Below are 72,089 nucleotides of genomic sequence, written 5' to 3' on the forward strand. Positions count from 1 at the left end.
ACATTGTCAGAGCTATATCCTTTCTCACTATTGTGTTAATTTCCTCTTTATCCAGCAGTGCCACTCCAACACCTTTCCTTTTATGTCTGTTCTTCCTAAATTCTGAGAACTCTGCGACATTCAGTTCCCATCCTTGCCACCCTGCAGTCAAGTCTCCGTAATCCAAATTATATCATGCGCATTTATATCGATCTGCACGATTAGTTCATCCTCTTTATTGCAAATGTTCCATGCATGAAGTCTCAGAGCCTTTAAGTTTGTTATTTTCACAATGTTTTTCTTGTCCCAATATTTTCTCTACTGCCCTCTTTGAATTTTGCCCTTGGTTTCTCCACCTATCACTTTACTGATTCATTTTTCTACCTTTTGCTTTTGTCCTTGCTCCCTCGTTCTCTGTCTCCTTGCATAGGTCCCCCCGACACCATCGCTTCAGCCACGTATTCATCCTATGTATCCATTCATTTCTATTCTGACTAGCACGTGGCACCTGTAGTAATCCTGAGAACACCACCTTTGTGGTCCAATCTATTTGTGAAATAATCCAGGACAATAGGGAGAGACTGGGACGGTGGGATCTGTTAGTGGAATGATCCAGGGCAATAGGGAGAGACTGGGACAGTGGGATCTGTTTGTGGAACGATCTGGAGCAATGGGGTAATGCTGGGACAGTGGGGTTAGTTTGTGCATTGACACAGGGCTATGGGGAGAGAGTGGGCAGTGTAATTAGTTTGGAGATTGATACAGGGCTTTGGGGGAGAGCGGGGCAGTGGACTTAGTTTGGGGATTGACACAAGGCTATGGTGGGCCAGTGAGATTAGTTTGAGGATTTTTACAAGTTTATGGGGAGAGAGCGGGGCAGTGGAATTAGTTTGGAGAGTGACACAGGGCTATTAGGAGATAGCGGGGCAGTGAGATTAGTTTGTGGATTGGTACACGGCTATGGGGGTAGAGAGTGGGGCAGTGTCATAGTCATAGAAAATACAGCACAGAACAGGCCCTTCGGCCCACGATGTTGTGCCGAACTTTTGTTTGGATTGAGAAAAAGCTTTTGGAAGAAAGCGGTTCCCCCTATGCATTGTGGCACACGCATGCGTTACCTGGATACCCAGGAACCGAAACTCAATGCTCCACCCAACGAATGCAAGGATGTCCGAGGTATTCTTTTTTTAAATTCCTAAACTTAGAGTACACAATTCATTTTTCCCAAAGTAGGGGCAATGTAGCTTGACCAATCCACATACCCTGCACATCTTTTGTGTTGTGGCGTCAGACACACGGAGAATGTGCAAACTCCACACGGACAGTGACCCAGTGCCCGGACCGAACCTGGGACCTCGGCGCCGTGGGGCAGCAGTGCTAACCCACTGCGCCACCGTGGTGATAGATGCCGGAGGTCTTCCTGACAACCTTATCCACCTCGTTGCCGCGTCCAGTGAGGTGTTGATGTGTACGCCCAGTTCGCTCTGCCTGCCAATACGCCGAAAGTTTCTGTCATTTACTGTGATAATCCCGTGCTGTGTCTGTCAATGGAGTGTTTGATGGGGACACTCTGGAGGAATATTGATTCTGTATTTCACCCCGTGTTGTACCTATCCTGCGAGTGTTTGATGGTGACAGTGTAGAGGGAGCTTTACTCTGTATCTACCCTCGTGCTGTACATGTCCTGGGAGTGTTTGATGGGGACAGTGTAGAGGGAGCTTTACTCTGTATCTACCCTCGTGCTGTACCTGTCCTGGGAGTGTTTGATGGGGACAGTGTAGAGGGAGCATAACTCTGTATCTACCCACATGCTGTACCTGTCCTGGGAGTGTTTGATGGGGACACTCCAGAGGAATATTGATTCAGTATTTCAACCCGTGTTGCACCTACCTGCGAGAGTTTGATCGTGACAGTCTAGAGGGAGCTTTACTCTGTATCTAACCCCGTTCTGTACCTATCCTGGGAGTGTTTGATGGGGACAGTGTAGAGGGAGCTTTACTCTGTATCTAACCCCGTGCTGTACCTGTCCTGGGTGTGTCTGATGGGGATAGTGTAGAGGGACCTTCACTCTGTATCTACCCTCGTGCTGTACCTATCCTGGGAGTGTTTGATGGGGACAGTGTAGAGGGACCTTTACTCTGTATCTACCCTCGTGCTGTACCTATCCTGGGATTGTTTGATAGGGACCGTGTAGAGGGAGCATAACTCTGTATCTACCCACATGCTGTACCTGTCCTGGGAGTGTTTGATGGGGACATTGTGGAGGGAGCTTTTCTCTGTATCTAACACTGTGCTGTAACTCTACTGGGAGACTCTCTCGATGTGTGTCTCTATTTGTTAGGAGGAACAGTTGTGAAGAATATCTCTGAAATGCTTAGAAAGTGGTGGCAGCACCGTGGCGCAATGGCTAACGATGTTGATTCTCGGGTCTGAGAACCCGCGGTCGTTCCCGGCCCCGGGTCATTGCCAGTGTGGTGTTTGCACATTCTCCTGTATCTACCTGGCTCTTATTCCTACAATCCAAAAATGTGTAGGGTAATTGCAGATATACAAAGGCACTTGAAGCCCTGGGGTCCTTGTCCATAATGCGGATGCAGCAATATATTCAAAAGCATAAAATATATTGACCCTGAATCACAAGGATGATTTGAGTGCAGGAGTTGTGGGATCCTGCCTCAATTGTACAGGAACCTCTCATACCGCACCTTAGACCGACGTTGGGTCACTGTCTGTGTGGAGGTAGAACCTTATCCCTGTGTCTGCGTGGGATTCTTCCGGGTGCTCCGGTTTCTTCCCACAGTCGAACGATGTGCAGGTTAGGTGGATTGTCGCTGCGAAAAAAATGTCCCTTAGTGTTACATATATGTGCAGATTAAGGGTTTCTGGGGATAGGCGGGTGAGTGGGCCTCGGTAGTTTTCTCCTTCCGGGGTCAGTGCAGACTCAATGGGCAAAATAGCCTCATTCTGTAATGTAGATATCATTTGATTCTACCACCTTTTGGGAACAGTGCACATGGACAGTTCAGAGCGTGCTGCAATGCATATGCAGCAATATATTAAGAAGACTAATAGTATGTTGACCTTGATCGCAATACGTTTTAAGTTCAGGAGGTGTAAGATCCTGCTTCAATTGTATTTGAGCTTGGTGAGGCCACTCCTGGAGCACTGTGAGCAGTTTTGGTCCATTTTCCTTCGGATGGAAATTATTGCTCCAGAGGAAGCGGCACAAAGGTTCACCAGACTTATTCGGGGGCTGGCGGGACTGTCCTATGGAGAGAGATTGGGATACCTGGGCCTGTATTCTCCACAGTTTCATAGAATTAGGGGTGATCTCATTGAAACCTACAACATACTCAGTGGTACAGACAAGGTACGTGCGGGTTAGATGTTTCCCCTCGTTGCGAAGTCCAGAACCAGGAGAAACAATTGCAAGATATGGGAGAAACCAATTAGGACGGAGATGAGGAGAAATGTGTCTGCTCAGAGGGTTGTGAATATTTGGTATTCTGCGGTCTAGAGAGCTATTGAAGCGCAGCAACTGAGTATTTTAAAAGCGGGAATTGCCAACTTTCAGAATCCAAAAGACATAAAGGGCTATGAGGATAGTGGGGCGATAACTGCATCGAAGTAATTGTTCAGCCATGACCGTATTGTATGGCAGCGCAGCGTCGATGGGCTGAATAGCCTCTTCCTCGTCCAATGTAACTGCCCACGGAACGTTTTAGGGAAGACTGTAGATGGGGCTTCACTCGTTACCTCACCCCGCACTGTATCTGTCCCGGAAATGTTTGATGGGGACAGTGTAGAGGGAGCTTTACTCTGTATCTAACCCTGCACTGTATCTGTCACTGTTTTATGGGGACAGTGTAGAGGGAGCGTTCCTGTGCTGAGCAGTGTTCAAGGTAAGCCCATTCCATTTAGAATGCAGGGCAAGAACAAACAAAGAACAAAGAAATGTACAGCACAGGAACAGGCCCTTCGGCCCTCCAAGCCCGTGCCGACCATACTGCCTGACTAAACTACAATCTTCTACACTTCCTGGGTCCGTATTCTTCTATTCCCATCCTATTCATATATTTGTCAAGATGCCCCTTAAATGTCCCTATCGTCCCTGCTTCCACTCCCTCCTCCGGTAGTGAGTTCCAGGCACCCACTACCCTCTGCGTAAAAAACTTGCCTCGTACATCTACTCTAAACCTTGCCCCTCTCACCTTAAACCTATGCCCCCTAGTAATTGACCCCTCTACCCTGGGGAAAAGCCTCTGACTATCCACTCTGTCTATGCCCCTCATAATTTTGTATACCTCTATCAGGTCGCCCCTCAACCTCCTTCGTTCCAGTGAGAACAAACCGAGTTTATTCAATCGCTCCTCATAGCTTATGCCCTCCATACCAGGCAACATTCTGGTAAATCTCTTCTGCACCCTCTCTGAAGCCTCCACATCCTTCTGGTAGTGTGGCGACCAGAATTGAACACTATACTCCAAGTGTGGCCTAACTAAGGTTCTATACAGCTGCAACATGACTTGCCAATTCTTATACTCAATGCCCCGGCCAATGAAGGCAAGCATGCCGTATGCCTTCTTGACTACCTTCTCCACCTGTGTTGCCCCTTTCAATGACCTGTGGACCTGTACTCCTAGATCTCTTTGACTTTCAATACTCTTGAGGGTTCTACCATTCACTGTATAATCCCTACCTGCATTAGCCCTTCCAAAATGCATTACCTCACATTTGTCCGGATTAAACTCCATCTGCCATCTCTCCGCCCAAGTCTCCAGACAATCTAAATCCTGCTGTATCCTCAGACAGTCCTCATCGCTATCCGCAATTCCACCAACCTTTGTGTCGTCTGCAAACTTACTAATCAGACCAGTTACATTTTCCTCCAAATCATTTATATATACTACAAACAGCAAAGGTCCCAGCACTGATCCCTGTGGAACACCACTGGTCACAGCCCTCCAATTAGAAAAGCATCCCTCCATTGCTACCCTCTGCCTTCTATGGCCTAGCCAGTTCTGTATCCACCTTGCCAGTTCACCCCTGATCCCGTGTGACTTCACCTTTTGTACTAGTCTACCATGAGGGACCTTGTCAAAGGCCTTACTGAAGTCCATATAGACAACATCTACTGCCCTACCTGCATCAATCATCTTAGTGACCTCCTCGAAAAACTCTATCAAGTTAGTGAGACACGACCTCCCCTTCACAAAACCGTGCTGCCTCTCACTAATACGTCCATTTGCTTCCAAATGGGAGTAGATCCTGTCTCGAAGAATTCTCTCCAGTAATTTCCCTACCACTGAAGTAAGGCTCACCGGCCTGTAGTTCCCGGGATTATCCTTGCTACCCTTCTTAAACAGAGGAACAACATTGGCTATTCTCCAGTCCTCCGGGACATCCCCTGAAGACAGCGAGGATCCAAAGATTTATGTCAAGGCCTCAGCAATTTCCTCTCCAGCCTCCTTCAGTATTCTGGGGTAGATCCCATCAGGCCCTGGGGACTTATCTACCTTAATATTTTTTAAGACACCCAACACCTCGTCTTTTTGGATCACAATGTGACCCAGGCTATCGACACCCCCTTCTCCAGACTCAACATCTACCAATTCCTTCTCTTTGGTGAATACTGATGCAAAGTATTCATTTAGTACCTCGCCCATTTCCTCTGGCTCCACACATAGATTCCCTTGCCTATCCTTCAGTGGGCCAACCCTTTCCCTGGCTACCCTCTTGCTTTTTATGTACGTGCAAGGCTGATCGAGGTTTAGAACCCTGGGTGACTCAGGATATTAGGGCCCTGTTGAAAAGGAAGAAGAATGCACATGACATGCACCGACAGCTGGGATAAAGTGAATCGCATGTGTCATGGAGTGCCCCTTTAAGAAATATTTTTGTCTCATCACATGACTTCCGTGATGTCATTGTGTGGGTGACGCTGGACTGTGGCTGTGGGAGTTGGTTTTACTTTCGCTTTGGTTTCGGGCTTGTTTGTGGCTGTGAGCTTTTGCGTTCGTTTTCACATTTGGGCTGCTTTACTCTGAAAGAGAAGTATCTTGGCCTCTCTCGCTATCTTCATTGTAAAAGCTGCTTCTAGAATGCTTGAAAACTTGAAAATAAATAATTGTTTTTCGGATTAAATGTTTTGGAAATGAATCAAGATAATCCATACCGAGTCTTCAGCTCTGGATTCTGGGCCATACCTTTGAAAAGGGCGTACTGGTTTATGTGATCTTGTTGTTAAATTGGAACAGTTAAAGGGGGGAATTTCTTAGGCGATGTACATAGATTACTGTAGCTGCCTCGGGTTGTTATGTTTGTAGCTGATGAAAATGCTTACTCCGTGTGTTTATAAAAATGTTAACTAAATTTGCACAACAAAGCTTGTTTTGAGTAAAAGTGCTTACGGCCTCTGTTGAATAACACAGGAAAGGCCCTTGTGCACATCGTTACCAAAATTGATAAACAGTTATAGGTCAGGAGAAATCCATGATAAACTTTGGAGATTTTGAAACGTTGGACCATAACACTTGATGAGTATAGATAACCTCGACGAACAGTTTAAAGAGAATCAGGAGGGCAAAAAGTGGACAAAAGATTGTTTTGACAGATAAGACGAATGTGAATCCTAAGAGCGTCTACAAATAATTAAAAGGGCAACAGAGTAACTATGGAGAAAGTAGGGTATCTAAAGAATCCACAAGATCATCTATGTACGAAACTACAAGAGATGGGTGAGATCCTAAATCATAGAATCATAGAAGCATAGATGCACAGTGCAGAAGGAGGTCATTCGGCCCAGCGAGTCTGCACCAGCCCTTGAAAAGGCCACCCACTTAGGCCCATTCCTACACACGATCCATGCAATCCAGTAACCGCGACTAACCTGTTGGACAAGAGGTCAATTTAGCATGGCCAAGCCAGCTAATCTGCACATCATTGGACTTTGGGAGGAAACCGGAGAACCCGGACGAAACGCACGCAGAAAGGGGATAACGTGCAGACTCTGCACAGACAGTGAACCAAGCCATGAATCAAACCTGGGACACTGGAGCTGTGAAGCAACCGTGTTAACCACTGTGCTACCGTACTGCCCTAAATAAATATTCCTCATCGGTATTTAGTGTTGAGAAAGTAACGAATGTTAGGGGACTTGGGGAAATAAATAGTGATGACTTGAGTATTGCACCTCTTACTGCGAAAGAATTGCTGGAAGCCGTAAAGTGCATCAAGGTGGATAAGTCCCTGGGACCTGACGAAAGGTATCCCAGGACATTCTGGGAGGCTAGGGATGAAATTTCTGATTCTCAAGCAGAGATATTTTAAGCGTCAATAGCCACAGGTGAGGTACCTGATATTTGGACATACCACATTGTGTTCCTTTGTTTAAGAAGGGCACAGGGGAAAGCCCAGTGATCCCAACGTCTGTTGCGGACAACTTGTGCGAAGGCATTCTGAGAGGCAGGAACTGCAGGCATTTAGAGTGACACGGACTGATTTGGGACATCCAGCATGGATTTGTGAGTGGAAAAGCATGTCTCATGAATTTGATTGCGTTTTTTGAAGGGTTACCCAAGTAGGTAGATGAGGGCAGTGCAGTCAATGCTGTCTACATGGATATTTACAAGGACTTTGACAAGGAACCGCATGGTAGGTTGTTGCATAAGGGTAAACCTCACGGGATCCAGGGTGAGGTAGCCAATTGGATTTAAAATTAACTGGACAACATAAGTCAAAGGTGATTTGTTACGTTTTAGGTGTATCATAAGCGGCTTCCTTGTGGTGCACTTGACAAAGGAGGGTTCAGACGTGTAGATACCTTCAACACGATTAGTAAACTATTTACACTTCTATTACTCGGGTTCGCAACTACTGCTAATCCTACAATAGCTACCCAGACTGACTAACCAGTTGCTGTGATCCACGTGGTGGGTGTAATATTGAATCAACCCTGTGTCTCTACTCACTGACTGTCTCCACTGGAAAGAGGCAGATCATGTGTGTGGTGTCCTTTAGATATGGGTTGGTGTATTGCCCGCCTGTGGTGGTGTTACCTCTGTGTGTATCGTGAATGTCCAGTGGCCATGTCCTACCTACCTTATTTATTGGTTATGTGTGTGTGTGTGTGATGTCACTGGTGCGCCATATAGTTTTAAGCTAGTCTACATGCATTTACATTGATACACATCGCCACATCCCCCTTTTTTATATGTTACATATTTTCGGTACACTTTGTGAAAATTGAACAAAGAACAGGTAGATAAGGTAAGGTACATACAAGACATGAGAACAGTGATTAAACAATAAATCCAAATCATTCGTTTAAGTTGCAAAAACCATCAAACATCATGGTCAAAAGGTCTCTCTTGGTTATGAACGTCATAAACGTCCCTGTGCCACAGGGACCAAGAAGTGATCAAATCACTTCGCTGTCTGATTTGGAGTCTTTTTCTTTGGCCGATGTTTGTGATGGTGCTGTCGGATGGCATCTTGTAGTTGATAATGTGTTGACGTTGAAGAGGTACCATTAACAGTTTCATTCCAGGTCATGGATGTGCCATATGTTGAAGTTGGCTAAGACTGTACATACTGGTTCTGGCCACATGCTGTGCAGGAAGTGTGATCCTGCTGAGAACCGTTGAAGCTTGTCGAATTGGAAACAGAATTGCTGCTTGCATAAATACCTGGTGATGGTGTAGAACTACAACCTTGCATCTGGTAGGAATTTGCCGTCTGTCCAGGCTGGGGTGCAGCAAATCCTGGGCTGTAACTAAGGCATCCAGTCTGTAGTGCAGATTGCGCTTGCGGTAGACCTCCTTCCGTCTTGATTTCATTAGTGGACAATCCGTAGTGCTGGCCTGTCTGAGGATATGCTGCATAGACTGCTGGCTGCTGCATGCCTGAATACTGGGTTTGTCGAGCATTAGCTGTCTTTGGCTGCACTGCTGGTGTGGAAACAACGTGAGGATATAGCTGTGGTGAATATTGGTGTATTCCTCTTGGACTGTGGACGCTGCTTGTTATTACTGACCTAGTGTAATTGTTATGTGGTCCATATTCTGTCGTTGTGGCATTTGCTGTCACCCTGAGCGTGCCATTACTGAGGTTGCGGCACTCCCTGTCTGGAGTAAAGTCCGGCTTACGTGAATCAGAGTCGGCGTTTGGTTGCTCCCCATCTGGAGTCGAGTCGGTTTTAACTGAGTGAGTGTTGGTTTGTTGATGCTCCCCGTCCGGAGTCTTAGCAGGTTCACTGGAGTCAGCAGAGATTTTTTGAAGCTGCACGTCTGGAGTCGGAACATGCAGCAATGCATTGACTTGTGGAGAGGTTCGAGCGAATGAGCGTAGAAGTATCGTGGTGTCACCGGAGTCACCAGTGGTCACACAGATCGTCGAGTGCCTCTGTACACACTAGCTGAGGTCTGTCACTTTGCACATCTTGCATGGGAAGTGGGATGCTGTCGTCACTCGGCTCACCTACCGTGGGTAGATACTCAGTAGCTGCTTGTTGTTCACTTGGGTTTGGTAAATTGTCAGAGTCTTCATCTGATGGTGAAAACAATGTGGGTGGACTGTCATTGTCTTGCTGTTGTCCTTCATTTGGGCTTGGACAATCATCGTCGCTTTGTTCTTCACTGTAGCATGACAGACCGTCATGGCGGTCCTGCTGTGCATTAGAGCGAGGTAGACTGTCATAATCTCCTTGCTGTTTACTTGGGCATGACAGACTTGCATCGTCTGCTGCTCGTTGGTCAGAGAAGGTTGCTAGACCCTCATGGTCTTGTTTCTGCAAGGACTGCACTCTGGAGCCTTGCGCTTCTTCTATCGTGGAGTCTGTCCACGAGTTCGCTATGGAGGCTTGTGACACTGGAGTCCCTTCTTGTTCATGCAAGGACTGCGGTGTGGAGTCTTGCAGCCTTCTTTTGTAGAGACAGGAACCGTGAGCGGTGCGTAGACCACGCCCTGTGTGGAAGCAGGCCGCTCTCCGTGGGCTTATACCGCTCTCTGTCTCTTGGTTTCAGGCTGCAGCATTATCCTGCACTCACGTATCGGGATTTCGTATATGCTGGGCTGCAGATCCTGAAATAAGAAGAAGGAATCCGCGTCTGCATCCGATTCAGTACGGGAGTCGCCAATGCGCAACACGTCTAGTTGCGGTTCGGATTTGGTACTGGGGTAGCCTCCCAAGGTGAAAGGTTCGTCCAAGTCACAGTCTTCTAGGACCATATCATTACTGTTTGCGTCAAAGCTGGCATTGGGCTTACGAGTTCCAGAGAAACGTAACGGTCGGTTTCGAAGTATTCAAGGTCGGAATCATCGGTTGGGGCGTAGGTAACTGCTTGTTGCCAGTTCCTTCGGAGGTTAATTTCATTTCCTGGTTCAATTTGAGGCATTGTGCTGTCATTCCAGGTGAAGGAAGGTTGTTTTACGGCTTTAAAAAATGTTTTCTTTGAATTGGGACGTTACCCCTGTAAATGGGCGTGGTCCTGGGCCTCTGACGTCATGGCGTATGTGACGCGGAACGTAGGAAGCGATTGCGCATGCGCAGATCGCAGTTACGTTACCATTGACAGCTTACGTGATTGCGCATGCGTGGCGACTCGCAACTGCGCAAGTGCAGTCCCTTTCGAAAGATGGCCGCAGATAAAAACTGCTCTCTGCTCCGGGACCTCGGCCTCGTGGTGAGTACTGGCGCTTCTCTTACCTTTTCTTGCTGGTTGGAGTGTGTTTTCCTCACAGTTTTTTGCCGAATTTGTCCAGGGCTGCCTGGAAGTCGCTGCTATTTTGCCCCTTGGAGAACTTGAATTTTAAAAAGATTTCTTCTGCTCTGGCACCGGCGATGGTGAGGAGAAGCTCTGTCTTTTCAGCATCGGCCAGGTCTTCCAGGTCAGCTGCTACCAGGAAGAATTCAACATTTGCCGGAACACCCGCCAGTTTTCGCGGAGATCGCCCTGGCACTGAAGCTGCTGCGGAACCCGGATCTGGAACATCTTGCCTGGGTATCGTTGCTGGTTGTCACTGTACGCTGAGGTATAGCTATATGGATAGAAACAGTTCAGTCCTGTAACCATGATTCGTTATGTTTTAGGTGTAACATGAGCGGCTTCCTTGTGGTGCACTTGACAAAGGAAGGTTCAGACGTGGAGATAACTTCAACACGTTTATTAAACTATTTACACTTCTATTACTCGGGTTTGACACCACTGCTAATCCTACTAGAGCTACCCAGACTGACTAACCAGTTGCTGCAATCCACGTGGTGAGTGTAATATTGAATCAACCCTGTGTCTCTACTCACTGACTGTCTCCACTGGAAAGAGGCAGATCATGTGTGTGGTGTCCTTTAGATATGGGTTGGTGTAATGCCCTCCTGTGGTGGTGTCACCGCTGTGTTTATTGTGAATGTCCATTGGTCGTGTCCTATCTGCCTGATCTAATGGTTGAGTGTGTGTGTGTGTGATATCACTGGTTCTCCCTCTCGTGTCTAGCTAGCCTACATCCATTTACATTGATGCACATCAACACAAAAGGGGGGTGGTAGAGATGTGTTTTTCAAACTGGAGGACCGTGACCAGCAATGTGCCTCAGGCATCAGTGCTGGGTTCATTGTTATTTGCTACTTATATTAATGATTTAGATGAGAACGTAGGAAGCATGGTTATTAAGTTTTCAGATGCCACGATGATTGATGGCATAGTGAACGGTGAATAGGTTTCTCAAGGCTATCAACGGGTTCTTGATGAATTGGGCCAGTGGGCCGATGAATGGCAGATGCAGCTTAATTTGGATAAATGTGAGGTGATTCATTTTGGTTGATCGAATCGGGGCGCGACCTAATCAGGTAATGGTAAGGGGTTGGGCAGAATTTTAGAACAAAGAGATATAGGAGATAGGTTCATAAACTTTGAATGTGGAGTCACAGGTGGACAGTGTGGTGAAGAAGGCATTTGGCATGCTTGGTTTCATTGGTCAGAAAGTCGAATAGAGGACTTGGGATGTCTTTCTGAAGTTGAACAAGAGATTAGTTAGGCCACACTTGGAATGCTGTGTACTGTTCTGATCACCCTATAACACAAAGGATATCATTAAACTAGATACAGTGCAGAAAACATTGACTCGGATGCTACCGGGGGTTGATGGTTTGAGTTGTAGGGAGAGGCTGGATAGACCGGGACATTTTACCCTGGAGCTTCGGAGGCTTAGGGCAGCACGGTAGCATTGTGGATAGCACAATTGCTTCACAGCTCCAGGGTCCCAGGTTCGATTCCGGCTTGGGTCACTGTCTGTGCGGAGTCTGCACATCCTCCCCGTGTGTGCGTGGATTTCCTCCGGGTGCTCCGGTTTCCTCCCTCAGTCCAAAGATCTGCAGGTTAAGTGGATTGGCCATGATAAATTGCCCTTAGTGTCCTAACTTGCCCTTAGTGTTGGGTGGGGTTACTGGGTTATGGGGATAAGGTGGAGGAGTTGACCTTGGGCAGGGTGCTCTTTCCAAGTGCCGGTAAAGATTCGATGGGCCGAATGGCCTCCTTCTGCACTGTAAATTCTATGGTAATCTATGATAATCATATAAAAGTCAGTACAATAATGAATGACACCGATGAGGTTGATAGTCAAGATATTTTCCTAAAGATAAGGGTGTCGAAAAGTAGAGGCCATAGATATAAGTTGAGAGGAGAGAGATACAAAAGGGTCCAGAGGGGCAATCGTTTCACACAGAGGTTGTGAGAGTCTGTACCGAGCTGCCAGAGGCAGTTGCAGAGGCAGGTACAATTTGTTTGTCTAAAAACATTTAGACAGCTATCTGGGAAAGTTGGGTATAGAGAGTTATTTGCCAAATGCGCGCAATTTGGATTAGTTTAGCGGTAAAAACTGGGCTGCATGGATAAGTTGGGCCGAAGAGGCTGTTTTCATGCTGTAAACCTCGATGACTCTATGCCATTTGTAGAATATGCCTATCTGCATCTTGTAAAGTTAACAATTAGTGGATTACAACTTCCAGCGTCCCCTGGAAGGCAATGTCTTAGAAACGTGCTTGTTTAAAAGATTGGTATTTTCAACGTCTTGGCAATTTCGATTTTGCTCAACGAAACATAAACTGTCTGTTTCTTTCTGCCATCTCTGTGACATGGTCGTGGTAACTCCTTCATTTAATCAACTTGTTCTCTGTAATTCTCAAACACTTACGTAATGCGTTAATGTTATGCTAAAACTGTTTTTCCTTTCAGTCTTTGAAGAACCTTTGCCACCTTTTGATTTGTGTGTTCTCCCTGAACGTGTCCAGCATTCGCCTTGAAAAACTGTCGCAATTCTTGGTAAAAATAGATTGTCCTGATCAATTGGTTTCTTCACTCGCACTCATTAAAATATGCAAGCCCCTCCAAATATTTCAGCAAATCTCATTTTTGAATCAATACAAGTTTCGAGACCAGTAGCAAAGGTTTGTCGGGACGGTTGCAAGCAAATGTTTAATTATCTAAAGGTCTGAGATTTGTGCCCCACAGATAATTGCTTGGATGCCGGTTACATTCTCAGGAGCCTCTTCTTTAAATCCGCATCTGGCTGAAAACGTGTTATTGTTACTTGAAGTTGCAATGTTTGCTGGGTGAAATTGCACCTTCACCACGTCGCAGGGTGCTGTCTGTGCTGCACGTCTCTCGCTTTTTCCGGTCAGACAGTTCACACAATCAGGGAATCACTGAGTTACCTGAGAGAAAAGTGAGGTCATTCGCCAGCCTCCCTGTGTCATTAATTGCCTGATTACCACGATTTGCCTTGCACGTAATTCAGTGCCCATTTCCAGTGTTTTCTTTCTACTTTTCTCGAATATAGTGTCTACCTCTTTATTGATTCTGTACTGCTTCAAATCTCTCCAGGATTTCACTTCTAGCTGTTTTGTAAATCTGTTGCATGTTTCGCAAAAGCTTCCTAAAGGATTGAGCAATCACTACCACACTCAGTATCTGTCCCATTGTTAACCCCTTGTGACGAATATGCTGCCGTCTTTTCAGGTTCAGGATTGCAGTTTAAAACAAATGATCTGGGTCAAATGTTTCTTTTATTGCGCCAAAACAAATCTGAGTTTCAATGAACTGACTTAGAACTTACTGTCTAACTTCCCGTTTCGTTTTCACGAAGAGGTTCCAGTCGAAAAGCCTTAGCAAAGCTCGGTCAGCACATCGCACGCAGCGGCTTTGCCCGTTCAAGATTTTGATTGCAACTAGTATTTCTAATTTCTTAATCTATTTGTCTATCAATGCGAAACTAATTCCCGAGTTCGCATTTTAATTTAGATTTCTGTCCGGTTTCACAATTATGTATTTACGCACAAAATTACTATGACTACCAGCAAGTAATCACATATTCCAGGTTTTTTTTTGTTAACTTCATTTCACATGTAGCATCTGTTGTTACCAATCAAATATATTAGTCAGAAGAGACGCGTTTGCCAATCGTATCTTATGCAAATGGTCATAGATCGGTTCAACGAGTGGGCAGGCACCTGGAATGTGCAGGATAATGTCAGCAATGTCAAATACACATGTTTGGCTACAATAAGAAGAGATAAACTTTTCGTGGAAATGGTGGAGATTGCTGAGCGCTGAGGTGCTGTTAGATGTGAATTTTACATTGGATTTCGGCGGGAGCGGTGCGCAAGTGATTTCTGGGAGGTAAGTTTCTCCTTTAGAAACACTTACCTTCACAGGAGCAGGCCATTGGATTTCGGCGGAAGCGGTGCGCAAGTGATTTCTGGGAGGTAGGTTTCTCCTTTAAAAACACTTACTTTCACAGGAGCAGGCCATTGGATTTCGGCGGGAGCGGTGCGCAAGTGATTTCTGGGAGGTAAGTTTCTCCTTTAAAAACACTAAAGCACTTATTTTCTGGGTTTTTTTCGACCCGCGGACTTCTGGGAAGCCCCCCCCCCACCCCCCTCCACCCCCAACCAATACATTATGGTGGAGAGGCAGTCAGTGCAGGGATCCCCTGCGGTCGTTCCCCTGAGTAACAAGTATACCGCTTTGGATACTTGTGGCGGAGGGGGGACTTACCAGGGGTAAGCCATGGGGTACGGGCCTATGGCACGGAGTCTGTCCCTGTTGCTCAGAAGGGAAGGGGGAGAGGAGCAGAGCATTAGTAATTAGGGACTCGATTGTCAGGGGAACAGATAGGAGGTTTTGTGGGAGCGAGAGAGACTCACGTTTGGTATCTTGCCTCCCGGGTGCAAGGGTACGTGATGTCTCGGATCGTGTTTTCCGGGTCCTCAAGGGGGAGGGGGAGCAGCCCCAAGTCGTGGTCCGCATTGGCACTAACGACATAGGTAGGAAAGGGGACAAGGATGTCAGGCAGGCTTTCAGGGAGCTAGGATGGAAGCTCAGAACGAGAACAGAGTTGTTATCTCTGGGTTGTTGCCCGTGCCACGTGATAATGAGATGAGGAATAGGGAGAGAGAGCAGTTAAACACGTGGCTACAGGGATGGTGCAGGCGGGAGGGATTCAGATTTCTGGATAACTGGGGCTCTTTCTGGGGAAGGTGGGACCTCTTGAGACAGGATGGTCTACATCTGAACCTGAGGGGCACAAATATCCTGGGGGGGGGGGAGATTTGTTAGTGCTCTTTGTGGGGGGTGGGGGGGGGGGGTGGAGTTTAAACTAATCCAGCAGGGGCATGGGAACCTGGATTGTAGTTTTAGGGTACGGGAGAATGAGAGTATAGAGGTCAGGAGCAAAGATTTGACTTCGCAGGAGGGGACCAGTGTTCAGGTAGGTGGTTTGAAGTGTGTCTGCTTCAATGCCAGGAGCACACGAAATAAGATAGTGGAACTGGCAGCATGGGTTGGTACCTGGGACTTCGATGTTGTGGCCATTTCGGAGACATGGATAGAGCAGGGACAGGAATGGATGTTGCAGGTTCCTGGGTTTAGGTGTTTTAGTAAGCTCAGAGAAGGAGGCAAAAGAGGGGGAGGTGTGGCGTTGCTAGTCAAGAGCAGTATTACGGTGGCGGAGAGGATGCCAGATGGGGACTCTTCTTCCGAGGTAGTATGGGCTGAGGTTAGAAACAGGAAAGGAGAGGTCACCCTGTTGGGAGTTTTCTATAGGCCTCCAAATAATTCTAGGGATGTAGAGGAAAGGATGGCGAAGATGATTCTGGATAAGAGCAAAAGTAACAGGGTAGTTATTATGGGAGACTTTAACTTTCCAAATATTGACTGGAAAATATATAGTTCGAGTACATTAGATGGGTCGTTTTTTGTACAGTGTGTGCAGGAGGGTTTCCTGACACAATATGTTGACAGGCCAACAAGAGGCGAGGCCACGTTGGATTTGGTTTTGGGTAATGAACCAGGCCAGGTGTTGGATTTGGAGGTAGGAGAGCACTTTGGGGACAGTGACCACAATTCGGTGACTTTTGAGTTAGTGATGGACAGGGATAAGTATACACCGCAGGGCAAGAGTTATAGCTGGGGGAAGGGCAAATATGATGCCATTAGACATGACTTGGGGGGGGGGGGGGATAGGTTGGAGAAGTAGGCTGCAAGTGTTGGGTACACTGGATAAGTGGAGCTTGTTCAACGAACAGCTACTGTGTGTTCTTGATAAGTGTGTACCGGTCAGGCAGGGAGGAAGGCGTCGAGCGAGGGAACCGTGGTTTACCAAAGAAGTGGAATCTCTTGTTAAGAGGAAGAAGGAGGCCTATGTGAAGATGAGGTGTGAAGTTTCAGTGGGGGCGATTGATAGTTACAAGGTAGTGAGGAAGGATCTAAAGAGAGAGCTAAGACGAGCAAGGAGAGGACATGAGATGTATTTGGCAGGTAGGATCAAGGAAAACCCAAAAGCTTTCTATAGGTATGTCAGGAATAAAAGAATGACGAGGGTAAGAGTAGGGCCAGTCAAGGACAGGGATGGGAAGTTGTGTGTGGAGTCTGAAGAGATAGGCGAGATACTACATGAATATTTTTCGTCAGTATTCACTCAGGAAAAAGAGAATGTTGTGGAGGAGAATGCTGAGACCCAGGCTATTAGAATAGATGGCATTGAGGTACGTAGGGAAGAGGTGTTGGCAATTCTGGACAGGCTGAAAATAGATAAGGCCCCGGGGCCTCATGGGATTTATCCTAGGATTCTCTGGGAAGCCAGGGAAGAGATTGCTGGGCCTTTGGCTTTGATTTTTATGTCATCATTGGCTACAGGAATAGTGCCAGAGGACTGGAGGATAGCAAATGTAGTCCCTTTGTTCAAAAAGGGGAGTAGAGACAACCCCGGCAACTATAGACCGGTGAGCCTCACGGCTGTTGTGGGTAAAGTCTTGGAGGGGATTATAAGAGACAAGATTTGTAATCATCTAGATAGCAATAATATGATCAGGGATAGTCAGCATGGCTTTGTGAAGGGTAGGTCATGCCTCACAAACCTTATCGAGTTCTTTGAGAAGGTGACTGAACAGGTAGACGAGGGTAGAGCAGTTGATGTGGTGTGTATGGATTTCAGTAAAGCGTTTGATAAGGTTGCCCACAGTAGGCTATTGCAAAAAATACGGAGGCTGAGGATTGAGGGTGATTTAGAGATGTGGATCAGAAATTGGCTAGCTGAAAGAAGACAGAGGGTAGTGGTTGATGGAAAATGTTCAGAATGGAGTTCAGTTACACGTGGCGTACCACAAGGATCTGTTCTGGGGCCGTTGCTGTTTGTCAATTTTATCAACGACCTAGAGGAGGGCGCAGAAGGGTGGGTGAGTAAATTTGAAGACGACACTAAAGTTGGTGCTGTTGTCGACAGTGCGGAAGGATGTAACAGGTTACAGAGGGACATAGATAAGCTGCAGAGCTGGGCTGAGAGGTGGCAAATGGAGCTTAACGTAGAGAAGAGTGAGGTGATTCACTTTGGAAGGAATAACGGGAATGCGGAATATTTGGCTAACGGTAACGTTCTTGGAAGTCTGGATGAGCAGAGGGATCTAGGTGTCCATGTACATAGATCCCTGAAAGTTGCCACCCAGGTTGATAGGGTTGTGAAGAAGGCCTACGGAGTGTTGGCCTTTATTGGTAGAGGGATTGAGTTCCTGAGTCATGAGGTCATGTTGCAGCTGTACAAAACTCTGGTACGGCCGCATTTGGAGTATTGCGTACAGTTCTGGTCACCGCATTATAGGAAGGACGTGGAAGCTTTGGAGTGGGTGCAGAGGAGATTTACCAGGATGTTGCCTGGTATGGAGGGAACATCTAATGAGGAAAGGCTGATGGACTTGAGGTTGTTTTCGTTAGAGAGAAGAAGGTTAAGAGGAGACTTAATAGAGGCATACAAAATGATCAGGGGGTTAGATAGGGTGGACAGTGAGAGCCTTCTCCTGCGGATGGAAATGGCTGGCACGAGGGTACATAGCTTTAAACTGAGGGGTAATAGATATAGGACAGAGGTCAGAGGTAGGTTCCTTACGCAAAGAGTGGTGAAGCCGTGGAGTGCCCTACCTGCAACAGTAGTGAACTCGCCAACATTGAGGGCATTTAAAAGTTTATTGGATAAACATATGGATGATAATGGTATAGTGTAGGTTAGATGGCTTTTGTTTCGGTGCAACATCGTGGGCCGAAGGGCCTGTTCTGCGCTATATCGTTCTATGATCTATGTTCTACCTCTGACAGTGCAGCGCTCCCTCAGTACCGGCACCAGGGCGAACAAAGTATATACATCTACCTCTGACAGTGCAGCGCTCACTCAGTACCGGCACCAGGGCGAACAGAATATATACATCTACCTCTGACAGTGCAGCGTTCTCTCAGTACCGGCACCAGGGCGAACATAGTATACACATCTACCTCTGACAGTGCAGCGCTTCCTCAGTACTGGCACGAGGGCGAACAGAGTATACACATCTACCTCTGACAGTGCAGCGCTCACTCAGTACCGGTACCAGGGCGAACAGAGTATACACATCTACCTCTGACAGTGCAGCGCTCACTCAGTACTGGCACCAGGGCGAAGATAGAGTATACTCATCTACCTCTGACAGTGCATCGCTCGCTCATTACCGGCACCAGGGTGAAGTTAGAGTATACACATCTTCCTCTGACAGTGCATCGCACGCTCAGTACCGTCACCACGGCGAATAGAGTATACACATCTACCTGTGACAGTGCAGCGCTCGCTCAGTACCGGCACCAGGGCGAACAGAGTATACACATCTACCTCTGACAGTGCAGCGCTCGCTCAGTACCAGCACCAGGGTGAAGGTAGAGTATACATATCTACCTGTGACAGTGCAGCGCTCGCTCAGTACCGGCACCTCGGCGAACAGACTATACACATCTACCTCTGACAGTGCAGCGCTCGCTCAGTACCAGCACCAGGGTGAAGATAGAGTATACATATCTACCTCTGACAGTGCATCGCTCAATCAGTACCGGCACCAGGGCGAACAGAGTATGCACATCTACCTCTGACAGTGCATCGCTCCCTCAGTACCGGCACCAGGGCGAACAGAGTATACACATCTACCTCTGACAGTGCAGCGCTCGCTCAGGACAGGCACCACGGCGAACAGAGTATACACATCTACCTCTGACAGTGCATCGCTCGCTCAGTACCAGCACCAGGGCGAACAGAGTATACACATCTACCTCTGACAGTGCAGCGCTCGCTCAGTACCGGCACCAGGGTGAAGATAGAGTATACACATCTACATCTGACAGTGCAGCGCTCACTCAGTACCGGCACCAGGGCGAACAGAGTATACACATCTACCTCTGACAGTGCAGCGCTCTCTCAGTGCCCGCAAAAGGGCGAACAGAGTATACACATCTACCTCTGACAGTGCAGCGCTCACACAGTACCGGCACCAGGGCGAACAGAGTATACACATCAACCTCTGACAGTGCAGCGCTCGCTCAGTACCGGCACCACGGCGAACAGAGTATACACATCTACCTCTGACAGTGCAGCGCTCGCTCAGTACCGGCACCAGGGCGAACAGAGTATACACATCTACCTCTGACAGTGCAGCGCTCGCTCAGTACCGGCACCAGGGCGAACAGAGTATACACATCTACCTCTGACAGTGCAGCGTTCCATCAGTACCGGCACCAGGGTGAACAGAGTATACACATCCACCTCTGACAGTGCATCGCTCGCTCAGTACAGGCACCAGGGCGAACAGAGTATACACATCTACCTCTGACAGTGCATCGCTCGCACAGTATCGGCACTACGGCGAACAGAGTATACACATCTACCTCTGACAGTGCAGCGCTTCCTCAGTACCGGCACCAGGGCGAACAGAGTATACACATCTACCTCTGACAGTGCAGCGCTCACTCAGTACCGGCACCACGGCGAACAGAGTATATACATCTACCTCTGACAGTGCATCGCTCGCTCAGTACCGGCACCAGTGCGAACAGAGTATACACATCTACCTCTAACAGTGCATCGCTCACTCAGTACCGGCACCAGGGTGAACAGAGTATATACATCTAGCTCTGACAGTGCATCGCTCTCTCAGTACCGGCACCAGGGCGAACAGAGTATACACATCTACCTCTGACAGTGCAGCGCTCTCCCAGTACTGGCACGAGGGCGAACAGAGTATACTCATCTACCTCTGACAGTGCAGCGCTCGCTCAGTACTGGCACCAGGGCGAACAGAGTATGCACATCTACCTCTGAGAGTGCATCGCTCGCTCAGTACTGGCACCACAGCGAACAGAGTATACACATCTACCTCTGACAGTGCAGCGCTCACTCAGTACTGGCACCAGGGTGAACAGAGTATACTCATCTACCTCTGAGAGTGCATCGCTCGCTCAGTATCGGCACCAGGGTGAACAGAGTATACACATCTACCTCTGGGAGTGCAGCGCTTCCTCAGTACCGGCACCAGGGCGAACAGAGTATACACATCTACTTCTGACAGTGCAGCGCTCCCTCAGTACCGGCACCAGGGTGAACAGAGTATACTCATCTACCTCTGAGAGTGCATCGCTCGCTCAGTACCGACACCAAGGTGAACAGAGGACACACATCTACCTCTGGGAGTGCAGCGCTTCCTCAGTACCGGCACCAGGGCGAACAGAGTATACACATCTACCTCTGACAGTGCAGCGCTCCCTCAGTACCGGCACCAGGGTGAACAGAGTAAACACATCTACCTCTGACAGTGCAGCGCTCCCTCAGTACCGGCACCAGGGTGAACAGAGTATACACATCTACCTCTGACAGTGCATCGCTCCCTCAGTACCGGCACCAGGGTGAAGATAGAGTATACACATCTACCTCTGACAGTGCAGCGCTCACTCAGTACCGGCACCAGGGCGAACAGAGTATACACATCTACCTCTGACAGTGCAGCGCTCTCTCAGTGCCCGCAAAAGGGCGAACAGAGTATTCACATCTACCTCTGACAGTGCAGCGCTCACACAGTACCGGCACCAGGGCGAACAGAGTATACACATCAACCTCTGACAGTGCAGCGCTCGCTCAGTACCGGCACCACGGCGAACAGAGTATACACATCTACCTCTGACAGTGCAGCGCTCGCTCAGTACCGGCACCAGGACGAACAGAGTATACACATCTACCTCTGACAGTGCAGCGCTCGCTCAGTACCGGCACCAGGGCGAACAGAGTATACACATCTACCTCTGACAGTGCAGCGCTCGGTCAGTACCGGCACCAGGGTGAACAGAGTATACACATCTACCTCTGACAGTGCATCGCTCGCACAGTATCGGCACTACGGCGAACAGAGTATACACATCTACCTCTGACAGTGCAGCGCTTCCTCAGTACCGGCACCAGGGCGAACAGAGTATACACATCTACCTCTGACAGTGCAGCGCTCACTCAGTACCGGCACCACGGCGAACAGAGTATATACATCTACCTCTGACAGTGCATCGCTCGCTCAGTACCGGCACCAGTGCGAACAGAGTATACACATCTACCTCTAACAGTGCATCGCTCACTCAGTACCGGCACCAGGGTGAACAGAGTATATACATCTAGCTCTGACAGTGCATCGCTCTCTCAGTACCGGCACCAGGGCGAACAGAGTATACACATCTACCTCTGACAGTGCAGCGCTCTCCCAGTACTGGCACGAGGGCGAACAGAGTATACTCATCTACCTCTGACAGTGCAGCGCTCGCTCAGTACTGGCACCAGGGCGAACAGAGTATGCACATCTACCTCTGAGAGTGCATCGCTCGCTCAGTACTGGCACCACAGCGAACAGAGTATACACATCTACCTCTGACAGTGCAGCGCTCACTCAGTACTGGCACCAGGGTGAACAGAGTATACTCATCTACCTCTGAGAGTGCATCGCTCGCTCAGTATCGGCACCAGGGTGAACAGAGTATACACATCTACCTCTGGGAGTGCAGCGCTTCCTCAGTACCGACACCAGGGCGAACAGAGTATACACATCTACTTCTGACAGTGCAGCGCTCCCTCAGTACCGGCACCAGGGTGAACAGAGTATACTCATCTACCTCTGAGAGTGCATCGCTCGCTCAGTACCGGCACCAGGGTGAACAGAGTATACTCATCTACCTCTGAGAGTGCATCGCTCGCTCAGTACCGGCACCAGGGTGAACAGAGTATGCACACATCTACCTCTGGGAGTGCAGCGCTCACTCAGTACCGGCACCAGGGTGAAGAGAGTATACACATCTACCTCTGACAGTGCAGCGCTCCCTCAGTACCGGCACCAGGGTGAACAGAGTAAACACATCTACCTCTGGCAGTGCAGCGCTCCCTCAGTACCGGCACCAGGGTGAACAGAGTATACACATCTACCTCTGACAGTGCATCGCTCCCTCAGTACCGGCACCAGGGTGAAGATAGAGTATACACATCTACCTCTGACAGTGCAGCGCTCACTCAGTACCAGCACCAGGGTGAACAGAGTAGACACATCTACCTCTGACAGTGCAGCGCTCACTCAGTACCGGCACCAGGGCGAACAGAGTATACACATCTACCCCTGACAGTGCAGCGCTCACTCAGTACCGGCACCACGGCGAACAGAGTATATACATCTACCTCTGACAGTGCAGCGCTCGCTCAGTACCGGCACCAGGGCGAACAGAGTATACACATCTACCTCTGACAGTGCTGCGCTCGCTCAGTACCGGCACCAGGGCGAACAGAGTATACACATCTACATCTGACAGTGCAGCGCTTCCTCAGTACCGGCACCACGGCGAACAGAGTATAGACATCTACCTCTGACAGTGCAGCGCTCGTTCAGTACCGGCACCACGGCGAACAGAGTATACACATCTACCTCTGACAGTGCATCGCTCGCTCAGTACCGGCACCAGGGCGAACAGAGTATATACATCTACATCTGACAGTGCTGCGCCCGCTCAGTACCGGCACCAGGGCGAACAGAGTATACACATCTACCTCTGACAGTGCAGCGCTTCATCAGTACCGGCACCAGGGTGAACAGAGTATACTCATCTACCTCTGAGAGTGCATCGCTCGCTCAGTACCGGCACCAGGGTGAACAGAGGACACACATCTACCTCTGGGAGTGCAGCGCTTCCTCAGTACCGGCACCAGGGCGAACAGAGTATACACATCTACCTCTGACAGTGCAGCGCTCCCTCAGTACCGGCACCAGGGTGAACAGAGTAAACACATCTACCTCTGACAGTGCAGCGCTCCCTCAGTACCGGCACCAGGGTGAACAGAGTATACACATCTACCTCTGACAGTGCATCGCTCCCTCAGTACCGGCACCAGGGTGAAGATAGAGTATACACATCTACCTCTGACAGTGCAGCGCTCACTCAGTACCGGCACCAGGGCGAACAGAGTATACACATCTACCTCTGACAGTGCAGCGCTCTCTCAGTGCCCGCAAAAGGGCGAACAGAGTATTCACATCTACCTCTGACAGTGCAGCGCTCGCTCAGTACCGGCACCACGGCGAACAGAGTATACACATCTACCTCTGACAGTGCAGCGCTCGCTCAGTACCGGCACCAGAGCGAACAGAGTATACACATCTACCTCTGACAGTGCAGCGCTCGCTCAGTACCGGCACCAGAGCGAACAGAGTATACACATCAACCTCTGACAGTGCAGCGCTCGCTCAGTACCGGCACCACGGCGAACAGAGTATACACATCTACCTCTGACAGTGCAGCGCTCGCTCAGTACCGGCACCAGAGCGAACAGAGTATACACATCTACCTCTGACAGTGCAGCGCTCGCTCAGTACCGGCACCAGGGCGAACAGAGTATACACATCTACCTCTGACAGTGCAGCGCTCGGTCAGTACCGGCACCAGGGTGAACAGAGTATACACATCTACCTCTGACAGTGCATCGCTCGCACAGTATCGGCACTACGGCGAACAGAGTATACACATCTACCTCTGACAGTGCAGCGCTTCCTCAGTACCGGCACCAGGGCGAACAGAGTATACACATCTACCTCTGACAGTGCAGCGCTCACTCAGTACCGGCACCACGGCGAACAGAGTATATACATCTACCTCTGACAGTGCATCGCTCGCTCAGTACCGGCACCAGTGCGAACAGAGTATACACATCTACCTCTAACAGTGCATCGCTCACTCAGTACCGGCACCAGGGTGAACAGAGTATATACATCTAGCTCTGACAGTGCATCGCTCTCTCAGTACCGGCACCAGGGCGAACAGAGTATACACATCTACCTCTGACAGTGCAGCGCTCTCCCAGTACTGGCACGAGGGCGAACAGAGTATACTCATCTACCTCTGACAGTGCAGCGCTCGCTCAGTACTGGCACCAGGGCGAATAGAGTATGCACATCTACCTCTGAGAGTGCATCGCTCGCTCAGTACTGGCACCACAGCGAACAGAGTATACACATCTACCTCTGACAGTGCAGCGCTCACTCAGTACTGGCACCAGGGTGAACAGAGTATACTCATCTACCTCTGAGAGTGCATCGCTCGCTCAGTATCGGCACCAGGGTGAACAGAGTATACACATCTACCTCTGGGAGTGCAGCGCTTCCTCAGTACCGACACCAGGGCGAACAGAGTATACACATCTACTTCTGACAGTGCAGCGCTCCCTCAGTACCGGCACCAGGGTGAACAGAGTATACTCATCTACCTCTGAGAGTGCATCGCTCGCTCAGTACCGGCACCAGGGTGAACAGAGGACACACATCTACCTCTGACAGTGCAGCGCTCCCTCAGTACCGGCACCAGGGTGAACAGAGTAAACACATCTACCTCTGGCAGTGCAGCGCTCCCTCAGTACCGGCACCAGGGTGAACAGAGTATACACATCTACCTCTGACAGTGCATCGCTCCCTCAGTACCGGCACCAGGGTGAAGGTAGAGTATACACATCTACCTCTGACAGTGCAGCGCTCACTCAGTACCAGCACCAGGGTGAGCAGAGTAGACACATCTACCTCTGACAGTGCAGCGCTCACTCAGTACCGGCACCAGGGCGAACAGAGTATACACATCTACCCCTGACAGTGCAGCGCTCACTCAGTACCGGCACCAGGGCGAACAGAGTATACACATCTACATCTGACAGTGCAGCGCTTCCTCAGTACCGGCACCACGGCGAACAGAGTATAGACATCTACCTCTGACAGTGCAGCGCTCGCTCAGTACCGGCACCAGGGCGAACAGAGTATACACATCTACCTCTGACAGTGCATCGCTCGCTCAGTACCGGCACCAGGGCGAACAGAGTATATACATCTACATCTGACAGTGCTGCGCCCGCTCAGTACCGGCACCAGGGCGAACAGAGTATACACATCTACCTCTGACAGTGCAGCGCTTCCTCAGTACCGGCACCAGGGTGAACAGAGTATACACATCTACCTCTGACAGTGCAGCGCTCACTCAGTATATGCACCAGGGCGAACAGAGTATACACATCTACCTCTGACAGTGCAGCGCTCGCTCAGTACCGGCACCAGGGTGAAGATAGAGTATACACATCTACCTCTGACAGTGCAGCGCTCGCTCAGTACCGGCACCAGGGCGAACAGAGTATACACATCTACCTCTGACAGTGCAGCGCTCGCTCAGTACCGGCACCAGGGCGAACAGAGTATACACATCTACCTCTGACAGTGCATCGCTCGCTCAGTACCGGCACCACGGCGAACAGAGTATACACATCTACCCCTGACAGTGCAGCGTTCACTCAGTACCGGCACCACGGCGAACAGAGTATATACATCTACCTCTGACAGTGCAGCGCTCGCTCAGTACCGGCACCAGGGCGAACAGAGTATACACATCTACCTCTGACAGTGCTGCGCTCGCTCAGTACCGGCACCAGGGCGAACAGAGTATACACATCTACATCTGACAGTGCAGCGCTTCCTCAGTACCGGCACCACGGCGAACAGAGTATAGACATCTACCTCTGACAGTGCAGCGCTCGCTCAGTACCGGCACCAGGGCGAACAGAGTATACACATCTACCTCTGACAGTGCATCGCTCGCTCAGTACCGGCACCAGGGCGAACAGAGTATACTCATCTACCTCTGAGAGTGCATCGCTCGCTCAGTACCGGCACCAGGGTGAACAGAGGACACACATCTACCTCTGGGAGTGCAGCGCTTGCTCAGTACCGGCACCAGGGCGAACAGAGTATACACATCTACCTCTGACAGTGCAGCGCTCCCTCAGTACCGGCACCAGGGTGAACAGAGTAAACACATCTACCTCTGACAGTGCAGCGCTCCCTCAGTACCGGCACCAGGGTGAACAGAGTAAACACATCTACCTCTAACAGTGCAGCGCTCACTCAGTACCGGCACCAGGGCGAACAGAGTATACACATCTACCTCTGACAGTGCAGCGCCCTCTCAGTGCCCGCAAAAGGGCGAACAGAGTATTCACATCTACCTCTGACAGTGCAGCGCTCACACAGTACCGGCACCAGGGCGAACAGAGTATACACATCAACCTCTGACAGTGCAGCGCTCGCTCAGTACCGGCACCACGGCGAACAGAGTATACACATCTACCTCTGACAGTGCAGCGCTCGCTCAGTACCGGCACCAGAGCGAACAGAGTATACACATCTACCTCTGACAGTGCAGCGCTCGCTCAGTACCGGCACCAGGGCGAACAGAGTATACACATCTACCTCTGACAGTGCAGCGCTCGGTCAGTACCGGCACCAGGGTGAACAGAGTATACACATCTACCTCTGACAGTGCATCGCTCGCACAGTATCGGCACTACGGCGAACAGAGTATACACATCTACCTCTGACAGTGCAGCGCTTCCTCAGTACCGGCACCAGGGCGAACAGAGTATACACATCTACCTCTGACAGTGCAGCGCTCACTCAGTACCGGCACCACGGCGAACAGAGTATATACATCTACCTCTGACAGTGCATCGCTCGCTCAGTACCGGCACCAGTGCGAACAGAGTATACACATCTACCTCTAACAGTGCATCGCTCACTCAGTACCGGCACAAGGGTGAACAGAGTATATACATCTAGCTCTGACAGTGCATCGCTCTCTCAGTACCGGCACCAGGGCGAACAGAGTATACACATCTACCTCTGACAGTGCAGCGCTCTCCCAGTACTGGCACGAGGGCGAACAGAGTATACTCATCTACCTCTGACAGTGCAGCGCTCGCTCAGTACTGGCACCAGGGCGAACAGAGTATGCACATCTACCTCTGAGAGTGCATCGCTCGCTCAGTACTGGCACCACAGCGAACAGAGTATACACATCTACCTCTGACAGTGCAGCGCTCACTCAGTACTGGCACCAGGGTGAACAGAGTATACTCATCTACCTCTGAGAGTGCATCGCTCGCTCAGTATCGGCACCAGGGTGAACAGAGTATACACATCTACCTCTGGGAGTGCAGCGCTTCCTCAGTACCGACACCAGGGCGAACAGAGTATACACATCTACTTCTGACAGTGCAGCGCTCCCTCAGTACCGGCACCAGGGCGAACAGAGTATACACATCTACATCTGACAGTGCAGCGCTTCCTCAGTACCGGCACCACGGCGAACAGAGTATAGACATCTACCTCTGACAGTGCAGCGCTCGCTCAGTACCGGCACCAGGGCGAACAGAGTATACACATCTACCTCTGACAGTGCATCGCTCGCTCAGTACCGGCACCAGGGCGAACAGAGTATATACATCTACATCTGACAGTGCTGCGCCCGCTCAGTACCGGCACCAGGGCGAACAGAGTATACACATCTACCTCTGACAGTGCAGCGCTTCCTCAGTACCGGCACCAGGGTGAACAGAGTAAACACATCTACCTCTGGGAGTGCAGCGCTTCCTCAGTACCGGCAGCAGGGCGAACAGAGTATACACATCTACCTCTGACAGTGCAGCGCTCCCTCAGTACCGGCACCAGGGTGAACAGAGTAAACACATCTACCTCTGACAGTGCAGCGCTCCCTCAGTACCGGCACCAGGGTGAACAGAGTATACACATCTACCTCTGACAGTGCATCGCTCCCTCAGTACCGGCACCAGGGTGAAGATAGAGTATACACATCTACCTCTAACAGTGCAGCGCTCACTCAGTACCGGCACCAGGGCGAACAGAGTATACACATCTACCTCTGACAGTGCAGCGCCCTCTCAGTGCCCGCAAAAGGGCGAACAGAGTATTCACATCTACCTCTGACAGTGCAGCGCTCACACAGTACCGGCACCAGGGCGAACAGAGTATACACATCAACCTCTGACAGTGCAGCGCTCGCTCAGTACCGGCACCACGGCGAACAGAGTATACACATCTACCTCTGACAGTGCAGCGCTCGCTCAGTACCGGCACCAGAGCGAACAGAGTATACACATCTACCTCTGACAGTGCAGCGCTCGCTCAGTACCGGCACCAGGGCGAACAGAGTATACACATCTACCTCTGACAGTGCAGCGCTCGGTCAGTACCGGCACCAGGGTGAACAGAGTATACACATCTACCTCTGACAGTGCATCGCTCGCACAGTATCGGCACTACGGCGAACAGAGTATACACATCTACCTCTGACAGTGCAGCGCTTCCTCAGTACCGGCACCAGGGCGAACAGAGTATACACATCTACCTCTGACAGTGCAGCGCTCACTCAGTACCGGCACCACGGCGAACAGAGTATATACATCTACCTCTGACAGTGCATCGCTCGCTCAGCACCGGCACCAGTGCGAACAGAGTATACACATCTACCTCTAACAGTGCATCGCTCACTCAGTACCGGCACCAGGGTGAACAGAGTATATACATCTAGCTCTGACAGTGCATCGCTCTCTCAGTACCGGCACCAGGGCGAACAGAGTATACACATCTACCTCTGACAGTGCAGCGCTCTCCCAGTACTGGCACGAGGGCGAACAGAGTATACTCATCTACCTCTGACATTGCAGCGCTCGCTCAGTACCGGCACCAGGGCGAACAGAGTATGCACATCTACCTCTGAGAGTGCATCGCTCGCTCAGTACTGGCACCAGGGTGAACAGAGTATACACATCTACCTCTGAGAGTGCATCGCTCGCTCAGTACCGGCACCAGGGTGAACAGAGTATACACATCTACCTCTGACAGTGCAGCGCTCGCTCAGTATATGCACCAGGGCGAACAGAGTATACACATCTACTTCTGACAGTGCAGCGCTCCCTCAGTACCGGCACCAGGGTGAACAGAGTATACTCATCTACTTCTGACAGTGCAGCGCTCCCTCAGTACCGGCACCAGGGTGAACAGAGTATACTCATCTACCTCTGAGAGTGCATCGCTCGCTCAGTACCGGCACCAGGGTGAACAGAGGACACACATCTACCTCTGGGAGTGCAGCGCTTCCTCAGTACCGGCACCAGGGCGAACAGAGTATACACATCTACCTCTGACAGTGCAGCGCTCCCTCAGTACCGGCACCAGGGTGAACAGAGTAAACACATCTACCTCTGACAGTGCATCGCTCCCTCAGTACCGGCACCAGGGTGAAGGTAGAGTATACACATCTACCTCTGACAGTGCAGCGCTTCCTCAGTACCGGCACCAGGGCGAACAGAGTATACACATCTACCTCTGACAGTGCAGCGCTCACTCAGTACCAGCACCAGGGTGAACAGAGTAGACACATCTACCTCTGACAGTGCAGCGCTCACTCAGTACCGGCACCAGGGCGAACAGAGTATACACATCTACCCCTGACAGTGCAGCGCTCACTCAGTACCGGCACCAGGGCGAACAGAGTATACACATCTACATCTGACAGTGCAGCGCTTCCTCAGTACCGGCACCACGGCGAACAGAGTATAGACATCTACCTCTGACAGTGCAGCGCTCGCTCAGTACCGGCACCAGGGCGAACAGAGTATACACATCTACCTCTGACAGTGCATCGCTCGCTCAGTACCGGCACCAGGGCGAACAGAGTATATACATCTACATCTGACAGTGCTGCGCCCGCTCAGTACCGGCACCAGGGCGAACAGAGTATACACATCTACCTCTGACAGTGCAGCGCTTCCTCAGTACCGGCACCAGGGTGAACAGAGTATACACATCTACCTCTGACAGTGCAGCGCTCACTCAGTATATGCACCAGGGCGAACAGAGTATACACATCTACCTCTGACAGTGCAGCGCTCGCTCAGTACCGGCACCAGGGTGAAGATAGAGTATACACATCTACCTCTGACAGTGCAGCGCTCGCTCAGTACCGGCACCAGGGCGAACAGAGTATACACATCTACCTCTGACAGTGCAGCGCTCGCTCAGTACCGGCACCAGGGCGAACAGAGTATACACATCTACCTCTGACAGTGCATCGCTCGCTCAGTACCGGCACCACGGCGAACAGAGTATACACATCTACCTCTGACATTGCAGCGCTCACTCAGTACTGGCACCAGGGCGAACAGAGTATACACATCTACCTCTGACAGTGCAGCGCTCGCTCAGTACCGGCACCAGGGCGAACAGAGTATACACATCTACCTCTGACAGTGCAGCGCTCGCTCAGTACCGGCACCTCGGCGAACAGAGTATACACATCTACCTCTGACAGTGCAGCGCTCGCTCAGTACCAGCACCAGGGTGAAGATAGAGTATACATATCTACCTCTGACAGTGCATCGCTCAATCAGTACCGGCACCAGGGCGAACAGAGTATACACATCTACCTCTGACAGTGCATCGCTCCCTCAGTACCGGCACCAGGGCGAACAGAGTATACACATCTACCTCTGACAGTGCAGCGCTCGCTCAGGACAGGCACCACGGCGAACAGAGTATACACATCTACCTCTGACAGTGCATCGCTCGCTCAGTACCGGCACCAGGGCGAACAGAGTATACACATCTACCTCTGACAGTGCAGCGCTCGCTCAGTACCGGCACCAGGGTGAAGATAGAGTATACACATCTACCTCTGACAGTGCAGCGCTCACTCAGTACCGGCACCAGGGCGAACAGAGTATACACATCTACCTCTGACAGTGCAGCGCTCTCTCAGTGCCCGCAAAAGGGCGAACAGAGTATACACATCTACCTCTGACAGTGCAGCGCTCACTCAGTACCGGCACCAGGGCGAACATAGTATACACATCTACCTCTGACAGTGCAGCGCTCGCTCAGTACCGGCACCACGGCGAACAGAGTATACACATCTACCTCTGACAGTGCAGCGCTCGCTCAGTACCGGCACCAGGGCGAACAGAGTATACACATCTACCTCTGACAGTGCAGCGCTCGCTCAGTACCGGCACCAGTGCGAACAGAGTATACACATCTACCTCTGACAGTGCAGCGCTCGCTCAGTACCGGCACCAGGGTGAACAGAGTATACACATCCACCTCTGACAGTGCATCGCTCGCTCAGTACAGGCACCAGGGCGAACAGAGTATACACATCTACCTCTGACAGTGCATCGCTCGCACAGTATCGGCACTACGGCGAACAGAGTATACACATCTACTTCTGACAGTGCAGCGCTTCCTCAGTACCGGCACCAGTGTGAACTGAGTATAGACATCTACCTCTGACAGTGCAGCGCTCGCTCAGTACCGGCACCAGGGCGAACAGAGTATACACACCTACCTCTGAGAGTGCAGCGCTTACTCAGTGCCGGCACCAGTGTGAAGATAGAGTATAAACATATACCTCTGACAGTGCATTGCTCGCTCAGTACTGGAACCAGCGCGAACAGAGTATATACATCTACCTCTGACAGTGCATCGCTCGCTCAGTACCGGCACAAGTGCGAACAGAGTATACACATCTACCTCTAACAGTGCATCGCTCACTCAGTACCGGCACCAGGGTGAACAGAGTATATACATCTAGCTCTGACAGTGCATCGCTCTCTCAGTACCGGCACCAGGGCGAACAGAGTATACACATCTACCTCTGACAGTGCAGCGCTCTCCCAGTACTGGCACGAGGGCGAACAGAGTATTCTCATCTACCTCTGACAGTGCAGCGCTCGCTCAGTACCGGCACCAGGGCGAACAGAGTATGCACATCTACCTCTGAGAGTGCATCGCTCGCTCAGTACTGGCACCACGGCGAACAGAGTATACACATCTACCTCTGACAGTGCAGCGCTCGCTCAGTACTGGCACCAGGGCGAACAGAGTATACTCATCTACCTCTGAGAGTGCATCGCTCGCTCAGTATCGGAACCAGGGTGAACAGAGTACACACATCTACCTCTGGGAGTGCAGCGCTTCCTCAGTACCGGCACCAGGGCGAACAGAGTATACACATCTACTTCTGACAGTGCAGCGCTCCCTCAGTACCGGCACCAGGGTGAACAGAGTATACTCATCTACCTCTGAGAGTGCATCGCTCGCTCAGTACCGGCACCAGGGTGAACAGAGGACACACATCTACCTCTGGGAGTGCAGCGCTTCCTCAGTACCGGCACCAGGGCGAACAGAGTATACACATCTACCTCTGACAGTGCAGCGCTCCCTCAGTACCGGCACCAGGGTGAACAGAGTAAACACATCTACCTCTGACAGTGCAGCGCTCCCTCAGTACCGGCACCAGGGTGAACAGAGTATACACATCTACCTCTGACAGTGCATCGCTCCCTCAGTACCGGCACCAGGGTGAAGATAGAGTATAAACATCTACCTCTGACAGTGCAGTGCTCGCTCAGTACCGGCACCAGGGTGAACAGAGTAGACACATCTACCTCTGACAGTGCAGCGCTCACTCAGTACCGGCACCACGGCGAACAGAGTATATACATCTACCTCTGACAGTGCAGCGCTCGCTCAGTACCGGCACCAGGGTGAAGATAGAGTATACACATCTACCTCTGACAGTGCAGCGCTCACTCAGGACCGGCACCAGGGCGAACAGAGTATACACATCTACCTCTGACAGTGCAGCGCTCTCTCAGTGCCCGCAAAAGGGCGAACAGAGTATACACATCTACCTCTGACAGTGCAGCGCTCACTCAGTACCGGCACCAGGGCGAACATAGTATACACATCTACCTCTGACAGTGCAGCGCTCGCTCAGTACCGGCACCACGGCGAACAGAGTATACACATCTACCTCTGACAGTGCAGCGCTCGCTCAGTACCGGCACCAGGGCGAACAGAGTATACACATCTACCTCTGACAGTGCAGCGCTCGCTCAGTACCGGCACCAGGGCGAACAGAGTATACACATCTACCTCTGACAGTGCAGCGCTCGCTCAGTACCGGCACCAGGGTGAACAGAGTATACACATCCACCTCTGACAGTGCATCGCTCGCTCAGTACAGGCACCAGGGCGAACAGAGTATACACATCTACCTCTGACAGTGCATCGCTCGCACAGTATCGGCACTACGGCGAACAGAGTATACACATCTACTTCTGACAGTGCAGCGCTTCCTCAGTACCGGCACCAGTGTGAACTGAGTATAGACATCTACCTCTGACAGTGCAGCGCTCGCTCAGTACCGGCACCAGGGCGAACAGAGTATACACACCTACCTCTGAGAGTGCAGCGCTTACTCAGTGCCGGCACCAGTGTGAAGATAGAGTATAAACATATACCTCTGACAGTGCATTGCTCGCTCAGTACTGGAACCAGCGCGAACAGAGTATATACATCTACCTCTGACAGTGCATCGCTCGCTCAGTACCGGCACAAGTGCGAACAGAGTATACACATCTACCTCTAACAGTGCATCGCTCACTCAGTACCGGCACCAGGGTGAACAGAGTATATACATCTAGCTCTGACAGTGCATCGCTCTCTCAGTACCGGCACCAGGGCGAACAGAGTATACACATCTACCTCTGACAGTGCAGCGCTCTCCCAGTACTGGCACGAGGGCGAACAGAGTATACTCATCTTCCTCTGACAGTGCAGCGCTCGCTCAGTACCGGCACCAGGGCGAACAGAGTATGCACATCTACCTCTGAGAGTGCATCGCTCGCTCAGTACTGGCACCACGGCGAACAGAGTATACACATCTACCTCTGACAGTGCAGCGCTCGCTCAGTACTGGCACCAGGGCGAACAGAGTATACTCATCTACCTCTGAGAGTGCATCGCTCGCTCAGTATCGGAACCAGGGTGAACAGAGTATACACATCTACCTCTGGGAGTGCAGCGCTTCCTCAGTACCGGCACCAGGGCGAACAGAGTATACACATCTACTTCTGACAGTGCAGCGCTCCCTCAGTACCGGCACCAGGGTGAACAGAGTATACTCATCTACCTCTGAGAGTGCATCGCTCGCTCAGTACCGGCACCAGGGTGAACAGAGTATACACATCTACCTCTGACAGTGCAGCGCTTCCTCAGTACCGGCACCAGGGTGAACAGAGTATACACATCTACCTCTGACAGTGCAGCGCTCACTCAGTACCGGCACCAGGGCGAACAGAGTATACACATCTACCTCTGACAGTGCAGCGCTCCCTCAGTACCGGCACCAGGGTGAACAGAGTAAACACATCTACCTCTGACAGTGCAGCGCTCCCTCAGTACCGGCACCAGGGTGAACAGAGTATACACATCTACCTCTGACAGTGCATCGCTCCCTCAGTACCGGCACCAGGGTGAAGATAGAGTATAAACATCTACCTCTGACAGTGCAGCGCTCACTCAGTACCTGCACCAGGGTGAACAGAGTAGACACATCTACCTCTGACAGTGCAGCGCTCACTCAGTACCGGCACCACGGCGAACAGAGTATATACATCTACCTCTGACAGTGCAGCGCTCGCTCAGTACTGGCACCACGGCGAACAGAGTATACACATCTACCTCTGACAGTGCAGCGCTCGCTCAGTACTGGCACCAGGGCGAACAGAGTATACTCATCTACCTCTGAGAGTGCATCGCTCGCTCAGTATCGGAACCAGGGTGAACAGAGTATACACATCTACCTCTGGGAGTGCAGCGCTTCCTCAGTACCGGCACCAGGGCGAACAGAGTATACACATCTACTTCTGACAGTGCAGCGCTCCCTCAGTACCGGCACCAGGGTGAACAGAGTATACTCATCTACCTCTGAGAGTGCATCGCTCGCTCAGTACCGGCACCAGGGTGAACAGAGGACACACATCTACCTCTGGGAGTGCAGCGCTTCCTCAGTACCGGCACCAGGGCGAACAGAGTATACACATCTACCTCTGACAGTGCAGCGCTCCCTCAGTACCGGCACCAGGGTGAACAGAGTAAACACATCTACCTCTGACAGTGCAGCGCTCCCTCAGTACCGGCACCAGGGTGAACAGAGTATACACATCTACCTCTGACAGTGCATCGCTCCCTCAGTACCGGCACCAGGGTGAAGATAGAGTATAAACATCTACCTCTGACAGTGCAGTGCTCGCTCAGTACCGGCACCAGGGTGAACAGAGTAGACACATCTACCTCTGACAGTGCAGCGCTCACTCAGTACCGGCACCACGGCGAACAGAGTATATACATCTACCTCTGACAGTGCAGCGCTCGCTCAGTACCGGCACCAGGGTGAAGATAGAGTATACACATCTACCTCTGACAGTGCAGCGCTCACTCAGTACCGGCACCAGGGCGAACAGAGTATACACATCTACCTCTGACAGTGCAGCGCTCTCTCAGTGCCCGCAAAAGGGCGAACAGAGTATACACATCTACCTCTGACAGTGCAGCGCTCACTCAGTACCGGCACCAGGGCGAACATAGTATACACATCTACCTCTGACAGTGCAGCGCTCGCTCAGTACCGGCACCACGGCGAACAGAGTATACACATCTACCTCTGACAGTGCAGCGCTCGCTCAGTACCGGCACCAGGGCGAACAGAGTATACACATCTACCTCTGACAGTGCAGCGCTCGCTCAGTACCGGCACCAGGGCGAACAGAGTATACACATCTACCTCTGACAGTGCAGCGCTCGCTCAGTACCGGCACCAGGGTGAACAGAGTATACACATCCACCTCTGACAGTGCATCGCTCGCTCAGTACAGGCACCAGGGCGAACAGAGTATACACATCTACCTCTGACAGTGCATCGCTCGCACAGTATCGGCACTACGGCGAACAGAGTATACACATCTACTTCTGACAGTGCAGCGCTTCCTCAGTACCGGCACCAGTGTGAACTGAGTATAGACATCTACCTCTGACAGTGCAGCGCTCGCTCAGTACCGGCACCAGGGCGAACAGAGTATACACACCTACCTCTGAGAGTGCAGCGCTTACTCAGTGCCGGCACCAGTGTGAAGATAGAGTATAAACATATACCTCTGACAGTGCATTGCTCGCTCAGTACTGGAACCAGCGCGAACAGAGTATATACATCTACCTCTGACAGTGCATCGCTCGCTCAGTACCGGCACAAGTGCGAACAGAGTATACACATCTACCTCTAACAGTGCATCGCTCACTCAGTACCGGCACCAGGGTGAACAGAGTATATACATCTAGCTCTGACAGTGCATCGCTCTCTCAGTACCGGCACCAGGGCGAACAGAGTATACACATCTACCTCTGACAGTGCAGCGCTCTCCCAGTACTGGCACGAGGGCGAACAGAGTATACTCATCTACCTCTGACAGTGCAGCGCTCGCTCAGTACCGGCACCAGGGCGAACAGAGTATGCACATCTACCTCTGAGAGTGCATCGCTCGCTCAGTACTGGCACCACGGCGAACAGAGTATACACATCTACCTCTGACAGTGCAGCGCTCGCTCAGTACTGGCACCAGGGCGAACAGAGTATACTCATCTACCTCTGAGAGTGCATCGCTCGCTCAGTATCGGAACCAGGGTGAACAGAGTATACACATCTACCTCTGGGAGTGCAGCGCTTCCTCAGTACCGGCACCAGGGCGAACAGAGTATACACATCTACTTCTGACAGTGCAGCGCTCCCTCAGTACCGGCACCAGGGTGAACAGAGTATACTCATCTACCTCTGAGAGTGCATCGCTCGCTCAGTACCGGCACCAGGGTGAACAGAGTATACACATCTACCTCTGACAGTGCAGCGCTTCCTCAGTACCGGCACCAGGGTGAACAGAGTATACACATCTACCTCTGACAGTGCAGCGCTCACTCAGTACCGGCACCAGGGCGAACAGAGTATACACATCTACCTCTGACAGTGCAGCGCTCCCTCAGTACCGGCACCAGGGTGAACAGAGTAAACACATCTACCTCTGACAGTGCAGCGCTCCCTCAGTACCGGCACCAGGGTGAACAGAGTATACACATCTACCTCTGACAGTGCATCGCTCCCTCAGTACCGGCACCAGGGTGAAGATAGAGTATAAACATCTACCTCTGACAGTGCAGCGCTCACTCAGTACCTGCACCAGGGTGAACAGAGTAGACACATCTACCTCTGACAGTGCAGCGCTCACTCAGTACCGGCACCACGGCGAACAGAGTATATACATCTACCTCTGACAGTGCAGCGCTCGCTCAGTACCGGCACCAGGGCGAACAGAGTATACACATCTACCTCTGACAGTGCAGCGCTCGCTCAGTACTGGCACCAGGGCGAACAGAGTATACTCATCTACCTCTGAGAGTGCATCGCTCGCTCAGTATCGGAACCAGGGTGAACAGAGTATACACATCTACCTCTGGGAGTGCAGCGCTTCCTCAGTACCGGCACCAGGGCGAACAGAGTATACACATCTACTTCTGACAGTGCAGCGCTCCCTCAGTACCGGCACCAGGGTGAACAGAGTATACTCATCTACCTCTGAGAGTGCATCGCTCGCTCAGTACCGGCACCAGGGTGAACAGAGTATACACATCTACCTCTGACAGTGCAGCGCTTCCTCAGTACCGGCACCAGGGTGAACAGAGTATACACATCTACCTCTGACAGTGCAGCGCTCACTCAGTACCGGCACCAGGGCGAACAGAGTATACACATCTACCTCTGACAGTGCAGCGCTCCCTCAGTACCGGCACCAGGGTGAACAGAGTAAACACATCTACCTCTGACAGTGCAGCGCTCCCTCAGTACCGGCACCAGGGTGAACAGAGTATACACATCTACCTCTGACAGTGCATCGCTCCCTCAGTACCGGCACCAGGGTGAAGATAGAGTATAAACATCTACCTCTGACAGTGCAGCGCTCACTCAGTACCTGCACCAGGGTGAACAGAGTAGACACATCTACCTCTGACAGTGCAGCGCTCACTCAGTACCGGCACCACGGCGAACAGAGTATATACATCTACCTCTGACAGTGCAGCGCTCGCTCAGTACCGGCACCAGGGCGAACAGAGTATACACATCTACCTCTGACAGTGCAGCGCTCACTCAGTACCGGCACCACGGCGAACAGAGTATATACATCTACCTCTGACAGTGCAGCGCTCGCTCAGTACCGGCACCAGGGCGAACAGAGTATACACATCTACCTCTGACAGTGCTGCGCTCGCTCAGTACCGGCACCAGGTCGAACAGAGTATACACATCTACATCTGACAGTGCAGCGCTTCCTCAGTACCGGCACCACGGCGAACAGAGTATAGACATCTACCTCTGACAGTGCAGCGCTCGCTCAGTACCGGCACCAGGGCGAACAGAGTATACACATCTACATCTGACAGTGCATCGCTCGCTCAGTACCGGCACTAGGGCGAACAGAGTATATACATCTACATCTGACAGTGCTGCGCCCGCTCAGTACCGGCACCACGGCGAACAGAGTATACACATCTACCTCTGACAGTGCAGCGCTTCCTCAGTACCGGCACCAGGGTGAACAGAGTATACACATCTACCTCTGACAGTGCAGCGCTCACTCAGTACCGGCACCAGGGCGAACAGAGTATACACATCTACCTCTGACAGTGCAGCGCTCGCTCAGTACTGGCACCAGGGCGAACAGAGTATACTCATCTACCTCTGAGAGTGCATCGCTCGCTCAGTATCGGCACCAGGGTGAACAGAGTATACACATCTACCTCTGGGAGTGCAGCGCTTCCTCAGTACCGGCACCAGGGCGAACAGAGTATACACATCTACTTCTGACAGTGCAGCGCTCCCTCAGTACCGGCACCAGGGTTAACAGAGTATACTCATCTACCTCTGAGAGTGCATCGCTCGCTCAGTACCGGCACCAGGGTGAACAGAGTATACACATCTACCTCTGACAGTGCAGCGCTCGCTCAGTACCGGCACCAGGGTGAACAGAGTAAACACATCTACCTCTGACAGTGCAGCGCTCCCTCAGTACCGGCACCAGGGTGAACAGAGTATACACATCTACCTCTGAAAGTGCATCGCTCCCTCAGTACCGGCACCAGGGTGAAGATAGAGTATAAACATCTACCTCTGACAGTGCAGCGCTCACTCAGTACCTGCACCAGGGTGAACAGAGTAGACACATCTACCTCTGACAGTGCAGCGCTCACTCAGTACCGGCACCACGGCGAACAGAGTATATACATCTACCTCTGGGAGTGCAGCGCTTCCTCAGTACCGGCACCAGGGCGAACAGAGTATACACATCTACTTCTGACAGTGCAGCGCTCCCTCAGTACCGGCACCAGGGTGAACAGAGTATACTCATCTACCTCTAACAGTGCATCGCTCACTCAGTACCGGCACCAGGGTGAACAGAGTATATACATCTAGCTCTGACAGTGCATCGCTCTCTCAGTACCGGCACCAGGGCGAACAGAGTATACACATCTACCTCTGACAGTGCAGCGCTCTCCCACTACTGGCACGAGGGCGAACAGAGTATACTCATCTACCTCTGACAGTGCAGCGCTCGCTCAGTACCGGCACCAGGGCGAACAGAGTATGCACATCTACCTCTGAGAGTGCATCGCTCGCTCAGTACGGGCACCACGGCGAACAGAGTATACACATCTACCTCTGACAGTGCAGCGCTCGCTCAGTACTGGCACCAGGGCGAACAGAGTATACTCGTCTACCTCTGAGAGTGCATCGCTCGCTCAGTATCGGCACCAGGGTGAACAGAGTATACACATCAACCTCTGGGAGTGCAGCGCTTCCTCAGTACCGGCACCAGGGCGAACAGAGTATACACATCTACTTCTGACAGTGCAGCGCTCCCTCAGTACCGGCACCAGGGTGAACAGAGTAAACACATCTACCTCTGACAGTGCAGCGCTCCCTCAGTACCGGCACCAGGGTGAACAGAGTATACACATCTACCTCTGACAGTGCATCGCTCCCTCAGTACTGGCACCAGGGTGAAGATAGAGTATAAACATCTACCTCTGACAGTGCAGCGCTCACTCAGTACCTGCACCAGGGTGAACAGAGTAGACACATCTACCTCTGACAGTGCAGCGCTCACTCAGTACCGGCACCACGGCGAACAGAGTATATACATCTACCTCTGACAGTGCAGCGCTCGCTCAGTACCGGCACCAGGGCGAACAGAGTATACACATCTACCTCTGACAGTGCAGCGCTCACTCAGTACCGGCACCACGGCGAACAGAGTATATACATCTACCTCTGACAGTGCAGCGCTCGCTCAGTACCGGCACCAGGGCGAACAGAGTATACACATCTACCTCTGACAGTGCTGCGCTCGCTCAGTACCGGCACCAGGGCGAACAGAGTATACACATCTACATCTGACAGTGCAGCGCTTCCTCAGTACCGGCACCACGGCGAACAGAGTATAGACATCTACCTCTGACAGTGCAGCGCTCGCTCAGTACCGGCACCAGGGCGAACAGAGTATACACATCTACCTCTGACAGTGCATCGCTCGCTCAGTACCGGCACTAGGGCGAACAGAGTATATACATCTACATCTGACAGTGCTGCGCCCGCTCAGTACCGGCACCACGGCGAACAGAGTATACACATCTACCTCTGACAGTGCAGCGCTCGCTCAGTACCGGCACCAGGGCGAACAGAGTATACACATCTACCTCTGACAGTGCAGCGCTTCCTCAGTACCGGCACCAGGGTGAACAGAGTATACACATCTACCTCTGACAGTGCAGCGCTCACTCAGTACCGGCACCAGGGCGAACAGAGTATACACATCTACCTCTGACAGTGCAGCGCTCGCTCAGTACCGGCACCAGGGTGAAGATAGAGTATACACATCTACCTCTGACAGTGCAGCGCTCGCTCAGTACCGGCACCAGGGCGAACAGAGTATACACATCTACCTCTGACAGTGCAGCGCTCGCTCAGTACCGGCACCACGGCGAACAGAGTATACACATCTACCTCTGACATTGCAGCGCTCACTCAGTACTGGCACCAGGGCGAACAGAGTATACACATCTACCTCTGACAGTGCAGCGCTCGCTCAGTACCGGCACCTCGGCGAACAGAGTATACATATCTACCTCTGACAGTGCATCGCTCAATCAGTACCGGCACCAGGGCGAACAGAGTATACACATCTACCTCTGACAGTGCATCGCTCCATCAGTACCGGCACCAGGGCGAACAGAGTATACACATCTACCTCTGACAGTGCAGCGCTCGCTCAGGACAGGCACCACGGCGAACAGAGTATACACATCTACCTCTGACAGTGCATCGCTCGCTCAGTACCGGCACCAGGGCGAACATAGTATACACATCTACCTATGACAGTGCAGCGCTCTCTCAGTACCGGCACCAGGGTGAAGATAGAGTATACACATCTACCTCTGACAGTGCAGCGCTCACTCAGTACCGGCACCAGGGCGAACAGAGTATACACATCTACCTCTGACAGTGCAGCGCTCTCTCAGTGCCCGCAAAAGGGCGAACAGAGTATACACATCTACCTCTGACAGTGCAGCGCTCACTCAGTACCGGCACCAGGGCGAACAGAGTATACACATCTACCTCTGACAGTGCAGCGCTCGCTCAGTACCGGCACCACGGCGAACAGAGTATACACATCTACCTCTGACAGTGCAGCGCTCGCTCAGTACCGGCACCAGGGCGAACAGAGTATACACATCTACCTCTGACAGTGCAGCGCTCGCTCAGTACCGGCACCAGGGTGAACAGAGTATACACATCCACCTCTGACAGTGCATCGCTCGCTCAGTACAGGCACCAGGGCGAACAGAGTATACACATCTACCTCTGACAGTGCATCGCTCGCACAGTATCGGCACTACGGCGAACAGAGTATACACATCTACTTCTGACAGTGCAGCGCTTCCTCAGTACCGGCACCAGGGTGAACTGAGTATAGACATCTACCTCTGACAGTGCAGCGCTCGCTCAGTACCGGCACCAGGGCGAACAGAGTATACACACCTACCTCTGAGAGTGCAGCGCTCACTCAGTGCCGGCACCAGTGTGAAGATAGAGTATAAACATCTACCTCTGACAGTGCATTGCTCGCTCAGTACTGGAACCAGCGCGAACAGAGTATATACATCTACCTCTGACAGTGCATCGCTCGCTCAGTACCGGCACCAGTGCGAACAGAGTATACACATCTACCTCTAACAGTGCATCGCTCACTCAGTACCGGCACCAGGGTGAACAGAGTATATACATCTAGCTCTGACAGTGCATCGCTCTCTCAGTACCGGCACCAGAGCGAACAGAGTATACACATCTACCTCTGACAGTGCAGCGCTCTCCCAGTACTGGCACGAGGGCGAACAGAGTATACTCATCTACCTCTGACAGTGCAGCGCTCGCTCAGTACCGGCACCAGGGCGAACAGAGTATGCACATCTACCTCTGAGAGTGCATCGCTCGCTCAGTACTGGCACCACGGCGAACAGAGTATACACATCTACCTCTGACAGTGCAGCGCTCGCTCAGTACTGGCACCAGGGCGAACAGAGTATACTCATCTGCCTCTGAGAGTGCATCGCTCGCTCAGTATCGGCACCAGGGTGAACAGAGTATACACATCTACCTCTGGGAGTGCAGCGCTTCCTCAGTACCAGCACCAGGGCGAACAGAGTATACACATCTACTTCTGACAGTGCAGCGCTCCCTCAGTACCGGCACCAGGGTGAACAGAGTATACTAATCTACCTCTGAGAGTGCATCGCTCGCTCAGTACCGGCACCAGGGTGAACAGAGTATACTCATCTACCTCTGACAGTGCAGCGCTCGCTCAGTACCGGCACCAGGGCGAACAGAGTATGCACATCTACCTCTGAGAGTGCATCGCTCGCTCAGTACTGGCACCACGGCGAACAGAGTATACACATCTACCTCTGACAGTGCAGCGCTCGCTCAGTACTGGCACCAGGGCGAACAGAGTATACTCATCTGCCTCTGAGAGTGCATCGCTCGCTCAGTATCGGCACCAGGGCGAACAGAGTATACACATCTACCTCTGACAGTGCAGCGCTCCCTCAGTACCGGCACCAGGGTGAACACAGTAAACACATCTACCTCTGACAGTGCAGCGCTCCCTCAGTACCGGCACCAGGGTGAACAGAGTATACACATCTACCTCTGACAGTGCATCGCTCCCTCAGTACCGGCACCAGGGTGAAGATAGAGTAAACACATCTACCTCTGACAGTGCAGCGCTCACTCAGTACCTGCACCAGGGTGAACAGAGTAGACACATCTACCTCTGACAGTGCAGCGCTCACTCAGTACCGGCACCAGGGCGAACAGAGTATACACATCTACCTCTGACAGTGCAGCGCTCACTCAGTGCCGGCACCACGGCGAACAGAGTATATACATCTACCTCTGACAGTGCAGCGCTCGCTCAGTACCGGCACCAGGGCGAACAGAGTATACACATCTACCTCTGACAGTGCTGCGCTCGCTCAGTACCGGCACCAGGGCGAACAGAGTATACACATCTACATCTGACAGTGCAGCGCTTCCTCAGTACCGGCACCACGGCGAACAGAGTATACACATCTACCTCTGACAGTGCAGCGCTCGCTCAGTACCGGCACCAGGGCGAACAGAGTATACACATCTACCTCTGACAGTGCATCGCTCGCTCAGTACCGGCACCAGGGCGAACAGAGTATATACATCTACATCTGACAGTGCTGCGCCCGCTCAGTACCGGCACCAGGGCGAACATAGTATACACATCTACTTCTGACAGTGCAGCGCTTCCTCAGTACCGGCACCAGGGTGAACTGAGTATAGACATCTACCTCTGACAGTGCAGCGCTCGCTCAGTACCGGCACCAGGGCGAACAGAGTATATACATCTACCTCTGACAGTGCAGCGCTCGCTCAGTACCGGCACCAGGGCGAACAGAGTATACACATCTACCTCTGACAGTGCAGCGCTCACTCAGTACCGGCACCACGGCGAACAGAGTATATACATCTACCTCTGACAGTGCAGCGCTCGCTCAGTACCGGCACCAGGGCGAACAGAGTATACACATCTACCTCTGACAGTGCTGCGCTCGCTCAGTACCGGCACCAGGTCGAACAGAGTATACACATCTACATCTGACAGTGCAGCGCTTCCTCAGTACCGGCACCACGGCGAACAGAGTATAGACATCTACCTCTGACAGTGCAGCGCTCGCTCAGTACCGGCACCAGGGCGAACAGAGTATACACATCTACATCTGACAGTGCATCGCTCGCTCAGTACCGGCACTAGGGCGAACAGAGTATATACATCTACATCTGACAGTGCTGCGCCCGCTCAGTACCGGCACCACGGCGAACAGAGTATACACATCTACCTCTGACAGTGCAGCGCTTCCTCAGTACCGGCACCAGGGTGAACAGAGTATACACATCTACCTCTGACAGTGCAGCGCTCACTCAGTACCGGCACCAGGGCGAACAGAGTATACACATCTACCTCTGACAGTGCAGCGCTCGCTCAGTACTGGCACCAGGGCGAACAGAGTATACTCATCTACCTCTGAGAGTGCATCGCTCGCTCAGTATCGGCACCAGGGTGAACAGAGTATACTCATCTACCTCTGAGAGTGCATCGCTCGCTCAGTACCGGCACCAGGGCGAACAGAGTATACACATCTACCTCTGACAGTGCAGCGCTCGCTCAGTACTGGCACCAGGGCGAACAGAGTATACACATCTACCTCTGACAGTGCAGCGCTCACTCAGTATCGGCACCAGGGTGAACAGAGGACACACATCTACCTCTGGGAGTGCAGCGCTTCCTCAGTACCGGCACCAGGGCGAACAGAGTATACACATCTACCTCTGACAGTGCAGCGCTCCCTCAGTACCGGCACCAGGGTGAACAGAGTAAACACATCTACCTCTGACAGTGCAGCGCTCCCTCAGTACCGGCACCAGGGTGAACAGAGTATACACATCTACCTCTGAAAGTGCATCGCTCCCTCAGTACCGGCACCAGGGTGAAGATAGAGTATAAACATCTACCTCTGACAGTGCAGCGCTCACTCAGTACCTGCACCAGGGTGAACAGAGTAGACACATCTACCTCTGACAGTGCAGCGCTCACTCAGTACCGGCACCACGGCGAACAGAGTATATACATCTACCTCTGGGAGTGCAGCGCTTCCTCAGTACCGGCACCAGGGCGAACAGAGTATACACATCTACTTCTGACAGTGCAGCGCTCCCTCAGTACCGGCACCAGGGTGAACAGAGTATACTCATCTACCTCTAACAGTGCATCGCTCACTCAGTACCGGCACCAGGGTGAACAGAGTATATACATCTAGCTCTGACAGTGCATCGCTCTCTCAGTACCGGCACCAGGGCGAACAGAGTATACACATCTACCTCTGACAGTGCAGCGCTCTCCCAGTACTGGCACGAGGGCGAACAGAGTATACTCATCTACCTCTGACAGTGCAGCGCTCGCTCAGTACCGGCACCAGGGCGAACAGAGTATGCACATCTACCTCTGAGAGTGCATCGCTCGCTCAGTACGGGCACCACGGCGAACAGAGTATACACATCTACCTCTGACAGTGCAGCGCTCGCTCAGTACTGGCACCAGGGCGAACAGAGTATACTCGTCTACCTCTGAGAGTGCATCGCTCGCTCAGTATCGGCACCAGGGTGAACAGAGTATACACATCTACCTCTGGGAGTGCAGCGCTTCCTCAGTACCGGCACCAGGGCGAACAGAGTATACACATCTACTTCTGACAGTGCAGCGCTCCCTCAGTACCGGCACCAGGGTGAACAGAGTATACACATCTACCTCTGACAGTGCATCGCTCCCTCAGTACTGGCACCAGGGTGAAGATAGAGTATAAACATCTACCTCTGACAGTGCAGCGCTCACTCAGTACCTGCACCAGGGTGAACAGAGTAGACACATCTACCTCTGACAGTGCAGCGCTCACTCAGTACCGGCACCACGGCGAACAGAGTATATACATCTACCTCTGACAGTGCAGCGCTCGCTCAGTACCGGCACCAGGGCGAACAGAGTATACACATCTACCTCTGACAGTGCAGCGCTCACTCAGTACCGGCACCACGGCGAACAGAGTATATACATCTACCTCTGACAGTGCAGCGCTCGCTCAGTACCGGCACCAGGGCGAACAGAGTATACACATCTACCTCTGACAGTGCTGCGCTCGCTCAGTACCGGCACCAGGGCGAACAGAGTATACACATCTACATCTGACAGTGCAGCGCTTCCTCAGTACCGGCACCACGGCGAACAGAGTATAGACATCTACCTCTGACAGTGCAGCGCTCGCTCAGTACCGGCACCAGGGCGAACAGAGTATACACATCTACCTCTGACAGTGCATCGCTCGCTCAGTACCGGCACTAGGGCGAACAGAGTATATACATCTACATCTGACAGTGCTGCGCCCGCTCAGTACCGGCACCACGGCGAACAGAGTATACACATCTACCTCTGACAGTGCAGCGCTCGCTCAGTACCGGCACCAGGGCGAACAGAGTATACACATCTACCTCTGACAGTGCAGCGCTTCCTCAGTACCGGCACCAGGGTGAACAGAGTATACACATCTACCTCTGACAGTGCAGCGCTCACTCAGTACCGGCACCAGGGCGAACAGAGTATACACATCTACCTCTGACAGTGCAGCGCTCGCTCAGTACCGGCACCAGGGTGAAGATAGAGTATACACATCTACCTCTGACAGTGCAGCGCTCGCTCAGTACCGGCACCAGGGCGAACAGAGTATACACATCTACCTCTGACAGTGCAGCGCTCGCTCAGTACCGGCACCACGGCGAACAGAGTATACACATCTACCTCTGACATTGCAGCGCTCACTCAGTACTGGCACCAGGGCGAACAGAGTATACACATCTACCTCTGACAGTGCAGCGCTCGCTCAGTACCGGCACCTCGGCGAACAGAGTATACATATCTACCTCTGACAGTGCATCGCTCGCTCAGTATCGGCACCAGGGTGAACAGAGTATACACATCTACCTCTGGGAGTCGCAGCGCTTCCTCAGTACCGGCACCAGGGCGAACAGAGTATACACATCTACTTCTGACAGTGCAGCGCTCCCTCAGTACCGGCACCAGGGTGAACAGAGTATACTCATCTACCTCTGAGAGTGCATCGCTCGCTCAGTACCGGCACCAGGGTGAACAGAGGACACACATCTACCTCTGGGAGTGCAGCGCTTCCTCAGTACCGGCACCAGGGCGAACAGAGTATACACATCTACCTCTGACAGTGCAGCGCTCCCTCAGTACCGGCACCAGGGTGAACAGAGTAAACACATCTACCTCTGACAGTGCAGCGCTCCCTCAGTACCGGCACCAGGGTGAACAGAGTATACACATCTACCTCTGAAAGTGCATCGCTCCCTCAGTACCGGCACCAGGGTGAAGATAGAGTATAAACATCTACCTCTGACAGTGCAGCGCTCACTCAGTACCTGCACCAGGGTGAACAGAGTAGACACATCTACCTCTGACAGTGCAGCGCTCACTCAGTACCGGCACCACGGCGAACAGAGTATATACATCTACCTCTGGGAGTGCAGCGCTTCCTCAGTACCGGCACCAGGGCGAACAGAGTATACACATCTACTTCTGACAGTGCAGCGCTCCCTCAGTACCGGCACCAGGGTGAACAGAGTATACTCATCTACCTCTAACAGTGCATCGCTCACTCAGTACCGGCACCAGGGTGAACAGAGTATATACATCTAGCTCTGACAGTGCATCGCTCTCTCAGTACCGGCACCAGGGCGAACAGAGTATACACATCTACCTCTGACAGTGCAGCGCTCTCCCAGTACTGGCACGAGGGCGAACAGAGTATACTCATCTACCTCTGACAGTGCAGCGCTCGCTCAGTACCGGCACCAGGGCGAACAGAGTATGCACATCTACCTCTGAGAGTGCATCGCTCGCTCAGTACGGGCACCACGGCGAACAGAGTATACACATCTACCTCTGACAGTGCAGCGCTCGCTCAGTACTGGCACCAGGGCGAACAGAGTATACTCGTCTACCTCTGAGAGTGCATCGCTCGCTCAGTATCGGCACCAGGGTGAACAGAGTATACACATCTACCTCTGGGAGTGCAGCGCTTCCTCAGTACCGGCACCAGGGCGAACAGAGTATACACATCTACTTCTGACAGTGCAGCGCTCCCTCAGTACCGGCACCAGGGTGAACAGAGTAAACACATCTACCTCTGACAGTGCAGCGCTCCCTCAGTACCGGCACCAGGGTGAACAGAGTATACACATCTACCTCTGACAGTGCATCGCTCCCTCAGTACTGGCACCAGGGTGAAGATAGAGTATAAACATCTACCTCTGACAGTGCAGCGCTCACTCAGTACCTGCACCAGGGTGAACAGAGTAGACACATCTACCTCTGACAGTGCAGCGCTCACTCAGTACCGGCACCACGGCGAACAGAGTATATACATCTACCTCTGACAGTGCAGCGCTCGCTCAGTACCGGCACCAGGGCGAACAGAGTATACACATCTACCTCTGACAGTGCAGCGCTCACTCAGTACCGGCACCACGGCGAACAGAGTATATACATCTACCTCTGACAGTGCAGCGCTCGCTCAGTACCGGCACCAGGGCGAACAGAGTATACACATCTACCTCTGACAGTGCTGCGCTCGCTCAGTACCGGCACCAGGGCGAACAGAGTATACACATCTACATCTGACAGTGCAGCGCTTCCTCAGTACCGGCACCACGGCGAACAGAGTATAGACATCTACCTCTGACAGTGCAGCGCTCGCTCAGTACCGGCACCAGGGCGAACAGAGTATACACATCTACCTCTGACAGTGCATCGCTCGCTCAGTACCGGCACTAGGGCGAACAGAGTATATACATCTACATCTGACAGTGCTGCGCCCGCTCAGTACCGGCACCACGGCGAACAGAGTATACACATCTACCTCTGACAGTGCAGCGCTCGCTCAGTACCGGCACCAGGGCGAACAGAGTATACACATCTACCTCTGACAGTGCAGCGCTTCCTCAGTACCGGCACCAGGGTGAACAGAGTATACACATCTACCTCTGACAGTGCAGCGCTCACTCAGTACCGGCACCAGGGCGAACAGAGTATACACATCTACCTCTGACAGTGCAGCGCTCGCTCAGTACCGGCACCAGGGTGAAGATAGAGTATACACATCTACCTCTGACAGTGCAGCGCTCGCTCAGTACCGGCACCAGGGCGAACAGAGTATACACATCTACCTCTGACAGTGCAGCGCTCGCTCAGTACCGGCACCACGGCGAACAGAGTATACACATCTACCTCTGACATTGCAGCGCTCACTCAGTACTGGCACCAGGGCGAACAGAGTATACACATCTACCTCTGACAGTGCAGCGCTCGCTCAGTACCGGCACCTCGGCGAACAGAGTATACATATCTACCTCTGACAGTGCATCGCTCAATCAGTACCGGCACCAGGGCGAACAGAGTATACACATCTACCTCTGACAGTGCATCGCTCCATCAGTACCGGCACCAGGGCGAACAGAGTATACACATCTACCTCTGACAGTGCAGCGCTCGCTCAGGACAGGCACCACGGCGAACAGAGTATACACATCTACCTCTGACAGTGCATCGCTCGCTCAGTACCGGCACCAGGGCGAACAGAGTATACACATCTACCTATGACAGTGCAGCGCTCTCTCAGTACCGGCACCAGGGTGAAGATAGAGTATACACATCTACCTCTGACAGTGCAGCGCTCACTCAGTACCGGCACCAGGGCGAACAGAGTATACACATCTACCTCTGACAGTGCAGCGCTCTCTCAGTGCCCGCAAAAGGGCGAACAGAGTATACACATCTACCTCTGACAGTGCAGCGCTCACTCAGTACCGGCACCAGGGCGAACAGAGTATACACATCTACCTCTGACAGTGCAGCGCTCGCTCAGTACCGGCACCACGGCGAACAGAGTATACACATCTACCTCTGACAGTGCAGCGCTCGCTCAGTACCGGCACCAGGGCGAACAGAGTATACACATCTACCTCTGACAGTGCAGCGCTCGCTCAGTACCGGCACCAGGGTGAACAGAGTATACACATCCACCTCTGACAGTGCATCGCTCGCTCAGTACAGGCACCAGGGCGAACAGAGTATACACATCTACCTCTGACAGTGCATCGCTCGCACAGTATCGGCACTACGGCGAACAGAGTATACACAAAAACCAACTCTGACAGTGCAGCGCTTCCTCAGTACCGGCACCAGGGTGAACTGAGTATAGACATCTACCTCTGACAGTGCAGCGCTCGCTCAGTACCGGCACCAGGGCGAACAGAGTATACACACCTACCTCTGAGAGTGCAGCGCTCACTCAGTGCCGGCACCAGTGTGAAGATAGAGTATAAACATCTACCTCTGACAGTGCATTGCTCGCTCAGTACTGGAACCAGCGCGAACAGAGTATATACATCTACCTCTGACAGTGCATCGCTCGCTCAGTACCGGCACCAGTGCGAACAGAGTATACACATCTACCTCTAACAGTGCATCGCTCACTCAGTACCGGCACCAGGGTGAACAGAGTATATACATCTAGCTCTGACAGTGCATCGCTCTCTCAGTACCGGCACCAGAGCGAACAGAGTATACACATCTACCTCTGACAGTGCAGCGCTCTCCCAGTACTGGCACGAGGGCGAACAGAGTATACTCATCTACCTCTGACAGTGCAGCGCTCGCTCAGTACCGGCACCAGGGCGAACAGAGTATGCACATCTACCTCTGAGAGTGCATCGCTCGCTCAGTACTGGCACCACGGCGAACAGAGTATACACATCTACCTCTGACAGTGCAGCGCTCGCTCAGTACTGGCACCAGGGCGAACAGAGTATACTCATCTGCCTCTGAGAGTGCATCGCTCGCTCAGTATCGGCACCAGGGTGAACAGAGTATACACATCTACCTCTGGGAGTGCAGCGCTTCCTCAGTACCAGCACCAGGGCGAACAGAGTATACACATCTACTTCTGACAGTGCAGCGCTCCCTCAGTACCGGCACCAGGGTGAACAGAGTATACTAATCTACCTCTGAGAGTGCATCGCTCGCTCAGTACCGGCACCAGGGTGAACAGAGGACACACATCTACCTCTGGGAGTGCAGCGCTTCCTCAGTACCGGCACCAGGGCGAACAGAGTATACACATCTACCTCTGACAGTGCAGCGCTCCCTCAGTACCGTCACCAGGGTGAACACAGTAAACACATCTACCTCTGACAGTGCAGCGCTCCCTCAGTACCGGCACCAGGGTGAACAGAGTATACACATCTACCTCTGACAGTGCATCGCTCCCTCAGTACCGGCACCAGGGTGAAGATAGAGTATACACATCTACCTCTGACAGTGCAGCGCTCACTCAGTACCTGCACCAGGGTGAACAGAGTAGACACATCTACCTCTGACAGTGCAGCGCTCACTCAGTACCGGCACCAGGGCGAACAGAGTATACACATCTACCTCTGACAGTGCAGCGCTCACTCAGTGCCGGCACCACGGCGAACAGAGTATATACATCTACCTCTGACAGTGCAGCGCTCGCTCAGTACCGGCACCAGGGCGAACAGAGTATACACATCTACCTCTGACAGTGCTGCGCTCGCTCAGTACCGGCACCAGGGCGAACAGAGTATACACATCTACAACTGACAGTGCAGCGCTTCCTCAGTACCGGCACCACGGCGAACAGAGTATACACATCCACCTCTGACAGTGCATCGCTCGCTCAGTACAGGCACCAGGGCGAACAGAGTATACACATCTACCTCTGACAGTGCATCGCTCGCACAGTATCGGCACTACGGCGAACAGAGTATACACATCTACTTCTGACAGTGCAGCGCTTCCTCAGTACCGGCACCAGGGTGAACTGAGTATAGACATCTACCTCTGACAGTGCAGCGCTCGCTCAGTACCGGCACCAGGGCGAACAGAGTATACACACCTACCTCTGAGAGTGCAGCGCTCACTCAGTGCCGGCACCAGTGTGAAGATAGAGTATAAACATCTACCTCTGACAGTGCATTGCTCGCTCAGTACTGGAACCAGCGCGAACAGAGTATATACATCTACCTCTGACAGTGCATCGCTCGCTCAGTACCGGCACCAGTGCGAACAGAGTATACACATCTACCTCTAACAGTGCATCGCTCACTCAGTACCGGCACCAGGGTGAACAGAGTATATACATCTAGCTCTGACAGTGCATCGCTCTCTCAGTACCGGCACCAGAGCGAACAGAGTATACACATCTACCTCTGTCAGTGCAGCGCTCTCCCAGTACTGGCACGAGGGCGAACAGAGTATACTCATCTACCTCTGACAGTGCAGCGCTCGCTCAGTACCGGCACCAGGGCGAACAGAGTATGCACATCTACCTCTGAGAGTGCATCGCTCGCTCAGTACTGGCACCACGGCGAACAGAGTATACACATCTACCTCTGACAGTGCAGCGCTCGCTCAGTACTGGCACCAGGGCGAACAGAGTATACTCATCTGCCTCTGAGAGTGCATCGCTCGCTCAGTATCGGCACCAGGGTGAACAGAGTATACACATCTACCTCTGGGAGTGCAGCGCTTCCTCAGTACCAGCACCAGGGCGAACAGAGTATACACATCTACTTCTGACAGTGCAGCGCTCCCTCAGTACCGGCACCAGGGTGAACAGAGTATACTAATCTACCTCTGAGAGTGCATCGCTCGCTCAGTACCGGCACCAGGGTGAACAGAGGACACACATCTACCTCTGGGAGTGCAGCGCTTCCTCAGTACCGGCACCAGGGCGAACAGAGTATACACATCTACCTCTGACAGTGCAGCGCTCCCTCAGTACCGTCACCAGGGTGAACACAGTAAACACATCTACCTCTGACAGTGCAGCGCTCCCTCAGTACCGGCACCAGGGTGAACAGAGTATACACATCTACCTCTGACAGTGCATCGCTCCCTCAGTACCGGCACCAGGGTGAAGATAGAGTATACACATCTACCTCTGACAGTGCAGCGCTCACTCAGTACCTGCACCAGGGTGAACAGAGTAGACACATCTACCTCTGACAGTGCAGCGCTCACTCAGTACCGGCACCAGGGCGAACAGAGTATACACATCTACCTCTGACAGTGCAGCGCTCACTCAGTGCCGGCACCACGGCGAACAGAGTATATACATCTACCTCTGACAGTGCAGCGCTCGCTCAGTACCGGCACCAGGGCGAACAGAGTATACACATCTACCTCTGACAGTGCTGCGCTCGCTCAGTACCGGCACCAGGGCGAACAGAGTATACACATCTACAACTGACAGTGCAGCGCTTCCTCAGTACCGGCACCACGGCGAACAGAGTATACACATCTACCTCTGACAGTGCAGCGCTCACTCAGTACCGGCACCAGGGCGAACAGCGTATTCACATCTACCTCTGACAGTGCAGCGCTCGCTCAGTACCGGCACCAGGGTGAAGATAGAGTATACACATCTACCTCTGACAGTGCAGCGCTCGCTCAGTACCGGCACCAGGGCGAACAGAGTATACACATCTACCTCTGACAGTGCAGCGCTCGCTCAGTACTGGCACCAGGGCGAACAGAGTATACACATCTACCTCTGACAGTGCATCGCTCGCTCAGTACCGGCACCACGGCGAACAGAGTATACACATCTACCTCTGACATTGCAGCGCTCACTCAGTACTGGCACCAGGGCGAACAGAGTATACACATCTACCTCTGACAGTGCAGCGCTCGCTCAGTACCGGCACCAGGGCGAACAGAGTATACTCATCTACCTCTGAGAGTGCATCGCTCGCTCAGTACCGGCACCAGGGTGAACAGAGGACACACATCTACCTCTGGGAGTGCAGCGCTTCCTCAGTACCGGCACCAGGGCGAACAGAGTATACACATCTACCTCTGACAGTGCAGCGCTCCCTCAGTACCGGCACCAGGGTGAACAGAGTAAACACATCTACCTCTGACAGTGCAGCGCTCCCTCAGTACCGGCACCAGGGTGAACAGAGTATACACATCTACCTCTGAAAGTGCATCGCTCCCTCAGTACCGGCACCAGGGTGAAGATAGAGTATAAACATCTACCTCTGACAGTGCAGCGCTCACTCAGTACCTGCACCAGGGTGAACAGAGTAGACACATCTACCTCTGACAGTGCAGCGCTCACTCAGTACCGGCACCACGGCGAACAGAGTATATACATCTACCTCTGGGAGTGCAGCGCTTCCTCAGTACCGGCACCAGGGCGAACAGAGTATACACATCTACTTCTGACAGTGCAGCGCTCCCTCAGTACCGGCACCAGGGTGAACAGAGTATACTCATCTACCTCTAACAGTGCATCGCTCACTCAGTACCGGCACCAGGGTGAACAGAGTATATACATCTAGCTCTGACAGTGCATCGCTCTCTCAGTACCGGCACCAGGGCGAACAGAGTATACACATCTACCTCTGACAGTGCAGCGCTCTCCCAGTACTGGCACGAGGGCGAACAGAGTATACTCATCTACCTCTGACAGTGCAGCGCTCGCTCAGTACCGGCACCAGGGCGAACAGAGTATGCACATCTACCTCTGAGAGTGCATCGCTCGCTCAGTACGGGCACCACGGCGAACAGAGTATACACATCTACCTCTGACAGTGCAGCGCTCGCTCAGTACTGGCACCAGGGCGAACAGAGTATACTCGTCTACCTCTGAGAGTGCATCGCTCGCTCAGTATCGGCACCAGGGTGAACAGAGTATACACATCTACCTCTGGGAGTGCAGCGCTTCCTCAGTACCGGCACCAGGGCGAACAGAGTATACACATCTACTTCTGACAGTGCAGCGCTCCCTCAGTACCGGCACCAGGGTGAACAGAGTAAACACATCTACCTCTGACAGTGCAGCGCTCCCTCAGTACCGGCACCAGGGTGAACAGAGTATACACATCTACCTCTGACAGTGCATCGCTCCCTCAGTACTGGCACCAGGGTGAAGATAGAGTATAAACATCTACCTCTGACAGTGCAGCGCTCACTCAGTACCTGCACCAGGGTGAACAGAGTAGACACATCTACCTCTGACAGTGCAGCGCTCACTCAGTACCGGCACCACGGCGAACAGAGTATATACATCTACCTCTGACAGTGCAGCGCTCGCTCAGTACCGGCACCAGGGCGAACAGAGTATACACATCTACCTCTGACAGTGCAGCGCTCACTCAGTACCGGCACCACGGCGAACAGAGTATATACATCTACCTCTGACAGTGCAGCGCTCGCTCAGTACCGGCACCAGGGCGAACAGAGTATACACATCTACCTCTGACAGTGCTGCGCTCGCTCAGTACCGGCACCAGGGCGAACAGAGTATACACATCTACATCTGACAGTGCAGCGCTTCCTCAGTACCGGCACCACGGCGAACAGAGTATAGACATCTACCTCTGACAGTGCAGCGCTCGCTCAGTACCGGCACCAGGGCGAACAGAGTATACACATCTACCTCTGACAGTGCATCGCTCGCTCAGTACCGGCACTAGGGCGAACAGAGTATATACATCTACATCTGACAGTGCTGCGCCCGCTCAGTACCGGCACCACGGCGAACAGAGTATACACATCTACCTCTGACAGTGCAGCGCTCGCTCAGTACCGGCACCAGGGCGAACAGAGTATACACATCTACCTCTGACAGTGCAGCGCTTCCTCAGTACCGGCACCAGGGTGAACAGAGTATACACATCTACCTCTGACAGTGCAGCGCTCACTCAGTACCGGCACCAGGGCGAACAGAGTATACACATCTACCTCTGACAGTGCAGCGCTCGCTCAGTACCGGCACCAGGGTGAAGATAGAGTATACACATCTACCTCTGACAGTGCAGCGCTCGCTCAGTACCGGCACCAGGGCGAACAGAGTATACACATCTACCTCTGACAGTGCAGCGCTCGCTCAGTACCGGCACCACGGCGAACAGAGTATACACATCTACCTCTGACATTGCAGCGCTCACTCAGTACTGGCACCAGGGCGAACAGAGTATACACATCTACCTCTGACAGTGCAGCGCTCGCTCAGTACCGGCACCTCGGCGAACAGAGTATACATATCTACCTCTGACAGTGCATCGCTCAATCAGTACCGGCACCAGGGCGAACAGAGTATACACATCTACCTCTGACAGTGCATCGCTCCATCAGTACCGGCACCAGGGCGAACAGAGTATACACATCTACCTCTGACAGTGCAGCGCTCGCTCAGGACAGGCACCACGGCGAACAGAGTATACACATCTACCTCTGACAGTGCATCGCTCGCTCAGTACCGGCACCAGGGCGAACAGAGTATACACATCTACCTATGACAGTGCAGCGCTCTCTCAGTACCGGCACCAGGGTGAAGATAGAGTATACACATCTACCTCTGACAGTGCAGCGCTCACTCAGTACCGGCACCAGGGCGAACAGAGTATACACATCTACCTCTGACAGTGCAGCGCTCTCTCAGTGCCCGCAAAAGGGCGAACAGAGTATACACATCTACCTCTGACAGTGCAGCGCTCACTCAGTACCGGCACCAGGGCGAACAGAGTATACACATCTACCTCTGACAGTGCAGCGCTCGCTCAGTACCGGCACCACGGCGAACAGAGTATACACATCTACCTCTGACAGTGCAGCGCTCGCTCAGTACCGGCACCAGGGCGAACAGAGTATACACATCTACCTCTGACAGTGCAGCGCTCGCTCAGTACCGGCACCAGGGTGAACAGAGTATACACATCCACCTCTGACAGTGCATCGCTCGCTCAGTACAGGCACCAGGGCGAACAGAGTATACACATCTACCTCTGACAGTGCATCGCTCGCACAGTATCGGCACTACGGCGAACAGAGTATACACATCTACTTCTGACAGTGCAGCGCTTCCTCAGTACCGGCACCAGGGTGAACTGAGTATAGACATCTACCTCTGACAGTGCAGCGCTCGCTCAGTACCGGCACCAGGGCGAACAGAGTATACACACCTACCTCTGAGAGTGCAGCGCTCACTCAGTGCCGGCACCAGTGTGAAGATAGAGTATAAACATCTACCTCTGACAGTGCATTGCTCGCTCAGTACTGGAACCAGCGCGAACAGAGTATATACATCTACCTCTGACAGTGCATCGCTCGCTCAGTACCGGCACCAGTGCGAACAGAGTATACACATCTACCTCTAACAGTGCATCGCTCACTCAGTACCGGCACCAGGGTGAACAGAGTATATACATCTAGCTCTGACAGTGCATCGCTCTCTCAGTACCGGCACCAGAGCGAACAGAGTATACACATCTACCTCTGACAGTGCAGCGCTCTCCCAGTACTGGCACGAGGGCGAACAGAGTATACTCATCTACCTCTGACAGTGCAGCGCTCGCTCAGTACCGGCACCAGGGCGAACAGAGTATGCACATCTACCTCTGAGAGTGCATCGCTCGCTCAGTACTGGCACCACGGCGAACAGAGTATACACATCTACCTCTGACAGTGCAGCGCTCGCTCAGTACTGGCACCAGGGCGAACAGAGTATACTCATCTGCCTCTGAGAGTGCATCGCTCGCTCAGTATCGGCACCAGGGTGAACAGAGTATACACATCTACCTCTGGGAGTGCAGCGCTTCCTCAGTACCAGCACCAGGGCGAACAGAGTATACACATCTACTTCTGACAGTGCAGCGCTCCCTCAGTACCGGCACCAGGGTGAACAGAGTATACTAATCTACCTCTGAGAGTGCATCGCTCGCTCAGTACCGGCACCAGGGTGAACAGAGGACACACATCTACCTCTGGGAGTGCAGCGCTTCCTCAGTACCGGCACCAGGGCGAACAGAGTATACACATCTACCTCTGACAGTGCAGCGCTCCCTCAGTACCGTCACCAGGGTGAACACAGTAAACACATCTACCTCTGACAGTGCAGCGCTCCCTCAGTACCGGCACCAGGGTGAACAGAGTATACACATCTACCTCTGACAGTGCATCGCTCCCTCAGTACCGGCACCAGGGTGAAGATAGAGTATACACATCTACCTCTGACAGTGCAGCGCTCACTCAGTACCTGCACCAGGGTGAACAGAGTAGACACATCTACCTCTGACAGTGCAGCGCTCACTCAGTACCGGCACCAGGGCGAACAGAGTATACACATCTACCTCTGACAGTGCAGCGCTCACTCAGTGCCGGCACCACGGCGAACAGAGTATATACATCTACCTCTGACAGTGCAGCGCTCGCTCAGTACCGGCACCAGGGCGAACAGAGTATACACATCTACCTCTGACAGTGCTGCGCTCGCTCAGTACCGGCACCAGGGCGAACAGAGTATACACATCTACAACTGACAGTGCAGCGCTTCCTCAGTACCGGCACCACGGCGAACAGAGTATACACATCCACCTCTGACAGTGCATCGCTCGCTCAGTACAGGCACCAGGGCGAACAGAGTATACACATCTACCTCTGACAGTGCATCGCTCGCACAGTATCGGCACTACGGCGAACAGAGTATACACATCTACTTCTGACAGTGCAGCGCTTCCTCAGTACCGGCACCAGGGTGAACTGAGTATAGACATCTACCTCTGACAGTGCAGCGCTCGCTCAGTACCGGCACCAGGGCGAACAGAGTATACACACCTACCTCTGAGAGTGCAGCGCTCACTCAGTGCCGGCACCAGTGTGAAGATAGAGTATAAACATCTACCTCTGACAGTGCATTGCTCGCTCAGTACTGGAACCAGCGCGAACAGAGTATATACATCTACCTCTGACAGTGCATCGCTCGCTCAGTACCGGCACCAGTGCGAACAGAGTATACACATCTACCTCTAACAGTGCATCGCTCACTCAGTACCGGCACCAGGGTGAACAGAGTATATACATCTAGCTCTGACAGTGCATCGCTCTCTCAGTACCGGCACCAGAGCGAACAGAGTATACACATCTACCTCTGACAGTGCAGCGCTCTCCCAGTACTGGCACGAGGGCGAACAGAGTATACTCATCTACCTCTGACAGTGCAGCGCTCGCTCAGTACCGGCACCAGGGCGAACAGAGTATGCACATCTACCTCTGAGAGTGCATCGCTCGCTCAGTACTGGCACCACGGCGAACAGAGTATACACATCTACCTCTGACAGTGCAGCGCTCGCTCAGTACTGGCACCAGGGCGAACAGAGTATACTCATCTGCCTCTGAGAGTGCATCGCTCGCTCAGTATCGGCACCAGGGTGAACAGAGTATACACATCTACCTCTGGGAGTGCAGCGCTTCCTCAGTACCAGCACCAGGGCGAACAGAGTATACACATCTACTTCTGACAGTGCAGCGCTCCCTCAGTACCGGCACCAGGGTGAACAGAGTATACTAATCTACCTCTGAGAGTGCATCGCTCGCTCAGTACCGGCACCAGGGTGAACAGAGGACACACATCTACCTCTGGGAGTGCAGCGCTTCCTCAGTACCGGCACCAGGGCGAACAGAGTATACACATCTACCTCTGACAGTGCAGCGCTCCCTCAGTACCGTCACCAGGGTGAACACAGTAAACACATCTACCTCTGACAGTGCAGCGCTCCCTCAGTACCGGCACCAGGGTGAACAGAGTATACACATCTACCTCTGACAGTGCATCGCTCCCTCAGTACCGGCACCAGGGTGAAGATAGAGTATACACATCTACCTCTGACAGTGCAGCGCTCACTCAGTACCTGCACCAGGGTGAACAGAGTAGACACATCTACCTCTGACAGTGCAGCGCTCACTCAGTACCGGCACCAGGGCGAACAGAGTATACACATCTACCTCTGACAGTGCAGCGCTCACTCAGTGCCGGCACCACGGCGAACAGAGTATATACATCTACCTCTGACAGTGCAGCGCTCGCTCAGTACCGGCACCAGGGCGAACAGAGTATACACATCTACCTCTGACAGTGCTGCGCTCGCTCAGTACCGGCACCAGGGCGAACAGAGTATACACATCTACAACTGACAGTGCAGCGCTTCCTCAGTACCGGCACCACGGCGAACAGAGTATACACATCTACCTCTGACAGTGCAGCGCTCACTCAGTACCGGCACCAGGGCGAACAGCGTATTCACATCTACCTCTGACAGTGCAGCGCTCGCTCAGTACCGGCACCAGGGTGAAGATAGAGTATACACATCTACCTCTGACAGTGCAGCGCTCGCTCAGTACCGGCACCAGGGCGAACAGAGTATACACATCTACCTCTGACAGTGCAGCGCTCGCTCAGTACTGGCACCAGGGCGAACAGAGTATACACATCTACCTCTGACAGTGCATCGCTCGCTCAGTACCGGCACCACGGCGAACAGAGTATACACATCTACCTCTGACATTGCAGCGCTCACTCAGTACTGGCACCAGGGCGAACAGAGTATACACATCTACCTCTGACAGTGCAGCGCTCGCTCAGTACCGGCACCAGGGCGAACAGAGTATACACATCTACCTCTGACAGTGCAGCGCTCGCTCAGTACCGGCACCAGGGCGAACAGAGTATACACATCTACCTCTGACAGTGCATCGCTCGCTCAGTACCGGCACCAGGGCGAACAGAGTATACACATCTACCTCTGACATTGCAGCGCTCACTCAGTACTGGCACCAGGGCGAACAGAGTATACACATCTACCTCTGACAGTGCAGCGCTCGCTCAGTACCAGCACCAGGGCGAACAGAGTATACACATCTACCTCTGACAGTGCAGCGCTCGCTCAGTACCGGCACCACGGCGAATAGAGTATACACATCTACCTCTGACATTGCAGCGCTCACTCAGTACCGGCACCAGGGCGAACAGAGTATACACATCTACCTCTGACAGTGCATCGCTCCCTCAGTACCGGCACCACGGCGAACAGAGTATACACATCTACCTCAGAGAGTGCAGCGCTTCCTCAGTACTTGCACGAGGGCGAACAGAGTAAACACATCTACCTCTGACAGTGCAGCGCTCACTCAGTACCGGCACCAGGGTGAATAGAGTATACACATCTACCTCTGACAGTGCAGCGCTTCCTCAGTACCGGCACCACGGCGAACAGAGAAAACACATCTACCTCTGACAGTGCAGCGCTCGCTCAGTACCGGCACCAGGATGAACAGAGTATACACATCTACCTCTGACAGTGCAGCGCTCACTCAGTACCGGTACCAGGGCGAACAGAGTATACACATCTACCTCTGACAGTGCAGCGCTCACTCAGTACCGGCACCACGGCGAACATAGTTTACACATCTACCTCTGACATTGCAGCGCTCGCACAGTACCGGCACCAGGGCGAACAGAGTATACACATCTACCTCTGACAGTGCAGCGCTTTCTCAGTACCTGCACCACGGCGAACAGAGTATACACATCTACCTCTGACAGTGCTGCGCTCGCTCAGTACCGGCACCAGGGCGAACAGAGTATACACATCTACCTCTGACAGTGCAGCGCTTCCTCAGTACCGGCACCACGGCGAACAGAGTATACACATCTACCTCTGACAGTGCTGCGCTCGCTCAGTACCGGCACCAGGGCGAACAGAGTATGCACATCTACCTCTGACAGTGCAGCGCTTCCTCAGTACCGGACCCACGGCGAACAGAGTATATACATCTACCTTTGACAGTGCAGCGCTCGCTCAGTACCGGCACCAGGGCGAACAGAGTATACACATCTACCTCTGACAGTGCAGCGCTCACTCAGTACCGGCACCACGGTGAACAGAGTATACACATCTACCTCTGACAGTGCAGCGCTTCCTCAGTACCGGCACCAGGGTGAACAGAGTATACACATCTACCTCTGACAGTGCAGCGCTCACTCAGTACCGGCAGCAGGGCGAACAGAGTATACACATCTACCTCTGACAGTGCAGCGCTCGCTCAGTACCGGCACCAGGGTGAAGATAGAGTATACACATCTACCTGACAGTGCAGCGCTCGCTCAGTACCGGCACCAGGGCGAACAGAGTATAGACATCTACCTCTGACAGTGCAGCGCTCGCTCAGTACCGGCACCAGGGCGAACAGAGTATACACATCTACCTCTGACAGTGCATCGCTCGCTCAGTACCGGCACCAGGGCGAACAGAGTATACACATCTACCTCTGACATTGCAGCGCTCACTCAGTACTGGCACCAAGGCGAACAGAGTATACACATCTACCTCTGACAGTGCAGCGCTCGCTCAGTACCAGCACCAGGGCGAACAGAGTATACACATCTACCTCTGACAGTGCAGCGCTCGCTCAGTACCGGCACCACGGCGAACAGAGTATACACATCTACCTTTGACATTGCACCGCTCACTCAGTATCGGCACCAGGGCGAACAGAGTATACACATCTACCTCAGAGAGTGCAGCGCTTCCTCAGTACTGGCACGAGGGCGAACAGAGTAAACACATCTACACCTGACAGTGCAGCGCTCACTCAGTACCGGCACCAGGGTGAACAGAGTAAACACATCTACCTCTGACAGTGCAGCGCTCGCTCAGTACAGGCACCAGGGCGAACAGAGTATACACATCTACCTCTGACAGTGCATCGCTCGCTCAGTACCGGCACCAGGGCGAACAGAGTATATACATCTACATCTGACAGTGCTGCGCCCGCTCAGTACCGGCACCAGGGTGAACAGAGTATACACATCTACCTCTGACAGTGCATCGCTCGCTCAGTACCGGCACCAGGGTGAACAGAATATACACATCTACCTCTGGGAGTGCAGCGCTTCCTCAGTACCAGCACCAGGGCGAACAGAGTATACACATCTACTTCTGACAGTGCAGCGCTCCCTCAGTACCGGCACCAGGGTGAACAGAGTATACTAATCTACCTCTGAGAGTGCATCGCTCGCTCAGTACCGGCACCAGGGTGAACAGAGGACACACATCTACCTCTGGGAGTGCAGCGCTTCCTCAGTACCGGCACCAGGGCGAACAGAGTATACACATCTACCTCTGACAGTGCAGCGCTCCCTCAGTACCGTCACCAGGGTGAACACAGTAAACACATCTACCTCTGACAGTGCAGCGCTCCCTCAGTACCGGCACCAGGGTGAACAGAGTATACACATCTACCTCTGACAGTGCATCGCTCCCTCAGTACCGGCACCAGGGTGAAGATAGAGTATACACATCTACCTCTGACAGTGCAGCGCTCACTCAGTACCTGCACCAGGGTGAACAGAGTAGACACATCTACCTCTGACAGTGCAGCGCTCACTCAGTACCGGCACCAGGGCGAACAGAGTATACACATCTACCTCTGACAGTGCAGCGCTCACTCAGTGCCGGCACCACGGCGAACAGAGTATATACATCTACCTCTGACAGTGCAGCGCTCGCTCAGTACCGGCACCAGGGCGAACAGAGTATACACATCTACCTCTGACAGTGCATCGCTCGCTCAGTACCGGCACCAGGGCGAACAGAGTATATACATCTACATCTGACAGTGCTGCGCCCGCTCAGTACCGGCACCAGGGCGAACAGAGTATACACATCTACCTCTGACAGTGCAGCGCTTCCTCAGTACCGGCACCAGGGTGAACAGAGTATACACATCTACCTCTGACAGTGCAGCGCTCACTCAGTACCGGCACCAGGGCGAACAGCGTATTCACATCTACCTCTGACAGTGCAGCGCTCGCTCAGTGCCGGCACCAGGGTGAAGATAGAGTATACACATCTACCTCTGACAGTGCAGCGCTCGCTCAGTACCGGCACCAGGGCGAACAGAGTATACACATCTACCTCTGACAGTGCAGCGCTCGCTCAGTACTGGCACCAGGGCGAACAGAGTATACACATCTACCTCTGACAGTAGCATCGCTCGCTCAGTACCGGCACCACGGCGAACAGAGTATACACATCTACCTCTGACATTGCAGCGCTCACTCAGTACTGGCACCAGGGCGAACAGAGTATACACATCTACCTCTGACAGTGCAGCGCTCGCTCAGTACCGGCACCAGGGCGAACAGAGTATACACATCTACCTCTGACAGTGCAGCGCTCGCTCAGTACCGGCACCAGGGCGAACAGAGTATACACATCTACCTCTGACAGTGCATCGCTCGCTCAGTACCGGCACCAGGGCGAACAGAGTATACACATCTACCTCTGACATTGCAGCGCTCACTCAGTACTGGCACCAGGGCGAACAGAGTATACACATCTACCTCTGACAGTGCAGCGCTCGCTCAGTACCAGCACCAGGGCGAACAGAGTATACACATCTACCTCTGACAGTGCAGCGCTCGCTCAGTACCGGCACCACGGCGAATAGAGTATACACATCTACCTCTGACATTGCAGCGCTCACTCAGTACCGGCACCAGGGCGAACAGAGTATACACATCTACCTCTGACAGTGCATCGCTCCCTCAGTACCGGCACCACGGCGAACAGAGTATACACATCTACCTCAGAGAGTGCAGCGCTTCCTCAGTACTTGCACGAGGGCGAACAGAGTAAACACATCTACCTCTGACAGTGCAGCGCTCACTCAGTACCGGCACCAGGGTGAATAGAGTATACACATCTACCTCTGACAGTGCAGCGCTTCCTCAGTACCGGCACCACGGCGAACAGAGAAAACACATCTACCTCTGACAGTGCAGCGCTCGCTCAGTACCGGCACCAGGGTGAACAGAGTATACACATCTACCTCTGACAGTGCAGCGCTCACTCAGTACCGGTACCAGGGCGAACAGAGTATACACATCTACCTCTGACAGTGCAGCGCTCACTCAGTACCGGCACCACGGCGAACATAGTTTACACATCTACCTCTGACATTGCAGCGCTCGCACAGTACCGGCACCAGGGCGAACAGAGTATACACATCTACCTCTGACAGTGCAGCGCTTCCTCAGTACCTGCACCACGGCGAACAGAGTATACACATCTACCTCTGACAGTGCTGCGCTCGCTCAGTACCGGCACCAGGGCGAACAGAGTATACACATCTACCTCTGACAGTGCAGCGCTTCCTCAGTACCGGCACCACGGCGAACAGAGTATACACATCTACCTCTGACAGTGCTGCGCTCGCTCAGTACCGGCACCAGGGCGAACAGAGTATGCACATCTACCTCTGACAGTCCAGCGCTTCCTCAGTACCGGACCCACGGCGAACAGAGTATATACATCTACCTTTGACAGTGCAGCGCTCGCTCAGTACCGGCACCAGGGCGAACAGAGTATACACATCTACCTCTGACAGTGCAGCGCTCACTCAGTACCGGCACCACGGTGAACAGAGTATACACATCTACCTCTGACAGTGCAGCGCTTCCTCAGTACCGGCACCAGGGTGAACAGAGTATACACATCTACCTCTGACAGTGCAGCGCTCACTCAGTACCGGCAGCAGGGCGAACAGAGTATACACATCTACCTCTGACAGTGCAGCGCTCGCTCAGTACCGGCACCAGGGTGAAGATAGAGTATACACATCTACCTGACAGTGCAGCGCTCGCTCAGTACCGGCACCAGGGCGAACAGAGTATAGACATCTACCTCTGACAGTGCAGCGCTCGCTCAGTACCGGCACCAGGGCGAACAGAGTATACACATCTACCTCTGACAGTGCATCGCTCGCTCAGTACCGGCACCAGGGCGAACAGAGTATACACATCTACCTCTGACATTGCAGCGCTCACTCAGTACTGGCACCAAGGCGAACAGAGTATACACATCTACCTCTGACAGTGCAGCGCTCGCTCAGTACCAGCACCAGGGCGAACAGAGTATACACATCTACCTCTGACAGTGCAGCGCTCGCTCAGTACCGGCACCACGGCGAACAGAGTATACACATCTACCTTTGACATTGCACCGCTCACTCAGTATCGGCACCAGGGCGAACAGAGTATACACATCTACCTCAGAGAGTGCAGCGCTTCCTCAGTACTGGCACGAGGGCGAACAGAGTAAACACATCTACACCTGACAGTGCAGCGCTCACTCAGTACCGGCACCAGGGTGAACAGAGTAAACACATCTACCTCTGACAGTGCAGCGCTCGCTCAGTACCGGCACCAGGGCGAACAGAGTATATACATCTACATCTGACAGTGCTGCGCCCGCTCAGTACCGGCACCAGGGTGAACAGAGTATACACATCTACCTCTGACAGTGCATCGCTCGCTCAGTACCGGCACCAGGGTGAACAGAATATACACATCTACCTCTGACAGTGCAGCGCTCACTCAGTACCGGCACCACGGCGAACAGAGTATACACATCTACCTCTGACAGTGCAGCGCTTCCTCAGTACCGGCACCACGGCGAACAGAGTATACACATCTACCTCTGAGAGCGCAGCGCTCGCTCAGTACCGGCACCAGGGTGAACAGAGTATACACATCTACCTCTGACAGTGCAGCGCTCACTCAGCACCTGCACCAGGGCGAACAGAGTATACACATCTACCTCTGACAGTGCAGCGCTCGCTCAGTACCGGCACCAGGGTGAACAGAGTATACACATCTACCTCTGACAGTGCAGCGCTCACTCAGCACCTGCACCAGGGCGAACAGAGTATACACATCTACCTCTGACAGTGCAGCGCTCACTCAGTACCGGCACCACGGCGAACATAGTATATACATCTACCTCTGACAGTGCAACGCCCGCTCAGTACCGGCACCAGGGCGAACAGAGTATACACATCTACCTCTGACAGTGCTGCGCTCGCTCAGTACCGGCACCAGGGCGAACAGAGTATACACATCTACCTCTGACAGTGCAGCGCTTCCTCAGTACCGGCACCACGGCGAACATAGTATACCCATCTACCTCTGACAGTGCTGCGCTCGCTCAGTACCGGCACCAGGGCGAACAGAGTATGCACATCTACCTCTGACAGTGCAGCGCTTCCTCAGTACCAGACCCACGGCGAACAGAGTATATACATCTACCTTTGACAGTGCAGCGCTCGCTCAGTACCGGCACCAGGGCGAACAGAGTATACACATCTACCTCTGACAGTGCAGCGCTCACTCAGTACCGGCACCACGGTGAACAGAGTATACACATCTTCCTCTGACAGTGCAGCGCTTCCTCAGTACAGGCACCAGGGTGAACAGAGTATACACATCTACCTCTGACAGTGCAGCGCTCACTCCGTACCGGCACCAGGGCGAACAGAGTATACACATCTACCTCTGACAGTGCAGCGCTCGCTCAGTACCGGCACCAGGGTGAAGATAGAGTATACACATCTACCTCTGACAGTGCAGCGCTCTCTCGGTACCGGCACCAGGGCGAACAGAGTATAGACATCTACCTCTGATAGTGCAGCGCTCGCTCAGTACCGGCACCAGGGCGAACAGAGTATACACATCTACCTCTGACATTGCAGCGCTCACTCAGTACTGGCACCAAGGCGAACAGAGTATACACATCTACCTCTGACAGTGCAGCGCTCGCTCAGTACCAGCACCAGGGCGAACAGAGTATACACATCTACCTCTGACAGTGCAGCGCTCGCTCAGTACCGGCACCACGGCAAACAGAGTATACACATCTACCTCAGAGAGTGCAGCGCTTCCTCAGTACTGGCACGAGGGCGAACAGAGTAAACACATCTACCTCTGACAGTGCAGCGCTCACTCAGTACCGGCACCAGGGTGAACAGAGTATACACATCTACCTCTGACAGTGCAGCGCTCGCTCAGTACCGGCACCAGGGCGAACAGAGTATACACATCTACCTCTGACAGTGCATCGCTCGCTCAGTACCGGCACCAGGGCGAACAGAGTATATACATCTACATCTGACAGTGCTGCGCCCGCTCAGTACCGGCATCAGGGCGAACAGAGTATACTCATCTACCTCTGACAGTGCAGCGCTCACTCAGTACCGGCACCAGGGCGAACAGAGTATACACATCTACCTCTGACAGTGCAGCGCTCGCTCAGTACCGGCACCAGGGTGAAGATAGAGTATACACATCTACCTCTGACACTGCAGCGCTCGCTCAGTACCGGCACCAGGGCGAACAGAGTGTACACATCTACCTCTGACAGTGCAGCGCTCGCTCAGTACCGGCACCAGGGCGAACAGAGTATACACATCTACCTCTGACAGTGCATCGCTCGCTCAGTACCGGCACCAGGGCGAAAAGAGTATACACATCTACCTTTGACATTGCAGCGCTCACTCAGTACTGGCACCAGGGCGAACAGAGTATACACATCTACCTCTGACAGTGCAGCGCTCGCTCAGTACCGGCACCAGGGCGAACAGAGTATACACATCTACCTCTGACAGTGCAGCGCTCGCTCAGTACCGGCACCAGGGCGAACAGAGTATACACATCTACCTCTGACAGTGCATCGCTCGCTCAGTACCGGGACCAGGGCGAACAGAGTATACACATCTACCTCTGACATTGCAGCGCTCACTCAGTACTGGCACCAGGGCGAACAGAGTATACACATCTACATCTGACAGTGCAGCGCTCGCTCAGTACCAGCACCAGGGCGAACAGAGTATACACATCTACCTCTGACAGTGCAGCGCTCGCTCAGTACCGGCACCTCGGCGAATAGAGTATACACATCTACCTCTGACATTGCAGCGCTCACTCAGTACCGGCACCAGGGCGAACAGAGTATACACATCTACCTCTGACAGTGCATCGCTCCCTCAGTACCGGCACCACGGCGAACAGAGTATACACATCTACCTCAGAGAGTGCAGCGCTTCCTCAGTACTTGCACGAGGGCGAACAGAGTAAACACATCTACCTCTGACAGTGCAGCGCTCACTCAGTACCGGCACCAGGGTGAACAGAGTATACACATCTACCTCTGACAGTGCAGCGCTCGCTCAGTACCGGCACCAGGGTGAAGATAGAGTATACACATCTACCTCTGACACTGCAGCGCTCGCTCAGTACCGGCACCAGGGCGAACAGAGTATACACATCTACCTCTGACAGTGCAGCGCTCGCTCAGTACCGGCACCAGGGCGAACAGAGTATACACATCTACCTCTGACAGTGCATCGCTCGCTCAGTACCGGCAACAGGGCGAACAGAGTATGCACATCTACCTCTGACATTGCAGCGCTCACTCAGTACTGGCACCAGGGCGAACAGAGTATTCACATCTGCCTCTGACAGTGCAGCGCTCGCTCAGTACCGGCACCAGGGCGAACAGAGTATACACATCTACCTCTGACAGTGCAGCGCTCGCTCAGTACCGGCACCAAGGCGAACAGAGTATACACATCTACCTCTGACAGTGCATCGCTCGCTCAGTACCGGGACCAGGGCGAACAGAGTATACACATCTACCTCTGACATTGCAGCGCTCACTCAGTACTGGCACCAGGGCGAACAGAGTATACACATCTACCTCTGACAGTGCAGCGCTCGCTCAGTACCAGCACCAGGGCGAACAGAGTATACACATCTACCTCTGACAGTGCAGCGCTCGCTCAGTACCGGCACCAGGGTGAACAGAGTATACACATCTACCTCTGACAGTGCAGCGCTCACTCAGTACCGGCACCAGGGCGAACAGAGTATACACATCTACCTCTGAAAGTGCAGCGCTCACTCAGTACCGGCACCACGGCGAACATAGTATATACATCTACCTCTGACAGTGCAGCGCCCGCTCAGTACCGGCACCAGGGCGAACAGAGTATACACATCTACCTCTGACAGTGCAGCGCTTCCTCAGTACCGGCACCACGGCGAACAGAGTATACACATCTACCTCTGACAGTGCAGCGCTCGCTCAGTACCGGCACCAGGGTGAACAGAGTATACACATCTACCTCTGACAGTGCAGCGCTCACTCAGTACCGGCACCAGGGCGAACAGAGTATACACATCTACCTCTGACAGTGCAGCGCTCACTCAGTACCGGCACCACGGCGAACTTAGTATATACATCTACCTATGACAGTGCAGCGCCCGCTCAGTACCGGCACCAGGGCGAACAGAGTATACACATCTACCTCTGACAGTGCTGCGCTCGCTCAGTACCGGCACCAGGGCGAACAGAGTATGCACATCTACCTCTGACAGTGCAGCGCTTCCTCAGTACCGGACCCACGGCGAACAGAGTATATACATCTACCTTTGACAGTGCAGCGCTCGCTCAGTACCGGCACCAGGGCGAACAGAGTATACACATCTACCTCTGACAGTGCAGCGCTCACTCAGTACCGGCACCACGGTGAACAGAGTATACACATCTACCTCTGACAGTGCAGCGCTTCCTCAGTACAGGCACCAGGGTGAACAGAGTATACACATCTACCTCTGACAGTGCAGCGCTCACTCAGTACCGGCACCAGGGCGAACAGAGTATACACATCTACCTCTGACAGTGCAGCACTCGCTCAGTACCGGCACCAGGGTGAAGATAGAGTATACACATCTACCTCTGACACTGCAGCGCTCGCTCAGTACCGGCACCAGGGCGAACAGAGTGTAGACATCTACCTCTGACAGTGCAGCGCTCGCTCAGTACCGGCACCAGGGCGAACAGAGTATACACATCTACCTCTGACAGTGCATCGCTCGCTCAGTACCGGCACCAGGGCGAACAGAGTATACACATCTACCTCTGACATTGCAGCGCTCACTCAGTACTGGCACCATGGCGAACAGAGTATACACATCTACCTCTGACAGTGCAGCGCTCGCTCAGTACCAGCACCAGGGCGAACAGAGTATACACATCTACCTCTGACAGTGCAGCGCTCGCTCAGTACCGGCACCACGGCGAATAGAGTATACACATCTACCTCTGACATTGCAGCGCTCACTCAGTACCGGCACCAGGGCGAACAGAGTATACACATCTACCTCTGACAGTGCATCGCTCCCTCAGTACCGGCACCACGGCGAACAGAGTATACACATCTACCTCAGAGAGTGCAGCGCTTCCTCAGTACTTGCACGAGGGCGAACAGAGTAAACACATCTACCTCTGACAGTGCAGCGCTCACTCAGTACCGGCACCAGGGTGAACTGAGTATACACATCTACCTCTGACAGTGCAGCGCTTCCTCAGTACCGGCACCACGGCGAACAGAGTATACACATCTACCTCTGACAGTGCAGCGCTCGCTCAGTACCGGCACCAGGGTGAACAGAGTATACACATCTACCTCTGACAGTGCAGCGCTCACTCAGTACCGGCACCAGGGCGAACAGA

The sequence above is a fragment of the Scyliorhinus torazame genome, unplaced genomic scaffold, assembly GCF_047496885.1.
Source record: "Scyliorhinus torazame isolate Kashiwa2021f unplaced genomic scaffold, sScyTor2.1 scaffold_156, whole genome shotgun sequence".
Taxonomy (NCBI): domain Eukaryota; kingdom Metazoa; phylum Chordata; class Chondrichthyes; order Carcharhiniformes; family Scyliorhinidae; genus Scyliorhinus; species Scyliorhinus torazame.